At 33.3% G+C, this 72089-nt stretch overlaps 1 protein-coding gene across 1 annotated transcript; it reads left to right on the forward strand.

Moving 5' to 3' along the window:
* The first annotated feature begins 31594 nt into the window (after positions 1–31594).
* LOC129227941 (serine-rich adhesin for platelets-like) lies at positions 31595–39307 on the forward strand. The gene is made up of 4 exons (XM_054862564.1): positions 31595–32969; positions 34968–36847; positions 37340–37663; positions 39248–39307. The coding sequence occupies exons 1-4, from the start codon at positions 31595–31597 to the stop codon at positions 39305–39307; spliced, it is 3639 nt and encodes a 1212-aa protein (XP_054718539.1).
* Positions 39308–72089: the final 32782 nt, after the last annotated feature.

Raw genomic sequence — 72089 nt, forward strand, 5'->3', positions numbered from 1 at the left:
CAAAAAAAAAAGAAAGAAAGAAAGAAAGAGAACTTCTATTGCTTACTTTTCAGTTGTGGAATTCCAAAGAATTATCCCCCCCCCCCTCTCTTAAAACGAATAAGCGGAAAAAAATACAAAAAAAAAAAATAAAAATAATAATAACAGCTACGTTTTCCACTTGAATGAAAAAAAAAAACTAAATACCAAAATCATTTGGTCAAAAGATCTGCAATTCAAGTCAAATAACTACCTTGCCCCAGAGTACGTGAAGAAAAATGCAAAACAGGATTCGCGCACTCTTTTATCTGCCTAAACTTATGCAACCGATTTGTTGATTATGCATCTCCTACCTAAAGTTGGATGAAAAAGTAAATTTAAATTGGACGCGTCCATCCATAAAGAAACGACAGCATTGTAATTTGTTCGCAGGGAACACCTTTTGGGTGATTGAAGGACACATCAATTAAAAATAAAGGAGGAAAAAAAATATTTTATGCACATCTTCTGACTTCGGTCTTCAGAAAAAAAAAAAAAAAAAAAATATATATATATATATATATATATATATATATATATATATATATATATATATATATATATATATATATATATATATATATATATATATATATATATATATATATATATATATATATATATATATATATATATATATATATATATATATTTTGTCAGGCCATTCCGAATGTAAATGCAACTATTTTCTAATTATTGCCAAAGTGAGCTAGCGATAAAGTTTAGCAACTCATTTTTCAAAAGTTGTTTGACCACACGTATCTGACTTTGGACGTTTTGATGAATTTATTTTCATATTGTAATACTAGCTGCGTCGCCCGGATTCGCACGGTCTACATCGAAAATAAAAGTAACGCGTGTTCAACAATCAGGCTTGAACAAAAAAAAAAAAAAAAAAATCAGTAAAATTTTACGGTAGATTGGGGAAAAATAACCAAAAAGGAAACATTTTAAATCCTCCGATTGCAAAATGAAAACCAGAACTCAAAACAAAAAACAGAGTTTTATTTATTCACTAGTGGTTTTCCCACGGTTTTGTCCGTAGTAGAAAATAAAAGGTCATTTGGTTCCCCTGTATATTTAAGAATAATGTGTGATGAATTTCTCGCCAATTCGCTTGCCTATGGTCGCATGTGGTAATTTGCTAGTCCACGTTATGGTAATTTGTTCGTCCACGTTATGATAATTTTCTCGGTAAAATGTTCTTAAAATTGAATAGTAAAAGAAGAAAATTTAATTTTCGAAAAATCGTATCGATGTGCACACCCCTATACTAAGAACTAATTTTGCGCCAAATTTCATGAAAATTGGCGGAATGGTCTTGGTGCTATGCGCGTAACAGACAGAGATCCAGACACACAGACTTTCACCTTTATTATTGGTAAAAATATCTAGTTAGAAGCTGCTGATTTAAACAGCGACCTCTTAAAACGTAAAAAAAGAAATTGGAAAATTTGAAAAGAATATAATTTATTAGGCATAAACGGATTTTTGGAAAATCTATTTTACAGAATTTCTGAGAACCGCCACATAAAGGTTGATATAGAGGTTCAAAATATATATATATATATATAAGTTAAACAAATTGTAGTTATTGCCTGCTCATTTCTTATACGCAGAAGATTAATGAGCGGAAATAAAGATTTTCCCGAGTAAAAGCATTACTAACCACAACTATCAAGCGAAATGTAATAAAACTCGTGTAACTGTATTGCACTGCCCTTATTTGAACTGTATGGGCGCACTGCAATATTTCAAAAGTTTCATAACTCATAAGTCTCGAATTTAATTTTGGAAGATTTCGCTCTGATACATCTTGAGGACTTTCACTGCTCCCCGAAGAGCCGCAGCGCACAATTTTAGAATCATTGGCAAAAGGGCAAAATTAACGGAAGCCGTCGACCACAGGGCGACTGCATGAGAAACTAGTACTTAAAAAATCATCTATCAATGACAACCTGATCGCAACCTCAGAGGGAGAAAAAATAAAGAATCAAAATTAGTGGCGACAGGGAGAGAAAAGGAAATAAAAAATCATATTTGTCTTTACTGAATCGTCACCTCAAAAAAAAAATGTTAAAAAAAAAGAATCAAAATTGGCGGTCCCCACCGGCCACAGGGCGACAACTTAAAAAAGAAAAAAAGAAAAAGAGGGAAAAATGAATTAAATAAAAGATGATCTGTATCGCAACCTGGGGAAAAAAAAAAGAAAGAAAGAAAGAAAAATCATTGAATCAAAACTTGCGGTCGCTACCGGCCACAGGACTATTAATTTAAAAAGCCATCTGGTAGTCGCCACCGGATTTCCACCTTGAAAATATTAATGAATCAAATTTAGCAGTCACCACCGAACACAGGGCTATTAAATTTAAATTTAAAAAAAAATGACTGTTAAAAAAAGCATCGGTCAAGCGCCACCGGTTTGCCACCTCAAATGAGAAACAATTCAGTGAATCGAAATTAGTGGTTACCAAGTGCCACAGGTTGACGAAATGAAAAGAAAAAAACGGCTGCTAAAAAATAATCTAATATTCACCTCCAAATAATAAAACAATAAATAAAATAAAATTAAATTAAAATGAATGAATTAATTAATTAAGGACCTTAAAGCAGTAGCGTCACTACCACGGGCGGCTGGTTCAACCCAGCTGACACGTTTCTGAGGGATGACACCAAAATTGAACTTAAGAGTTGATTAAAAATATAAATACATTAATTCGGTAGATTTCCCTCAAATACATCCTGAATGATACGTAAGCCATCACATTTGAACGAAAATAGAGCATAATATTGCAAGGAGGGTGATGCTGGGGGGGGGGGGGAGAATGAAACCACATAAATCATCACCCCAGTTGACCCCTGTGCTGAACAAAGGACAATAGATAAACAATCAAACTTTTTCAAATAAAAATGCAGCCTTTTCTGAAAGATTCTTAAAAAAGCTGATGTTTACATTAATTCAAATTTAAAAAAAAAAAGGTTTTAGCCAAAATTGAGCCAAAAAAGAAAAAAAAGGGCCACTATTTCAAAGAAATGTTTACTAATGAAATTATTTAGTCAATAGTTTTCCCTTTATCACTGGCTTGAGTGAACATTGAAATAAAAATCATTCGTTGGTACGCTTTGGAAACGCAATCTCTTTCCACAGCTACGCTTCTTCTACTGACCCCAATGCAAAAATAATTACGACTCTCAGATTCAAGTCTCTTTTTCACTTATTTTCTATTTCTTTTGGAACCCCGAGTTGTTGAAAACCAACCTTGCCGCATTTCGAGCCGAATCACGTGCAAGCAATCCACAAATGAGTTTTAAATTACTCATATTAGTGGCGGAAGGTCGTACTGTGATCTATCCCATCGATAACTTTTTTTTTTCACTTCTAGAAATTTTCGGTAGTGCTAAATTATAAGCTTTAGAGAAAGACGCAAGAAAAGAAAAACTCCGACGTTTTGCTTTTTTTTATTCGTGTATTCGAATAATATGAATAGCGTTCGGACCATGGCCACCCCTCTCCTAGGTGCAATCAAAGGACTTAACAGAATATATTATTAAATAAAAGGAAAGCGGAACTATATGACCCCGAATGTTAACAAAAGAACAATGGTTTGGGAAGCAGGGCACTGCAATCCCTTTTGTGGACACTGAGTATGAACTTTATGTGATGCCCTCTTTGCTAATGTCATTACATTGTGAAGTAATCAATCATTTTCAGACATACGCCTTACCACAAAATGGCTTAATTTGGTGAAATCTGGTTATTTCGGTGTGTATTGTTAAATGTACCCACTAAAGTCCCTTATCATTTTAGAAAGTTTTAAATTATGATTTCTGAATCAGACACTGACTACCTAAGTCACGAAATATAGTAGCCACTACTGTACTTTTGGTAGCAATTTTTTTTTACAAAAGAGGAGGAACGTAACGCAGAAATATATATATATATATATATATATATATATATATATATATATATATATATATATATATATATATATAATATATATATACAGGGTGAGTTCGATCGAATCTGCCATACGAAAGGGGGTGATAGAAGAGCCCAAGCGGAGCATAGAACCACCCATTATCGTGTCCAATCCTTAACTATAACCGAGTTTTGGTAAATTTAAGGAAAATGAGTGAAAAAACAAAGTTCTGAGACAACGACTGATTTCTGAAATTCCTGTAGGACCTACAAAGAAAATAAGTACATATTTGGAAAGAGCAGACTAAATCCTACTAAATGATACTTTTCGCATTAAGATAGTCGCATTTTACTGAGAGCTACAAGCTTTGAAACATTGGACACACTCAGAATTAAAATGGTGCCAACGTTTTTAATCGATATTTTCAAAAACAACCGTAAGAGCTACAATCGGGCAAATCCACCAAAAACTGGCCCATTTTATTGGCTTTCAGATGATGCAACAACAAATCATATTGGGTTTCAAGTTCAGCTGAAAGTCAGGCTTTTGTTTGAAACAGTGTAAAAATCTGCATTCGTTAAAAAAGGAAAACCAGCAAAGAGTCGCACTTTTCTGTTTTAAATTTTCTGTTTCACGATAGCATGTTGCTTTCTTTGTTTAAGAAAATGATATTTTTATATAAAAATAATAGTTTTAACATTTAATTTAGAGAAAAAACACATGAGATAACGATTCGTAGAAATAAAAGAAGCATTACTTTCCCGTGCTTTTCACAAAGGGAAAATCAATAACAAAAAAATGTTACACCAACATCGATTAGTACATTTAATAAACCTGCAAAATTTATAATAGCTGCTGAAATTGGTCGCTGCCACATCTGATACACGCTCTTGCTCTTTTGCGAACGGAAACAATCGTTGCTCTTAGAGAAATTTCATTCCTTAGTTTGCCTACTGCTTCAACAAGCCGGTCGCTCAATTCTTTCAAACTTGCTATTTCTGTTTTGTAAACTTCTTGTTTTAAGAATCCCTAAACAAAGAAGTCCACTGGCGTTAGGTCTGGGGATCTAGGGGACCAAGGGAGAGGGCCCATACGACCAATCCATTGGGGATACTGTTCAGTTAGAAATTCTCGAACGGCATTTGAAGAATGTGCAGGGGCTCCATCGAGTTGGAAAATGATTTCTGCCCTCTCCTGAACAGGAATAGCATCAAGAAGGTCAGGCAAATGATGTTCAATGAGCTCTAAATATGTGTTTCCGTTTAGGTTACCTCGAAACACATACGGACCAATTAAATGATCTCGTATTACGCCAATCCAAACATTTATGCTGAATCGAGTTTGGAATGATGAGTTTTGGGTTAAGAAAGGATTATGTTCAGTATAATGATGCCAGTTATGCAAATATATGATGCCCCCTCTAGTGAACAACGACTCATCTGTCTACAATATCTTTCTTAGAAAATGGTGATATTCAGTGTCTCGGGCTAGTAGCCATCTGCAAAATGTTACCCGCTTTTCTAAATCTGAATTGCGCAGTTCTTGTACTAGAGTAAAATGATACGGGTGATACTTGTTTTGGTGTAATGTTTTCATCACTTTACGTTGTGATAGTCCACCTTCTATAGCAATAGAGCGTGAACTCACACTTTGGTTTTCCACTACTCGGTCCAGCACATACTCCTCAACATTGCGAACGAAAAGTTGCGAACGAATATTAATTGCCTTTCAAAGTAAGTTCCTTCAAAAATTCCAAACGTTTTCTCCTGTCTTAATTCGTAAACATCAGATTAATTCCAGAAAATTAATAGTTTTCAGAAAAACATACGTTTTTCTGTATACTATTACGAACGTAAACATGCGAAAGGCTGCTGCAACGGATTTCTCTTTCTCGTTCAATCTGATTAATAATAACACTCAAGATGTAACGCAAAGGATCAAGATGTAACGCAAGGATTCAGACAAAAAATTGGTATGGAAGTAAAACTAAACTGTTCTAAAGGCGAATGAAAGAATAGTGAGGCGCGTTGTGAATATGGCAAGAGAATAGGCGGTTTGTATTTTTTGGCGTAATGAGGTAAAAACAAATAACTCCTTCCCTCTAGCATATTATTACCTTAGCGACAAGTCAGTAATTTAGGGGATCAGGCGGAATGGCCCCCGACTTTGGATTTTTTATATATATATACAAGTGGAAGTGCTTTTTATAGCAATCCTATGAAATTTGCATTGGGTATATGCCCGTTATCCTCCCTCTCCCCTTTCACTGGAAAAATTCGAAATCACGGGCCAGGGTGGAAATAAAGTAGAAAGGTATCTTAATGAAATTTAATTTTCTCATAGATTTTTCAACATCACCCTAAGAACTGTAAAAAAAAAAGAAAAAAAAGAACTGTACGCTTTCAGTGAGATATACGTTGGTTAAAGTAAGATCAAAACTGTTCTGAGATTTTTTCTGGAAATGAAACTGAAGAAGTTTAACAAGACTGCTCGAGACCTTCCTCTGAGAGGACATTTGTGTGTCCTTTGCGACCGGGATATTGGGACAGCAAAACAAATGTTTAACAGAGATGACAGATTATTGCCGTGGAAACTCTGTCTTATGAGTAAAATTCTGAAATTACGTCGAAATGTTCACCGTCAAATCTTTTGAAATCAATGAAACCCGTAACTGCTAAAACAGGTGTCTTTCACTCAGATTTTTGAAAAACGACTCTACGCGATGACAAATATTTTCAATTCTCAACATTCATGAAATTTATATATGCGATAGAACATCAAGGGGGACAATTTCAGAACAGCTATTTTATTAGAGGTTTTCAAGAGGATACTTTCATGCTTGCGAAGTAGCGCTTGTCAGCTGAATCACATTTTCCAATTTTTAGTAGAAAAGAAAAAATTTCATAATGTAGGGTGAAATAACTGATATCAACGAGATTATTCAGATCAATTTTGACCTAGACTTATTTTTAAAATGAGTTTCAAAAAGTAATAGTTCTAACTCAATATAGCTTGGTAATTCAGAAAGAAAAGAATACTGATAATAATAATAATAAACAAATAAGTTTTTCCCTCTCAGAAAAAATTGCTGTTTTAATTATTGAATTTTTGCTTTGCAAATTGTATAAGAATGCAAACTCAGTTTTTATTTAACACCCACGCTAGTTAAAGTGCTACAAAAATGAGAGGAATACACGGCTAATTTAAATTTTATTGATATCTTGCTCAACCTCTCATATTTAAATTCAGTATATTTTTCATTGTTTATTTAATTACACTGACTCACGTAAACGATTACGAAACTCAACTTAGAACGAAAATAAGGCTTGTTTTCGTTTAATTTCACTTGCATACTACATTTTTGTATGAATCCTCGCATTACTTCTTGAGATATAGCAGTCACATAAAACGATAAAAAATATTCGGTGATCCATCCTTTTGGGATGACTGAAGCCAAAAATAAATGAGCAACTCGCCCTTTAAGATATACCTGTAGACCAAATTTTGTCTTAACCCTTGTACAGTAGACATTCGTTTTACGCGGGTGTTATGTTCCACGGAATTGTTGCGTAAATCGAAACCGCGTAAATTGAGACCTAATATCAAAAATAGGGAATGGGTTCAAAATAGGGATTAGGTTCCGTAGATAAAAAAATACTTCATTCTAGTGATGACTAATTGTATGAAAAGTTTAATGTGTACTTATATCGATTTTTATGCATAATATGCATAAAGAAAACAAACTAATTTCGTGTTCTGTTTATGAAGAAGAGCTGGCTATGATAGTCTTTTGGTAGTCATTAAGAATTTTTCCTCTAATTCTTTGCTGAGCATTAACGCATCCATGGCCACTTGCGTCATTTCCTTGATAAAATCTTCCTTTACTAACAAATCAGAAAAAAAGATTATTTCTATTGTCTACGAATGGTTCAAAATTTTCAATGTGAGCGTTTTTGGTTGTGTGTCACCGGAGTCGGTATCCTCGTTGGTTTTGACCTCCTTTGTCACTCCTAAAAACTCTTCTTCCAGTGAGTTCTGAACTGTGTGAGTTTAATCACTTTACTTCTAATGGAAAAACTCTGGAACCAATCGCATAAAATGTCTCCAAGGACCCAAGTTCGATTATTAGCAGGGGCGGCATTTAAGCATTTCATTTGGGGGGTCGAGTTTCTTGAAAAAGAATTTCCTCAGTACGGTATAAAATAGATATTGGTTAACAGGAAGGAATAATAAAATGGTTTTAATGCTAAGAATATTTCGGTTTGCTAAGAACAATTAAAATTTTTGCGACCAAAGCTTTAAATTTATTTTTTAACAAGTTACCTCACAAAATATAACAGTACTAGTTTTTATTTTTTAGTAAAGTTTGAGTCTGCTATTTTTGGGGTCGGGAAGAACGGAAAATTTTGTAACTATATTTAATCAATATCCATTTGTTTTGCTTTATTTCCAGTATAGCTAAAGATGAAGGTCTTGCTCGCCACATTGCGCTTCGAAAGTAATTTTCTAACCTCCTGAGACACAAAAGTCATTTTTAAAATAGCTAATCAGATTGAAACAGACAAAAAACAATAAAAGCAAGAAACTTATGTTAAAAAACACACTTCCTTCATTTTTCTCTCTTTAAAATAGCCAATAAAGCTTTTTATATTGGGCTAGTATTTATTTTGCGTCATTATAAGTACAGTCGTACTTCACAAAACAATTTCTCTTCCCTGATTCTATAAATGTTTCCTATAAGTGCAGTGGCGCAGCGAGGGGGGGGGGGGGGAGATGAAAACACTTCCCAGCGCGATTCGTTTTAATATAAACGCAAATTCTAATGCAGTAGTTTATGCATATGAAAGTGTTTTGATCAAAAAAATCCCCTTCAAAAGGTAATTTTCACCAAAAAATTCCCCCCAGAAGGTATTTTTGATCAAAAACCCCCCTCCAGAAAGAATTTCTGGCTGCGCTAGTGTATTAGTGTAATATTTTCTTTTTTGATTTCTATAACCAACCTACATAATATTGAACTTAATACCAGAAAGAAATGTATCTCATCAAATCCTGCCTCAATTTCTTGAGAAACTGTATTGATTATTTTATTCAAAGTATTAATTTAATATTTTGATTACAACTTCACGTGGGTTTTGTCACCTCTTCTACAATGCATACAGCAAAAACTGTTATAGAAAGTTCTTTCACAAAGTTCCACACTTGGTTCATGTATGCGTTAGTGCGAAAATTACTAAGAGTTTCAATTGTCAATCAATAATTGAGATTGAAATTTTTATGATAGAGTGTAGCATTATTCAAAAAACGCTCCACGGGAAATAAAATAAACAAAAATTCAAACAGTCATACATATTAAAATAACATTAGATTTTCTATCATTAGAGAAAGTCGCTTTCCAGTAATTCTTCCAGGAGCCTTTATAGGTTTAACTCTTGAATACCATTTGTATTACTCAGAGATTGTCAAGTAAAGAGCCTCAAGATATATTTGTTGATATGAAAGTATCTTTTGATGTGGGAAATTTTTCAAAAATAGCATATTTTTACAAAAAGTTTCTATGAAAGCATATAATATATCGAGTTGCTAAAATGTGTTTCTAGTACAGGGAATTAATGAACACTTACTAGCTAAACATTAAGTTATAATATGAACATTAAATTTATGTAAAATGCATGGAGCTTGCGTGTAAAAATTGCGTAGTCTCAACACTGTACGGGCATCTCATACAAGATGCACCATCATAACATAGATTACACAATTTTGAAATATTTAACCCATATGATAATCCAAGAGATTACTTCTTTAGTTAAGTCAAACCATTATTCTCCATCTGTTTTTTCTGTTCTGAAAATGCAGGCAAATGATTTTTTAGTTTATCTAAATTGAATTTACCCATTTTTCTTATTCTCAGTGAAAAATTTGGGGGTGCAACTGCCCCCTCTTGACCCCCCCATTTGCCGCCCCTGATTATTAGCAACCAAAATGCAGTTAGTTACGAGTAATCTGCAATCTATAGGAGCTTGGGTTTTGAAAGAGAGGAAAATGTTACCTGTTTGCATTGCTACATCAGCGTAAAACCGAAACTCATCTGCGTGAATAAAATAAAGGTGTCAAATCTTCAACCGCGTATAATAGAAACCGCGTAAAATAAACCTGCTGAAAACGAGGGTCTACTGTATTACTTTTTGAGATATATCAGTCACAGATAATAAAAAAGAAAGGAAAAAAAACATTCGATTGCTCCACCCTCTGGTGTTATTGGCCCCAAAATCTGTCCCCCTACTGCTTCCTAACATTTTATTTGATTCCGTTCATCATTTTTTGAGCAATTACTGTCACGCCTATCGATGAAAACGTTCAGTTACTCCACTATCTTGAACGAATTGACGCAAAAAAACCACGCAGCCCTAAATCATATATGGGTACTTGCGGGTATCGTTCGAATTCTTACTACAGGTTTTAACGTAGAATGGCCCCAAAAAATCGGTCACATACAAACGCACACTATTCTTGAAGAAAAGTTTAAAATAATTTATCGAACGTCAGAACTGAACGCCGTCAGAACGTTTTACAGTTGGTAGATAGCGAGTCACAAGAAATAAGATAACGTAACGCTTGTATTCTATTTGTTTGCTGAAAAGCAGCCGAGAGTTGCGAATCAAAACGGAATAATCTTTTTAGAATTCATCAAGAAACTCAGTTAGTCCAGTCCCACTTTTAACGAAGACATTCATTAAAGGCGGTAATCATTTATTCTGCAAATTTGGTGTTAAACAGCATTTTTGTACATTTGCATTTTTCTTACCAACCGAATGAGCGAATTTTGGTTCTACGACATTTTGGACAGGCGACATTTTGGCCCGGCGACATTTTGGCCTGTCGACATTTTGGCCCCGACATTTTGGCCCGGCGACATTTTGGCCCGGCGACATTTTGGCCCGGCGACATTTTGGCCCGGCGACATTTCGGCCCGGCGACATTTTGGCCCGGCGACATTTCGGCCCGGCGACATTTTGGGCCGGCGACATTTTGGATCGGCGACATTTTGGCCTGGCGACATTTTGGATAAGCGACATTTTGGGCCGGCGACATTTTGGACCGGCGACATTTTGGCCTGGCGACATTTTGGCCTGGCGACATTTTGGCCTGGCGACATTTCGGCCCGGCGAAATTTTGGACCGGCGACATTTTGGCCGCGACATTTTGTCCCGCGACATTTCGGTGGCGACATTTTGACCCCAAACCATATATATATATATATATATATATATATATATATAAGATAAAGAAATAAGCATACAACCAAAAGAAACATTTTACAAATTTTTAAATATAGTACAAATGCAAGCAATAAATGAAAGGTTATGTGGGAGTAAATATTCAGATTCGCGGCACCCTTTAAGGAATTAGGCTTTTCTCACGGCACCCTAGTCTATTCCCACGAAAAAATGCATACTGATACCGTAACACTTCGCGGCACTCCGCGCTTCACGCTGGAGCACTCGCGGGTACCACGACATTTACTTTGGGAAACCCATACGTTACTGAATAAAAGCACGTGTAGCACCACGTGGAGGAAAACTGCTGAGTTTGAAATTCTTACTGGAAAACGTAACGGAATGGATAACACGAGTGTTTTATAAAAAGATGTAGAGCATTGTCGATTTAATATCAAAAGACACCTTGTCGATCAATATAAGTACAAAGAATAAAATGGCTAAAACGCGTATTTGTTTCTTTGTGATTTCCTACTCGGTTAAATCACAAATTTTGAATGAAATGGTGCTTATAGATCATTTCACGTCAAATCGCCTAAATTAAACAGTCGGCCGTGCCGTCATATCTCCGATTTTGTCCGTTATTTTTTTACGAATATCTATGAAAAAGCTCAAGTAAATTTTTTTGATTTTTTGAATGAAAATTACGTTTTGGAGGTTTTTTTTTTTTTTTTCAAAAATTCGATATTTGATAATTTTTTGGAGTCACCTTATTAGCATTAATTTAGAAAACTCTTTCAGTTTCTTTACCTTTCAACCAATTAAGCTGAATTTGATATTGATTTTATCATTTTCAATTCAAATTTTCTCTTTCAGTGTAAATAACAAAACATATTCTGTGAATAATTGGGTGTTGCCACTCTTTATCTAAAGTCAGTTTTTATGTTTTTTCAATTAGGAGATTAAATAAGTTATATCTCCGGAGTACCTACTACGATCTGCATCAAATTTCTTTTTGTAGCATATTTAAATAATTCTCTTGCTATGTTGAAAAAAAATAGAAGGGTGTTTTTTGTTGTTTTGAAGTCAAAAAAATAAAGTTTGTTTTGCAGAAAATACAAGTTTTCTTCTACTTTAAAGCCCTTTTAAGCTTAAAAATTCTCAAATACTTTTCGGCACAATTAATACTGGACTGTCAAAGGATAAAAATTGAATTGTTTCAATAGTCAATTGCTAAAAAGGTGTTCACTTTGGAAAAGAATTGTGCAAAAACCTCCGTTTCAGACATGACAGAAAAAAATAAAAATACTATTGATTGTGTGAACGTATACTAAATGTTACGAAAAATAAGTTGAAAAACAGCGTAAAAAATATTTCTAATGACATTATTTTGTATTTTTTTCGACATCGAAAGATTTAAAAAAAAAAAAAAAAAAACAGTTACTACTTGAAAAGCATAAACTTGTTTGGATTACGTAAAAATTGACAATAATCCGCCACTATTGCAATACTCATGCAGCACAACTCTAGATTTCTCTAAAGATTATTTTTGCTGATTGAAGGAAATTTTAAAATCTTTTTGAAACTTATTGATAGAAATTCTGATTTTCTCATATTTTGATACAAATGAAATGTGTTCCAACTGCCGTCTTTTTAAAGAGATCAAGCAGAAGATATTGAAGGAAATTTTGTATGCTGTTCTGCAATGAAGAAAAAAAGGGTGAGATAATTTGTAATTATAGTAAGAAATAGAGTAAATTATTTGAATGAGTGCAGTTCGCACAAGCATGCCTTTCATTTCACATTTTATAATCAACGAAAGCTATGTGTCGATTCACTTTCAAAGCGCAAGAAGAATGATGGGTACAATGTTTGTGCATTGTGAGTACAACAGTAGTTTTTGCATTATTAGCATAACATAAACAATTGCTTGTCCTCGTACAAAGTACAAAAATAGCGTACTTCTTACCGAGAAGAAATGTTTTCAATTTTTCATCAAAGTAGTCATAATAAATCAATTTTTAAGGCAGTGAGTATGAATCAGATCACTTAAGTAACAACGAGGCCATTGCAAAACTAAATGAAACCTCTGAAATAATAATTACTTCGCCACTTTTGTTAAAAAATGACCAGGTTTGTTGCTGGTACTAAACTGTAAAAATATTTCGAAACGTTACTATTTCCGTGTAACGTTTCGGGATATCAATGGTTTTTATCCCCTTCTTGGAAAAATCAAGTATCTTCGTCAAAAAGTTTCCGGAATTGCTACAAGTTGTCAGAAGGCAGACTTTCCTCTGTTGTGAAAAATATTTATGGCTCCCAGTTTAAAGATTAACTGAGAGTATTTGTAAGATGTATCGGCTTCATTCCGATTACGGTTCGTCCATGCTGATTAAACTCACAGAGGGAGCGAATAAGAATGGACTACGTAGTTTTGCAAGAATTGCAATCAAGTGAGATGCTTGATACTAACTTGCAATTCTGGCTTAGCTTTGGCAATGCTTGAAAAACTGCTTTTGACACTGTCTTGATAAATCAGGAAAGTGTCAAACTGTTAAATTAGCCCTACTTAAGGTTACTCTGAAGTTCCAGAGACACGACTAACCTTAAACGGGAATATTTCGGGATTTTTCAGGAAGATTTACTGGATTTTAGCGGAAAACGTTCCTGATTTTTGCGAGATATGTTACTGACAGAAATCAGTCACATCAGCTGCCTATTATTTTCCAGGAACGTTTCTGAATCGTTTTTACAGTGTAGTACAAACAGTTGTTTGGATTTTTTCCCAATGCTAGCAACATAGTTTGTAGGCCATATTACACTTCATTCATCTAATGCTTTGAAAGTGAATGGACACATAGCTTTAGTCGATTATAAAATGTTAAATGATAGAGATGCTTATGCGCACTGCATTTATTTTAAAAATTTGCTCTATTTCTTAATTCAATTAAAAATTATCTCACCTTTTTTTTTTTCTTTACTACAGAACAACTTACAAAATTTCCTTCAATATCTTCTGTTTGAACTCTATAAAAAGACGGCAGATGAAACACATTTCCTTTGTAACAAAAGATGAGAAAATCAGAATTTCTATCAATAAGTTTCAAAGAGATTTTAAAACATACTTCAATCCGCAAAAATAATCTTCTTCAGAGAAATCTAGAATTGCACTGCATGAGTGTTTTAAGAGTGGAGGATCACTTTCAGGTGTTACGTAATCCAAACAAGTTTATGCTGTGAAAATTTTTCAATAGTAATTCTTTTTTTTTTTTTTTTTTTAATCTTTTAATGTCAAAAAAATGCAAAATAATGCCATTAGCAATATTTTTTACACTATTCTTCTTCTCATTATTCTTAATATTTAGTACACTTTCTATCAAAAGTTTTTTTTTTTTTTTTTTTTGTCAAGTCTCAAACGGAGGTTTTTGCAAAATTCTTTTCCAAATCAAACAATTTTTTAGCAATTAACTATTGATACAAATCAGTTTTTATCCTTTGACTGTCCAGTATTAGTTGTTCCAAAAAGTTTTAGTGCTTTTTTAAGCTTAAAACGGCTTTTCAGTAATAGAAAACTTGTATTTTCTGCAAAACAAACTTTATTTTTTTAATTCCAAAACAACAAAAAACACTCTTTAATTTTTTTCTCCATACTGCAAAGCAATTTGATGCAGACTCCGGATAGATGACTTATTTAATCTCCCAATTGAAAAAGCATAAAAACTGACTTTAGATAAGGAGTGGCAACACAGAAATCCACAGAATTTACACTGAAAGAGAAATGAATTAGCTTGAAACTGATACCAAATTCAGCTTAATTGGTTGAAAAATAAAGAAATTATAGAGATTTTCAAAATTCATGCCAAACGGTGACTCCGAAAAATGTTCAAAAACCGAATTCCTCCAAAGCGTAATTTTCCTTCAAAAATCTAAATTGGCTTTCATAGACATCTATTTGTAAAAAAATAATGGATATAATCGGAGACTTGACGGCACATGGCATTAGGCGATTTTACGTGAAATGACCGATATTTATATAGCTATAGCTAGAGAACTATTTTAAAACCTTAAATCTAAAAACATGGCACCATTTTAATGTGCGTTGGTGCTGTTGATGAAGAAATATTTGTGAATAAAATAAAGGAAAAAAGCTTTGAGTTATTTTATTTAAAGAACAAAGAAAGTTTGAAGGATTAATTTAGAAGACAGTTTTATTTCAGTGACATTATTATTATAACAGTCTTTAATTAGATGACTTTACATCCAACAGCATTGAAAAAGGATTCCTTGAAACCTCGAAACACGTGTCTGCAGTTTTAGCGGTGTTACATTTTCTTTCATAACTTCCAGTGTTTATAACAATAAAAAAAATCTATTCGCATTAAATAATGCTAAAATTTTTATCAATTGAAAAAACAGGTAGTGGTTTTAAAAGAAAATTCTACAATGGATGCAACAACAGTGAATATTATACAAAGAACAACTAAATAAGAATAAAAAAAGAAAGGAAAGAAAAGTTTGAATTGGAGTGCAGCTTCGCACGTTTTCGGGGAGAGGTGAAACTGACAGATACACATCTGATAACTTTCTAATAAAAAAAATATAAATATAATTTCATAAATATTTTTTAATGAATGATTCAACCTTTTTCAATGCAATATTTTAATTATTTCTACCTTTTTGGCATAACATTACATTCATTTATTGTTTTTGAACTTATTTAGCATAGTTTCCAGTTCTGGGCACACCTTACAAAGTTTTAGTTTAAAAAAAAAGGGAGGGGTGATTTATTGGTGAAAATTCACCGATTATAAAAAAAAATGGGCAAAGTTGCCGATTACCGATTACTGGCAATTAGACAGTATATCTTTAGCGTGAATACAAATTAGAAAAATCAAAAATACTGACTTAAAACACTTTTGCTCTCGGCGGCTCAATTAAGTTAATAACCCCTATAGTAATAATTGTTGGTTTCGGTGACAATGAAAAAACATGTCCCACCCAAATTGACCCATAGAACAGGTATAATCAGCGCATTAAAAAAAAATAATAATAAAGAAAAGAAAAAGAAAAAAAACTCTGTGCTGCCCATTGGATGGTCTTATGACAGAGTTTATCATCATCCGCAATGTGTATTTTTTCATGAAAATGTTCAAAGTTAACTAAAAAAAAAAAATACACACACACACACACATAAAACATACATTTTGTAAACTAGGAAAGCAGTACTAAGTAATAGTTGACATGTTTATACAGTATAACCCCGATTTAACGATTGTCAAGCGACTGGAAAAAGTTATCTTTAACTCAAGAATATCGTTTAATCGAGGAACATATACATTCTTTGCATTTAAATCCAGACCAGTGAAATGTATCATTAAATTGAGGGAATCATTAAATCGGGTATCTCTGAATTGGAGTTATACTGTATTTAATTCATTTAAGACAAAAAGCAACATTTGCAACATGTAGTAACGAAAGTAGAATCTTTTTTAAAAATCACATACTTCTCTCTGACATGATACCATCCAAATGTTACTTTTTTTCAACTTTTTCGATTGCATTCTCCCCCGCCCCCCCCGTCCCTCCTGAATAGTCATAAAATGTCCCACTTCACTTTTCCTACCCTCTCTTCTCTTTGTCACATATCACGCAACTTTTCATAATTATATTCTTGTACAAAATTCGTGATATCATGCTTCTTTTTCCTCTCCTCCCTCCGCCTTGTCAAAAACTGTCATAATTTCTTGAACCCCTTCCCGCTTCAAAGCGTGACATCATTTGTGAACGGTCCCTCAGGCTAGTGTCTCTTTCACGCTATAGCTACCCATTTCAATGCACGCTCCACACTTTCCCTTTTCCCAAGTATCCTCATCACGCGTCGCCAACAAACACGCCCACTTATTTTGGTTCCTCTTGAGCAAACAAGAGTTATAATTATGATAATGTGGGGGTGTTCTAAAGCCGAAGATAAATTTCTAGCAAGCTGGAAAACCACTTTTTATTGAATACTCACTTTTCCTTTCATCCTCTTCATGTTTCTTTTTTATTTTCCTCTCATTTTTAATATTTTTTTCCCGTTTGTATTATATGATTTACATCATCAGTATTTATTTTCCGTTTAGTTCTACATCCGTTTGAAGATTCAAAAAACTGTGTCAGGTTTACGACTGAAAACAGGTTTCCCCCTTCTGCTATCTTTTTGGATTTTACTGCTTCCTATATTAATTTCTCGCTCAGATAAGATGTTTGCTCTGTCTGTAAATGGTTATTCGATGAAATGTGTTTTAAAAATTTCTCATACTAAAATAGAATATGTTTGTAATAGAATAAAATAATTTGTTTTGGTGAAGAAGAAAGAAAAAAAAAAATACTGGCTTGTGAAAGTTTTGAAAACATTCCCTGTTTTAGGGGAAGGTGGCTCAAAGCGGGTTGGCCTTCGTATGCCCCCCCCCCCCCTCTACATGGCGTGTAAGCGGCGATGTATAAGTTTGTCGTGTTTACATGAACACCCCCGTGTTTTACTCAGTTCCAGCGAAGCAGCAATGAAGCGGCATGGCGCAACGAGGCTTAAAATAAAAAAAAAAAAAAAGAAAAAAAAATACATGATACATTTCTTTAAAAAAAAGTTTTGTAACTTGTGATTAGTCGAAAACCAGCTTATTTTTTTATTGTCAATAATATTACGTTTTTCTGACACCATCCACCTACAAACTACGATAGTCATTTTGTTTGTTTCTTTTTTTAAGTTTTAGGTTATAATTATTGGAATAAAAAACGTGCCTTAGGGCAAAGCGGTATAGGATTTAATCATATATTTATTTATAATTTCTTGACTCGTGTGCTGACTTAGATTTTCTATTTCAATAGGATAAGTATGACTTTAAATGGTTATTTTTTAGGATGGCAATTAATTAATCTATTAATTTCATCAGTTATTTATATATGTTTTACAAAAAAATGTGCTGACTTCAAATTGGATAAGTACAACTTTTTTATATATTTTTTTTATAATGGCAGGTAGCTAGTCAAGTATTTTAACCATTTATAACTTCATATTTGATTGGCAAATGTACCAAATCACAATTAGTTACGCTTACCAGCTTTGTGCTCCCTGGTAGGGCAAAGCGGAATTTTCAAATGTTTGTAAAGTTTGAGAATAAAGAAGTATTGGGTTTGAAATAATACAAAAATCACTTTTCATTTTGAAGTTCAAGAACCCTGCTAGGAAATAAAACCAAAATTGTTGCGTTAAATATCCAAAAACTACAATTTTTGAGCGTTCTTCGAAAACCTACCCGCTTTGGACCACCCTCCCCTATCTGTCGCTAATTTCTTTTCCTTGGTTATTGCAATAAGAGTGTACTTAGTTATTAAAACCGTTTTTGATTGATTATCTTGAGAAAAATAGCTTGTAATGACTTTGGCTTTAAGAAAAAAACTTTAAAATCCACAAAAGTTCATTTGTTGATAGTTTCAGTCAATTACTGGGAACGATAGCATTTTATGCAACCAATAATTGAGAACCCATTGATTCCAACGTAAATGGTTAATTATTAAATGATTTTTTTATTTGCTTTAAACGAGCATGGATGATCTGCATATCACAATAAATAAACCTGTAAATGTAAATTTGACCTCAAGCAATACGATTAAGCAGTTCGTTTCATAACTGCACTCATTAGTTACAAAAGTTACTTTTTCGATTCATTCTAGATGCGTTTGTAAGTTTCTCCATATCAACTTGAATTTGTAACAGATTTGGCGTCAAAAATGATGCCAACCCGTCAATGTCTCTTCAATTTTTCATAAAGACAGATGAGATCAAAAATAGACATGTTACTTCTTCCTAATGAACGATTCAGTTAGAAGTTAGATAACAGTAACGCTTACTCAGGGTAACATTCATCCGTGATTTCCTATTTTTAAGGGGAGTCGGTACCCTGAATAAGCGAAATGTTATGTACATTTTTCTGAAAACGTTATAATGGTATAAACTTACAATTTTCATAGTTTTAAAGATATACTCAGGAGTCTACTCAAGTTAAAGTAATACTATTCTATTTCTTTCATAACTTATTAAATTTTAACCACTAGCCACTTTTGAAACGAAACAAAAAGACCGTTTGTGACCAGAGACAGCTATTTTATAAAAAGTGTTGAATCCTAATAAAAGTAAAAAATTTTCTTCAGTATAATTATGAACAGATGAAAAAAAATAGTTAAATTTCAAAATAAATATGTATAGTAGTTTTGAAAAAGAGGATAATGGGTTTTTAAAATTCACGTTTTGGAAAAATCGCATTTGAAAGTAAATTTTACGTACATTTTAGTACATTCCTGCCCCATTTATATTAAAATTGAGTTATCTTTAATTGATAAAAACATGAATTTGGTGTTGGTTGAAAATTCTTGATTTTATTATTTTTTATGCATAAAAACTGAAAAAGTATTATTCTTTTTAAAAGGTTTCAGTGTACCAACTCCCCTTAAACGTCCCATTCAGCTTTTCGCAGCATTTTTGCACGTATTGGGACATAACTGAGGGTAAACTCTTGAATTACTGTATAGTTATTCCGAATTAAGAAGTTATTATTACAAAAATTATTTTGAATTGTTTTTACCTGATTTAAAGGATTTCGCGTTAGAGTGACTTTGAACCACGTGTAAAACGTAAAATAGAGTAAGCCATTTAAATAAAATTAGTGCAACTTCATACCAGAAAAATAAAATTTCTAAATGTTTAAAACTCCCCATTCTTATATCGTAACATCACAAGACTTTTATAATTTCTTTTATTGCATAAATTGTTAAAAAAAAAAAATTAGAGTAAAAAATTACAACATTATTAAATTCGCATTTGTCATCTTCCGAACAAAAACTACAGAATTAATGTACCGATTACCAGTGGCGGATTGGGTAAAGAAATCGGCCCTGGCATAAAAAGATGTCGCGGCCCCATAGCTTCTATAGATACTAATTTTTACAAAAATGATTGGGAAACGATATCACTTAAATATGAGGAAAATATTCAAATAAATAAATAAATAAATAAATAAATAAATAAATAAATAAATAATAATAATAAATACTTTCTTTTAAACGAAATTTAACAGATGGGATTCTTTTCTGTATTTTAACGGTGAACAATTGATACGAGATAAGCTAAACATTTGTTTGAAAAAAAAAAAAGGTGATTGTAATAATCTATTTAAGTATTTTTAAGTGCCGTGTGCTGTATTGATTATTTCCGTAATGATATCTTCTAACATTACTTCAGTTAGAATAGGGAGGTTATTAGGGAGGCGAGGGGTGTGTGCGACTCCTTAATTTTTTCAAACGCATGTATCAATACAGAGAGAGATAGGGAGTAGATTGATTTCCTTGCATATGGGAGTTATTAAATATTAGTATTAGAAATCTAATTTTAAATTTAACATTGAGTCAGAAATATGGGGTCCTAGGCTATTTCCCCTGAAAACTTTTTCAAATTGTAGTCCTAAAAAGAATTTTAGATGATCTCTGGTGATGTTAGGGAGATCGGAGGTTCGAGGGTCCTCTTCCGGCAATTTTTTGGAAGTGAAACTCCTAACTTGCATTTATGTATTATCTTCAGTTATGTTAGGAAGATGAGGTTCGAGAAAATTTCAAAATATTAGCTCTGAAAATGCAGTTTTAAAAGATTTTGGGTGATGCTAGGGAAAGGAGAGATCTGAGCGACATCCACCAAGAAATTTCTTGAAATTGAAATCTTAAAAAGGCATTGTAAGCTTTTTTTAAAATGAAAACTAGGACATCGACTGTTATTTGAAATTTCCAAAAACGAAACTTTTACCGACCTTCGATAATTTCAAGAGGAGGAGTTACGGCAACGCTCTACTTGAAATTTTTTCGAAATTGAAGCATTAAAAACGAGATTTCTGACGTGCGTTACTGATGATGACGAAGGGGGAGAGGGGGGGGACTTTGAAATTTTTCGATTCTGTATATTCGAAAACGGAGTTATAAACGATCTTAGAACGAGAAATTAGAGTGGACAAATAGAGATATAAAGGTCCGGTGTACCTGTGAGTCCATGACACCATGACATGGACTTTTACATGATCCAGAATCTGAAAGTGAGAAAAGAAGTAGATCGATGGGGAAAGTACTATGGCCAGTTACAAAAATGGCTTGGTGTGTGGTGTTTAGATTGAAATTTAACGTTTTAATTTAATTTTAGGGTATAGGCCAAAAAATCTTCTGTCATGATGATAGGGGAAAAGTGGGTATTTGGGAGTTTTCCTCCTTTTTTTTTTTTTTTTTTTTTGTGATTGAAGCCCAAAAAAGGTAATTTTAGACGATCTTCGATGATATTATGGGAAGGAGATGCTTAAGGGGCCTCCGAAATTTTTTCGACACTGATTTCTGACGCTCTTTAATGATGGGGTGGGATGGTGGGAACGTTTCTAGGTAATTGTGGCGGAAATACTCTCCTCAAAATTTTTCGAAGCTGAAATCCCAAATACGCTGTTTTAGGCCATCTTTAATGATGTTAAACTAAGGAATGGGGTTCGGGAGTTTTTCCCAGGAGTTCCTTAAAATGTTAAGTTTCAAAAACGCACTTTAGGCAAGCTTTGGTGACTAAAAAGGAAGATATAAGCTCTTTCGGATCTCTCTCTTCCCCCCTTTTGGTTACATCCCAATTTTCATTTATTTATTTTATTGATACAAAATATGAAACACCCTCCAACAGTGTTCTCCCTAAAAACCATTTACATTTACATTTTCCATAATAAAATTTTCAATTTACAGCATAGTATTTTCATTTGCTTGAAATGCAAGCTATCTGCGGCCCCAAGTAAAAAAACTTTTCTTAAACTGATCTGGTGCTTTGGTGACCTTAAATAACCTTAATGATAATTTTTTCATCAAGACCTATTTTTACTCTTTTATTTTAAATATCATTCCTTCTTCACCTCTTGATAAAGTTTTGTTTCAATTTTCGATTCATGCATGATTTTTACATTCAAACATTTAGAACTACTAGTGTGACTATTGATTTCAATATTTTCAATCTCTCTCGCTATACTTTTTTTCTCCTAATTAAACAATATTCCTGGGGCCTGTTACTTTTCTATATACATAACTCTGATTTTCAGGATGATATTTTTCATTTTAAAAAAAATAGGAAAGGTAAATGGTAGAAAAGGTAGATGTGTCGGCGGCTCCTGAGAATCATATTTTTTTATATAATCATTTTTAAACTGAAGGGTCTTTAACCGTGGGTTTTGAACCCTTCGAGGGATATTTAGTGAGAAAAACTGAATATTTTATTTTTCGAAAAAAAAATGTTAGAAACGCACATTTAGGAGGTCTTTACTTAAGTAATCTTTATAATACAGAATTTTGGATGCTCCAAATTGTGTTTTAAGATTGCATTTTCTGTTAAAGCCTTATTGAAAAAATACTTTTTGTCACTTTTATCGCAATTGTTATGAACTACAATTCATAGCAATTGTGAATTGCCATTCATAAGTAAGGTAAATGTGAATTGCAATTCGTAGATGAAATTGGAGAATGGACAAAAGTATTTTAACTTTTAATACTGCCTTTGTTTTTCTGTTTTTTATTGCATTACTAAAATGAAATTGGCGGCCCCATTTCTGAAAAACTGGGCTGGTGTAGCACCCCTACGGCCCCCTTAGCGACGGCCTTTCACCCTCCATCCGTGGCCTTGAGCCCATGCGTAAAGAGGAATTGAAGCTAGAGAATTTACCTAGCGGTCTTTACATTTTACTGTTGGTAGACAGGGCAACTGATCGGCCCGAAACATGACCGGCCCACCGGGCAAATGCCCGGTTGCCCGCCGGGTGTATCCGCCACTGCCGATTACCCCGCATTAGCCAGCACGCCGGGAAAAAAGCAAGGTTAACCAACATGCCGGAAAATTCAAATTTTCTGGCATGCCGGATAATTCGAGGTTTATTTTGCCACAAAATAAATGGATATTTCCCCATTCAATTTCAATCAGAAAGTATCAGTACTTGTTATTTATGGTAGGTCATTATTAACGGATTTAATTATATGCAAATAAAATAATCAATTCAGAATCACTTATTGTTCTGCGATTCGTACATATTTTTTTTAAATAAATTATTTTAGGTTCGTTTTAAAGAGGTAAGTTTAATTTTTATTTATTAAATAGCTATGGTAATTTCTTTAGCACTGGCCTTGAGGCGATAATTTACTACTTAATTGTTTGTGTAGTTTTAATTTGATTTTTATAAAATCATTCGTTATTGAAAAATATTTTTCTTGTTAAACTAACAAATGAGAGACATTGCTAGTTAATATTTTTACAAAATTAAACTGTGTATTAATACTAATGGTATATGTATATAACTTATATTATTTTTTAAGTTGAACATATATTTTTTTTATGATACTATTTTTTTTTCCTAACCTCGATTTTTCCGGCATACTGGAAAGGACCAAGCAAGTGGTATTGAAAATCTGATGACTCCCGAATTTTGCGGTATGCCGGCTAATGCGGAGTTATACGGTATTATACAATGATCTGTGTACAGAGTTGCTAACTTATTTAAAAAATATATATAGGAAGGAAACTAATACTGCATTCTAGACAGCAAAATGCTGCATTATCCCTTCAACAATTTCTTCTGTACTTAAATAGTGTGATAAAAAAATGAGCTTTTCACTTCAAACTTGGCCCAAATGGTCCGAAATTGTTTTAATCAAGTGAAATAAAATTAAAATGCATGAAAAAGGAATTTAATGCTTTCAATATTTTTGAAAAGAGATATATGTAGTTCGTCTGAAGCTCGTCTGAGCTTCTGAATTTGTTTCATATTTTAAAGCTATAAGCTATAATGAAAGTTTTTGAAAATTAATACCAAGGTTAATAATTTTTACATTAAAAAGAACTTACATTGACTATCTATAAAATAAACGGTAAAAATGAAGTATTCTCAGAGATGGAGAAAAAACTCAAATTAAAATCGTCATCCAGCTGACACTGCACAAAAGAGTCATAATAGATACGTAAAGAACTTAATTGTCTGACCGAATGCACGTTTGATTTTTTTTTTTTTTTGGTCATGTGTTCGTTTTCTGTAGAAGACTGAATGTCGCGCCAGTGAGGTTGATTGAACATTCTTTATTCTCTACTAGCGGTACCTAAACGGATTTTGCCCGTAGTAGAAAAATAAAGGTTCATAAGGTTCACCTTTATATATTTACTAGCAAAATTACCCGGCGTTGCCTGGGTTAGCAATAATTATCAGAAACAATCGTTACTTGCATTTGTTTTCTGTTTTAAATGAAAGAACTTAAACACACTCTTTTGACGTGACTTAAAATCTAGCTTCTCCCTTACTCATAAAACTAAAGTAGCAGTAAGTAAAAAGAGCAAAATAGTATTCATTTAGAAACGAAAACACGAAATTTAAGCGTATACAAATTTGAAGAATTTCCGAAATATGAAATTAAACTTCACATGTTTAAAAAGATTTATCAGTTAATACTTTTTTTTTAACATTGAGTCTTACCTTCTCTGTATGTCTATTGAAGAACGAACTGTTTAAAAAAAAATGTAGCCGCGCGCACGTGATCCCCTTAAACTTGCTTTAGTTATTTTGGAAAATCTTAGTTATTGTGGGTTCTAGGTGCGATTTAAAATATTACCGAATTTGCAGGAATCGCTTTGGGATACCTTGGATAATGCTCTCCCTCCTTACTGTATAAAACAGTATGTTACTAATTTTTGTTAAAGAGATATTGTCTCCATATGCTTTGGTCACCATAAAATGGCGCTAAACAATTTCATCCGTAATGTTTCTAAAATAAGTAGTAAAATTTGGCGATGGTTTGAATTTGTGCACAAAGTCACATTAATGGAAGTTTTTGTGCTGTTTATGGATTTGCCTAATTTAATTGCTGGATTATTTTACAGTGAAAAAAGTTTTTAAAGATTCTTTGATTGACGATATTTTGTTTACATGGTGGTTCAATTGTGGTCATTTTGTTCAAAAACCGTGACATTCGAAAAAACTGCCAAATGCATCCGCTACTGAAATCTTTCTGCATAAATTTTGGCGAAGTTTCTGCTGTTAAATTGGATAATCAGCACAAATAATAAAAAAAAAACATTAATTACACTAAAGTTCCGTTTAAATGGAAAATAATCAACCAAATTTATAGTTATTATTAGCCAATCTTGGGGAAAAAAGGTTACTTTAAGATTTGACTTGAGAAAAGCCTCAAACAGTCAGACGAAACACGTTCAACAATTCTAACTATGAACTGGGAGTTGAGATGATACACTAAATAATAAATTGGGTTGAGGGAAGCCTTCGAACATGGAACAAAAAAAGCCCATAACTCGTTTTTCATACAACTTAGAACTTTCTAACAGATGCCATCCTCAGCAGAAAAATAAGCGATTTCGATGGACACATAATTTTAATACGTGCACGTATTTCTTAACCGTCATATTGGGACATTTATGCGAAAATTTGGACAAACTAGAATAAAAAAGGAACTATTAATCGGATTTTTATCGAACTGGTCTACAAACCTCCCCAGTACCAAAAAGAACAAACGGTGAAAGTTTCAGCCAAATCTGCCGGGTAGTTACTGAGATCTTAGGGAACAAATTTACCAAAGTCCATTTTTATATATATAGATAAATAATAGATGATGAATTTCTCGCCAGTATGCTATGTTAATTTGCTCGTCCAGAGATGGTGCTAGTAGCCCTGGTAGTTGCTGCTATACAGCATGATCTGGAAAAAAAATTCAATGAAAGTCTACCTAAGATGTTATCTTTAAATGCGTTTTACTCAAAACTTGAAAATGTCCTTTTACATCCCTTTGCTTCTCACTGCCTCAATTGTCCTTTGAAAAATAAGGTTTCTTTTCGCAAATCATACCAGTTATGGTGAAAACCATCTGGTCCGTCCAAATTAAAGCTTTTTTTCCATCAGCAACTATACAACATCTTTCCATCGAGTCCCAAAATAAACATGTTTGTTAGCGAATTCCAATCTAAGCATCTTTTGAAATATTGTAAATGGTGAATGTGGCAGTAAATTAACATATATAACAATGGAATTCTTTTGCAGAACTTTACGCACTGTTTGGCTAGTGCATGGTACATTCACTTCTCTTTTAATTTGAGTAAAATTCTGTTTTTTCAAGCAAGCTTCTTGGACAATTAATTGCTCGTTTCTGAAGCTTAGAGTAGGAAGCCTGCCTGTCCGCTTTTTCTTGTCATATTCTTTTGGATTCTTCAGAAAATTATAAATTACTGTTTTATGTCTGTTTACCTTCCTTGCAATTTCACGTCTACTCATTCCACATTTTCTGCAAGCTATATTTTTTTAATTTTCATATTCAGAGAGTTGTTTGCTGTTTGGCATGATGAAGAGCCATATGTAGTGAACAACTGTGCAACAGTTGTCAGTTAATGCGAACAATCATAAGATACGATTAAATATGCAAATTTTTGTTTGCATTTTCAAAAGGAAAAAAATGTGTTTCTTTTTAACTTTTTCCAAGTTTTAAACTATTAAAACCTCAAAAATTCATGCATTTCAATTATTTTCAAAAAAAAATTTTTAAGTAAAGTTTCTTTGAAAATGTTTCATTTCATATAGTTTTATCATAAAAATATTTGCTTACTTTTCCACCAAGTGACTCCTATAATTGGTGGGTTTTTGCTTTTCCTTTAATTTTTTTCATGACTGTAAAAACGCGTCATTAATTCAATAAAACTCTACAAAAAGGGGGGTTTTTTTCCGAACATTTTGATCCCTCTTGCATCTTTTATTACGAAGTGTCACACTCGCCTTTACTGCCTCCTCTTGTCACATGCCACCAGGGGCGCCCCGGTGGGTGATCACGTGAGGTCAATGTGACCTTTTAAAAATTAAATTTCCTTATTCGGAAAATATTGTCTGACAATTTGGGCAAATTTGGAGTTCTATTCATCAAAATGAGGTCGTTTCCGAATTTTTTTTTTCCCCCTTAAGGAGCATGTTTTTAAACATAGGATTTTACCAGTTTTAAGATAATTTGACAAAGTTTAATATTTTTTAACAATTATTTTAATTGCTGCGCAGATTCAATTTCATTTTCTTACGTTTCTGCACATGACATCACAAGTGATGAAATGCCATTAGTGCATAGCGCAATTGTATACAATTTGCTTCTTTACTCACATTTATTGGCAACGATACGATTGATAACAAGTGAAGAGCGCAATATTTAATTCACTTCTTAATTATCGTAATCGGGAAACGTGGTAGACAGCAAGCGTAAACATTCAGCGAGCCGGTGGATAGCACGCCAAAGTTCATCACTTGTGCCTTCTTAAAGACCACGCCTTGTTTGAAAAATCTGACATTTTAAGAAATTTTTTAAAAACTAAATGCTTTGGAAATAAAAAATTTTCTTCGTTCCACGTTTTTTTTTTTTTTTTTTTCTTATTCTATCAAGTTTAGTGAGTAAAAGTAGCACTTTTGACTGATGGAAACAACCCCATTATTATTATTCGAAGAAATTTATAGCTTCCATTCGACAAAATTTGGATCTTCATTCAGCAAGATTATCATCATTAAGCATATCTCATCATGGAGCTTCATTCGAAAAAACTCTCATCGTTTGGCAAAATTTATAGTTCTATTCGGCAAAGTGAGAAGAAGTTCCGCGTTTCCAAAAACTTAAGTTCGGGGAAGTCCTGCCTTTCCCGCTATGTTTCATAGAAATGTTGTTAAAAATGCGTGATGTCACGAGTGGCGTATCTAGCATGGGTGACACCCGGGGCGATAATGTGTGGGGTGCCTCCTCCCCCCCCCCCTGCAAACATTAAATACAGTGCTGGTAAAAAAAACTGCGTCACCCTCACATTTTCACAACAATGGAATTACGTGAAAAGTTTATGTCGACCCATTAACGATGAATGTATGTGAAATTCTGCGATTAATAGCAGGATTCCAATAATTGTTTACGTAGATCGGGGCTGTTTCCGGGCCAATCCAAACGTCATTTTTCATCACGGAAAATGACCTTTGGAACTGAACCAAAGTGATCCCGGATAGTGGGAAACAATTTCTCCTATAAAATGCCAATATACACCTGAGCGTTTAGTGTTCTTTGCACAAAGTGAAGCCCACCAACTCCTTGATCAGAAATACATCCCCAATCATCTGGGATAACGGGTTGCTTGACTGTGTGTTAGATGCAGTCGGGATGATATTCCTCTCATTTGCGGCGCGGGTGATGCAATTTTTACCACCACTGTAGGCTTGCCAGACTTCTGAAATGTACAACCGGGACACCGGAATGCCCCCCCTCTCCCCGCATCGCTAATTTTCAAAGGGCTACACACTCCTGGTTGATTTTTGGAGCATTTAATTGGGCAGTTTATTCTCAATGCTATGAATAAATGATTACTAATCGTGAACCTAAAACAAAGGTAATAAAAATTTGACATAAGCAGATAAAATTTTAACATTTCAGTTCCGAGATGCAAATATTTACAATTTATTTTAGTTGTAAAAAATACTTTCAATGATGAATAAAAATCTGAACAATATATAGATATAGAGTGCTTTCAAAAAAAATTTCATCACCCTCGCATTTTCACAACAATGGGATTATGTGAGAAGTTTTGGTCGACCGATTAACGATGAATGTATGCGAAATTCTGTAAAACTTAGGAAATAAACATTTAACAGCAGGAATCCGATAATTGTTTACGTAGATCGGGGCTGTTTCCGGGCCAAGGTAAACTGCTGACCCCTTGCTCATTTTTCCATTTCTGAACCTGCGTGTGAGTTTAGAGAAAAAAATATGACTTAACACCATGTCAATTTAAGTCCAATGGCAGGATAAAAGTTTCTAAATTGTTACTCACCAGTTTTGCCCTATGGCACGGAGCAGAATCATCCCGGAAAATGACGTTTGGAACTGAAGTAAAGTGGTCCCAGCCAGTAGGAAGCAATTTCTCCTCCAAAATGCCAATATACAACTGAGCGTTTACTGTTCCTTGCACAAAGTGAAGCCCACCAACTCCTTGATCAGAAATACATCCCTAAATCTTCTGGGATACGGGATGCTTGACTGTGTGTTGAATGCAGTCGGGATGATATTCCTTTCCATTGAAGCGTGCGTGATGCAATTTTTTTTACCACCATTGTAGAGTACTTTTGAGTTATAACGGAACTTTGAGTGTATTAATGTACAAAAGGCAATTAAAACTATGAATGCTTTTTTATGTAATTTGCCTTGCCGCATATGTGCTGGGCCGTCGCGAGGACAAAAAAGTTAAGGATTGTATCAAATTGATGGCCCCTTAAATAAATCAATTGAATCTCAATGAAATATAATGGGGATCTTTTCGGGGTTTTTTCGTTTCTTTTTTGTTAAAGGGTTTTTTTTTTTTTTTAATTTTTGGTTTAAGAGAAAGTTACTGCTAGGTCTAAGCAATGATAATATGAACCTAATCCTTAGTATCACATTCACTTCATGAAGAGAAACTAGGTGCGTCACCCGGCTTTGCACAATCTACCTCGAAAATAAAAGTTATGTCGAGTAACACGTGTTCAACACTCAGGCTTGAACAGAAAAAAAAATCTGTAAAACTTTGCGGAAGATTGCGGAAAAATAACCAAAAATAAAACATTTTAAATTCCCCGATCACAGGAAAAGCCTCAAACAAAAGTAAGGATTTTATTTGTGCATATTCAAGAAAAAAAAATGGCAACAGATTTTTTTGTCAATGATTTTTTTAACGTTACAATTTTTTATAAAAGCATTGCTACAGAAAGTTGAGATGAAGCACTGAATAATAATTTGAATGGAAGAAAGCCTTCGAAAAATAGGGATTTTATGTCGAAATCTAAGTGTCATAATTGATAGTTTTTAACTGATATCTTCGCTGATCATTATCTGAGGATTATGTTATTTATCCAGACATAAAGGCGGGAAAATTATGAATCTATCGATATCTGGTTTGCTGGTCAACTCATTGGCGTTCGGGAGAAATAACTTGGATATACATACAGAGGTACATAGGTACATATGCTCAGTTTTTAATTATATAAGATGGGGAGAAAGGGGTCCGCGGGTTTCCTGCCCCGGAAAATTTAAGAATTTGTAGTCTTAAAATTGTATTTTAGTGTAATATGTTTCAAAAATTTTCAATTTCTCTTTGGGGGTCACCCCCCAGACGGGTGACGCCCGAGGTGGATCGTCTCTTCGCCTGCCGTATTGACGCCACTGGATGTCACACTTCTTGTTGCCTCCTTCCTCCCCTTGCAGCAAACTATCACAATTTTGCAAGCCCTTGAAAGCTCGTCATCATTTATCGACGACCCCTAAAATCATCAGTATCAATAATCAGTTCATAAGTGTTCAAACATAACTACTAATTTGAGACGAAGAGAGTTCTCGTTACTTTAATTTGTATGAAAGTGGGAAATTCATATAAAAGATTTCGCTCCAAATTAAAATGATTTTTTTTTAAATTTATTTTAACTTATTGTTATTAAAATCTACTTTTATATTTAATAAATTTAATATTAATTTAAGAACTTTCAGATTTGATTTGATGTCAGAAGTAAAAACTTAATCAATTTTGTTGTATCATGTTGTACTGATTTATTTTTTCTCCTTTTTCAGATTCGTTCATTCGTAGTATTTGTGGAACCAAAGAAGAATTGATAAGTAAAATAAACTTTTGTGCTTAAACTCAAACCAACTATATATGTTTATTTGTATAGAATGTATGCTTCTAAAAGCTATTTGCAAGCATAAATTTGCATTTCCGTTATTATAAACTGCATTGCTTCGTGGAAATTTTCACCGAATAATTCAAAATGTAATCTAACGCCCTATGACATCATATTGGTATTGAGTGTTCCAGTTTAATGTGACGTATACTGATCTCTTAGACCTAGTGAGTATTCAAATTCAATGCCAAGGATTGTTTTGTTCCTTTTGTGACAGTCCCTAAAATTCAAAATGGAGGACACCCCTTTAAGTAAAGATATCATTTTAAAGGAACAAAATATACCCCGGCCTCTTGATGATTCATCTGCAATGAATCCAGAAAATCTTACTAAGTTCTTAATGGATACCGCAAGATTTAAACGTTATAAATTATCGATTAAATGGATCTGCGATGATAACACAGTTTATCAGTTAATAAAATTTAGTATTTGGAAGTTCAATTATGTCCCAGTGCACAATTCTACGCGTGGTAAATGTATACTAATTACTTCGTCAAATGAGGGAGTAGATAGAGCCAAGAAAGTGGAATCTAGAACTACACCTAATAAAAAACTGCTAATTATTAATCTCAAAAAAAGCGGCCATCGAAAATTTAAGTGTACTTTAACAAGGAGTACTTTTCAAGAACTGAGGGATTTGAGAATTATGGAAAAAAATATCAATGCGAGCAACAATGACCGGATAGAGAAAAATAAGACTAATGTAATCGCGGCCCTTGAAAACACATCAACTTCTGCTGCCATTAGGGAAGATAAAGAAAACAATGTGCAGGGCGCCTTACTCAGAGATGAAACATCGACAAGTGATTCTGAAGATTTGGAAAATAACTCTACTATGGAGTATTCCATCCAAGAAACTTCAACTCAAAGCACAAAAAGCTTGTCTCACAGCCAGAATACTGATATTATGATGTTCCGGAATTCGGAAAAATCTGAAAACACATCAGTGGCGTCTTCGGCCATCAGTGAAAATAAGGAAAACAATGCACAGGACACCTTACAGAAGGGTGAGACATCGACCGCTGAACCTGAAGATTTGGTCAATAATTCGACTATGGTCCATTCCACCCATGAAGCTTCAGCTCGGAGTAAAGGAAGCGTTCCATATCGCCAAAATTCTAATATCATATTATTCCAGAATTCCGACGAATCCAAAAACACAACAGTGCCTGCTGCATTCAACACCGAAGATGAAGAAAGAACTGTGCTTAATACTTCACCACAACACATCACCACAGATATAACATCCACAAGTAAACCTTTGAAGTCAACTGATTTGATTAAAAATTCTATTTTCGGTAATTGTACGCATGAAGCTTCAAATCATTGTGAAAATAGCGTGCCTCAAAAACAAAGTGGCAATACTATTGCAGCAACTGAAGTCCACTTCCAGTTCTCCCACAATCGTGTTGGTGAAAATTTGTACGTTTCAAATGATAAGAATGATTTTGCAAATAAAGATGCTGAGCATGAAACCAAGCTAAAAAATCCTTTATGGCAAAAATTTGACTTTTCTGAAGAATTTGAGAAAGATGATGAAAAAAATTTAGCTGCGAAAACAACTGAACCGAGCACTAATTTGCAGATAGCTGCTGAGACTACCGAAGTTGATCATAAGGATACTATTCAAATTCTTTCAACAAAGCAAAATTCTAACGACGAAAAACCACCAAGTCGTTCAGAAGACGACTCAGAAGTAAAACTTCGTCCTTTACAAACTTCTAAACTGACTGATGGAACTGACAAAAAATTTTGTTCGGAAAATGCTTTATCAGAGGAATACCCAAGCCGTGAAAATATTTTCCAATGCTCTGAGCAGCAAAATATCTTACCTTTCGAAATTGATCAAGAAAATGTGCAAAATACTACACCTGAAGCATCTGTCTCTCTTGGAACGCATGATTTAAATGAGGAAACAATTTTGTTTCCAAAGCAACTGCCAGTTGCTGTTGCTGAAACAGAGTATAGAGATACTGATTCATCAGAGAAGTATATTTCAGTTCCGCATGCAATCGTTCCCAGTAATGAGTTAGAAAACGTAGAAAACAATGAATCAGTATATGAAGGAAATATGCCAAGTATTTCATCTCAGATATGCTATTTGACTGAAGATGGAAGAACAATAGTACTAAACTTTCAGACTATACCAGCGCAAGATCAAAACATAGAAAATGTCCAAAATGTTTCATTGGAGCAATCAACACTTCCTCCTGAAAACAGTGATGATTCAGAAAGTTTTTCTCCTACGGAAAAGGTCGTACCGTATTCTCATCAACTGGTTGTCCTGACACCAGAAATTCTTGTCAGTCAGTCTGTTCAAGTCATTTCAACAGAGCAGTGTTCCTCATCAGAAACTGCAAGCTGTTTAGAAAGCGACCCAAGTGCAGAAGTGAATCGATCACTCCCTCCGCGACGAAGGTTATTAACTTCTGAAACCGAAAAAGATTGTATCGATAAGACGTTACCAGCTAATTCTGTTCCTTCGGAGAGTAATACTGATAGTTTAGAGCATGATTCCCACCCAAACATGATCAAGGTGTGCTTTCTGGCGCAAAATGATGTAGATGCTTGTGTCGAACCAGTACATGAAAATGCTCCACCCGTGCAATACGACTGTTTGGATACAAGTGGTGATCAATTAGAGAAAGAGTCACAGATGAAAATAAACGAAGCCTGTTCTCTAACAGAGACAACTTCAAGTGTTGAAGATGAGCTAAATAACAATGTAAAAAATCACGCACCAGAAACATATATCTTACTTCAAACAGCTTATAGTTCTTTATCAGACTACTCACATTTAGATGATGCAATATTGTACTCAGAGGCAAACAATTCAACCAATAATAACAATGCACAAGAAAGTGCAGTGCAAAATATAGTAACAGACAACATTCTCATTTCTGAAACAACAGGTGGACATTCAGAAGAGTGTTCACTCAGTTGTGTTTCTGTGATGAACGTCTCACATTCAGTTGATGTAACATTGTATTCTGAGGAAACCAATGAACAAGAGTTTGAAGTGCAAAATATAGTACCAGAGAATTATCCCATTTTTGGAACTACAAGTGAATATTTAGATCAGACAGTTTTGGTCTATTTAACGGATGTCTCGCGTTCAGAAGACATAACATTGTACTCAGACCCAAACAATTCTGAAAATGATCCTAATGAAGTGCAAGATATAGTACAAGAGAATCTTATTTTTGAAGCAGCGGAGCATTCAGAAAATCCTTCCCACTTGAGAATAATTACATCTTGTTCTCTAATAGTGGATGCTGATGTCGAAAAAGATAATAGTGTACAGCAGACTACTTTATCAGAACAACTTTTAACTCCTATTACAACTGGTGATCATTTGGTGAAGGATCTGCAAGCGGAAGCAAAAGAACCTTGTACTCAAGTAATGCAAGCCGTGAAAGATAGTATTGGACATCAGGACAACTACTTAAACAATGAAGAAAGCATAGAAGAATGTGCAGCATGTTCTCGTGAGCAAACTGGTGGATCCATTGCAGTTGAACATAAAAAACAAAATTATTCCTCTTCCGAAGCAGAAGATTGTGGCCAGTCAGGGACTGATTCCGATGAACAACGAATGGTACCATATTCGCAGCTATCAACACTTACGACTTCAGAAGTCAAACTTGTGCGTATTGAATTCTTACCAGGAAATTGGATACCGTTGTGTTCCGAAACACAAAGAGATATTTCTGCAGAAGTTGAACAGAATAACACCCTGGAAATTCATCTTTTCAATGCATATTTTTACCGTGTGAAAAATCAAATTATCACTGAAGGCATTTCAGATAACCGAACCTTTAAAGCATTTTTTCAATTGCGTGTTCCTGCTTCTGTGGAAAAGGAAGAAGAGGCTGATGACCCGGATACCGGTTCAGCAAATCATATACCTCTTAAAATATCGAATGATTCGTTAAATTCTTTACTATGTGCTATATGCTCGCAACTACATGATTTCTTAAACTTAGGAAAAAATATACATCAAATTACTTGCCCTTCAGAATTACAGAACGACGACGATATTGCGCAGAAGGACACCAAGAAGATGAGCTCTCTGCGTTCTCAATTGGAAACAGTTAGAGATGTTCAAGCTAGTGACTGCAGCAGTTCTTCTACAGACGGTGCAGCATCTAAAGAACACTTAACTCTAGGAGGATCACAAAATTTTGAAACCGAAGGAACATCTAATTCCAGAGATGAACTAGTAAACCGTAATTTCACTCCAGAAATATCTTCTGATAATCTCAAAAGTCTTAGGGAGAGCTATAAGAAATCAAATAGGGAGAAACTTGAGCGAAAGAATTGGAAAGTGAAATGTAGAGACTACGTTAAGAAACATAGAGAAACCTTTAGGGGGGATCTGTTGTCAGAAACGAGAGAGAAATGCTCTCCAATTCTTGAAGAGGGAGAAACTTGTTTAGAAGCGTTTAACCGCAGAAGAGACGAAAAGTTTTTCCCTTCCACGTCCAAAGAGGAAACAATAAGTCCCACTCTTGTAAGAGAGGGTTCAACTACTGACTGCTTTGAGGTTACTAATGAGAATTTTGTAAACAAAAGTACGGAATATGTGACTTCAAAGAAACAAGAAAATAATTCAGATGACGCAACTGCTTTTAGATCTTTAAGTGAGGATCAAAACTGCAGTGAAAATTCAAATTTTAACAAGCAAGAGGAAAATGAATTTCGAGATATAGCTGTTGCAGATGGTGCAAGCGCTTCAGGTGTGAATGAACATGGTCGTGCTTTTTCATGTTTTAAGGAAGGAACAGCAAATGAAATGCGAAAAGTAGCCGATGAAAATGGTTCTGATGAAGACCAAGTTTTATTTGAGTACGTTTTAATAGATCTTACAAGAGATGAAACAAGTGATGAAGATACCGAAAAAGATATTTTGAGTGAAAATACCACTTCTGAGAGTTCAAAGGGAACCAGATGCTCAAATCCGGTGCAAAGTAGTGATTTTGAAGTAGCAGAGGAAGTTTCTTGCAACTTTGATGATTGTTGTATTGTTCTAGAACAAAAAAGTTCGAGAGCCTCCGGATCAGATTCATTTCAGCGTTTGAAGGAAAAACTTGCTGCAGATGTTATTTCAAGAACAAGCAACAAGCCTAACGAGCCACGAGCTGAAGATGCTACTTCAACGTCTTTGGAATACCATGATGAAATTTGTATTTCCAATGATGCTAAAAATCAAACTGTGGCTGAAAAAGGCTTAGATGCATGTGATGCTGCTCTTGCTCAGCAAGTTCCTTCTTCTTCAGTCCGAGTTCCATCCGAATCCGACGAGCAAGAAGTTTTTCCAATAGAAGAAAATAGCGATGTAAGAGCTAGGGTCAACTTTTCATTAGAAAAAGTGAGTTCCAATTCTAAGAGCCGGGAAACTCAGAAGTCGCAAAATAAAATGGAAAACGCAAGTGAAGGAGCGTGCGTTTCAAAGAGAAAAATATTAAAAAGAACCAGTGGTTTAAACAAGGAAATCTCAGAGTTTCCTGTGAAGTATGTAAGCTCTAGTTCTGATGAATCCCACAAGACTCAATTAGACATTAATGTGAAAAAAGGAAACGAAAGCAGATGTTTTTCGAAAAACAAAGACGAAATAGAAATTATTAAACTAGGTGATGAAGCTGAGACAGCTGATAAAAAGGAACTGTCTGAGAAAGAATCTTCTGTCAAACTACTTGCTTCAGAAAATAACACAAACGAAATGGAGAATGATGATCAAGGAAGAACCATGGATTCTTCAATTCAAGAAACATCAGTTCCTGAATGGGAAAACCGCAGGGTTACAAGATCAATGCATAAGATGCGCAACTGCAAAGTAGTACTTAACGATATTGGTCTAGATGAGAATGAACATCTAAAGTTAACTTCTTCAGGTGAAGTTCTAACTGAAACTAAATGCGTTTCAGCAATAAAAAGGGAAAACTTGAGAAGGCGGAGAAAGAGGAAAATAAAAAAGCAAGTTAGGGAAAAATATTTGAAAAAGAAATTCTCACTATCTAATTTTATTAAAAAGCCTAGCTTGCCTCGTAGGAAGAAAAGTTTTAAGGTCTTGAGACAGAAATTGGGACCGTATCCTTTTGAGAAACATGAAGATTCAGACTTCGCATCTGAGCCTACAGATGAAACACTTAAACTGAAATTACCTCCCCACCGTCTGAGTAGGCTAAATTTAGCACGAGATTCAAAGAAAAGTGAAACACAAAGACGATTAAATGGAATGAGAAATAATGCTGCCGATATGGAAAATAACTATGGTGATATTCACTTATCATTTTCTGCTTCTCATCAAATTGAAAATAGTCATCCATTGTCAACCAATATGGAAAAGCATTATGGTAATGTTCACTTATCATCTCCTACCTCTCACCAGGATGAAAAAAATCACCCTAAATCGTTCAGTATGGAAAAGTACTATGCTAATGTTCACTTATCATCTCCTGCTTCCCATCCAAATGAAAAAAATCATCCAAAATCGTCCAATATGGAAAAGAAGTATGGTAATGTTCACTCAATATCTCCTGCTCGTCATCAAAGTGAAAAGAATCATCATCACCAAAAAGAAAAGGAAATATGCAACAAACTCAAAGTGACCAACAGTATACATCAAAATGACGAAAAACATAGTGCAGAAAAGGAATCTGCTTCGGATGGCTCAAAACTACTCACCGATTCTCCTCAGAACTCTGGCATGAACGTAAAATTTCGTAAAGCAAAAAGACATCATCTCCAAAAAAAATTACGTCTGGACCGAGAGAAGAACAAAGCTGGAACTGGTTCAAATTTGCTTTCTGAAAGTCACACTCTCAAAAGTTGCAAAACAAATTTCTCCTTTAAATTTAAAAAGAGAATAACGAGGAAGACGCAACCACCAATGATGAGAACAAGGGACGGGAAGTTAATAAATGTAGTTAAGAAAAATTTTAAGCGCGATTTAAAACTTCGCAGACAGCTTAAGAAGACTGAAATCCTGTTTCAGACTCAAATGGCCAAGAAATCTCTTCAGACACCGAAATCATCCGTAAATCTTCAGAAAAACGCAAGAATGAACAATAGATCAACAAACAAGGCTGAGAATAGTACAAATTTTATTTCTGTCATGTCTCCTGAGAACACCGAAAATACTTCAAAGCTGCAGTCGAATAAATGCGACCGGAAGCGAAAATTGTCTACAAACATACATCCAACTGAAAAAAATAATTGTACCAGTAATGAAATTAATAACAGTAAGAATTCCCTTTCCATGAGCCCCGTGGAGGATTTCGAAAGAGCTCAATTGCAGCAGATTAAAAGACCGAGACTCAAACCATCACTACCTGTGAGTAAGCAGGAAATTGAAAAATTAAACAGTGGATATAAAACTCAAGTTTTCAAATGAAAATAAAATTTTCAACCGTCTTGAAATATCTAAGCCTTTATCAAAGACTCAGGACATAGAAAAAGGAAATAAAGACCTCAAAGAATTCAAACAAAGCAAAATGAAGAATAGCAAACATGTTAGCAAAAAGCTAGATTCTGAAAGTTCTCTTAAATGTACTAATGATCAGTCTTCACTTCAGAGAAAAAAGATACCCGAAGCACTTAATTTGGCTTCGAAAGTGTATCAAAATTCTATTAGACCAAGAGAAGAAAGAAATGACCTCAATAAAGCGAAACATCACCCAAAATCGATTTAAACCTGCCAATAGAAAAAATTTGAAAGAGTTCACCAAACTTCAGTCAAAAGAAGAAATTAAGAAAAACCAGAATCCCTCATTGGAGCCGAAACTAAACACAAAAGAAAAATGTAGTCCTGCTACGGTAAATACAAAAGCACAAGATGAAATGAAGGACTCGGGAAATTCGCGTGAGAGCTATGCTGAGCACACACACAAGAAGAAAAGAAAATCTGACATTCAATGTGAGATTATCAAGAAACCTCGAAAACCTCAAAAGTTTGAGAACTGCAAAAACACAGCAGAATCCGGAAAAATCCTATCAATTGCTACCACGTCAAAGGAATTCAAACAGTCACAGCAAATGTGCACCGAAACTGATGAAACTGAACATAGCAATACGCTTCATGCCACTGATGACAATGCAGCAGTATCTGAATCACAGCCTAAAACTAGAGAAATTGGATCTTTAACTTGTAGTTCACCATCTCCGACATCTTTCAGTACCAATTCTTTTGTTCCTCCTTGCGTTTTGTCTTTTGCACATTGCAGCCCCCACTCTTCAGTACTTTGCAGCACAAATCATTTTGCATTTTGTAATCCACATGTAGCTTTTGTTTGCCCAGGTGCTTCTGCGTCAGGTATCCAAAGCTCTTTCGCGCCATGTAGACATAGTTGCACCATAAACTCTGCTGATCACTCCTGCCATTGCGTATTCGCGTCATTATTAAGCAAATATTCTGGCTCTTCTGAAATACCGAACTCTGTGTTGCTACCTGCAAACGACAATCTGCCTGTGAACCCAGGGACCACGCCAGAAACTATTCGTGACATGGCCAACTTGCTGTTATTTCTGCACAACAATTTTGCAACATCACCTGAAACCGTAGTTAAACCTTCCACTTCAACAGACGTAGCCGACGAGGGTAGTGGTCAACCAACTACTGACCAAGCATCCCAAACTATTAACGATATTAATAAGGACAACTTGTGCAAGGAAAGCAAAGTCAATGATAATTTCACAAGGTTGTGCATTGAAGCCCTTAATATGGGTGTTCCGATAAATAAAGATACGCTGAAAAGTCTGATGACCATGACTAAGGAGATCAAAAAGGAGCAGAAAACTGAACCATTACTCTGTGAGTAATAGTTCACAATCAGCAATTCCAGTCCACGTGGTGCTCAACCGAAGCAATACTCTCTGACATAAGAGAACTAAAATCATATATCTTAACATGATCCTTACCTCACAGCTCATTTCAACGTTGTTCAGATTTATGAATTTGGTATGAATCAATCTTTTGTCAATTGAAACAGCACTAATAGTGTATTCGGATCAGAAAATGATCCTACCTTGACCGTTGTGATTGAACTATTTTTGTTTTTGATTTTAAATGACATTTCAAAAGCTTTTTCTTCAGAGGAGTTATCAACAGTAACATCTTTCTAAACCGTTCAGAAAGCAAAAAACAAATCTGAAAATAAACAACTTCGAAAAAGGAGAAAGAAAACAACTTTTCGAAAAAGCAATAGAAATTAAATAAATATTATTGAGGAGCGAGTATAAAAAAAAGTATATCATTTATGTATAGAATCGGAGGAAACAGTCCAGGAAATTTGGTTTGAAGCAAAAATCTCACACGTTCATTAACTAGGAAGAATCTGTTAATTTATCAGCTGAACATGTTTATTTACTAAGCTTATGGATTGCTTAAAAAAAGACGTAAAACAAAACCTAAATCCCCAAAAAATTTAAATTGAAGCATAAAATTTATCTGACTTTTATTATTATTATTATTATTTTACAATTAAGTACATTAAAAAAAGTTTTTTTACACGTCTGCACCATGATCTACAGTTTCTAAAGATATCGTGAAATTCTGAAAATAAAATACTGTTTAGGGGTTTATTTTTTGGTATAATTGTCTAATCGGTTATAAGTAATCTTCGCTGCTTGTGATATTAGTATCATAATATTTACTCTTATCTCATACTCACAACAAACAAAATTTGATTACCTCTGCACTCATTTTTAGTCATTTTTACAATCATAATTACTAGCTGAGATACGTTACATTTGTGTTCAATAAAAATTATTTGTCATGAACGTTTAATCAATTTCCAATGAGCTTAAACTAATACATGTTTCAGTATAATTTAATTGTGATCATGGACTTCATGGATATAATATCAGAACTTTATGTAATCTCAAGGCTGTCTGTTATTGTTTATCCTAAAACAGTATTTTTAAATGCAATTTTTAAAACTCAACTACAATACTATTTTATGCTGATCTGTATGTGTATTGTAATCTTGTGAAACTATGCAGTATATTTTCTTTTTCTTATTTGTTTTAAAATTGATACTGCGTGTGATGATAACGCTGAAGCAAAATATTGTTACTAAATAACAAAATGTCAAATTCATTTTAAACTAATTACTGCAGACATTGAGTACGACGAGTATGTTCAAACAAAATGTAACCACTACACTGTACTGAACACTTCTTATTGTTTATTAACATATGAACGTTCCTGTTTTAAAATCTGCACTTTTGTTAAAATAAAAGCATTTTGTAAGGAAATGTAAGAAACAAAAGATTGCTTTAAATTTTAGGGAATACTTTGAGCTCCTAGAAAACGACTTTTGTTGATATTAAACGTAGCAAAACAACAAAAACGTCAAATGAGGCAGTGAGAAGCAAAGGGATGTAAGTGGGCATTTTCAAGTTTCGAATAAAACGACAAAAAGATAACGTTCTAGGTAGGCTTTCATTGATTTTGTTCCTTAAATTATGCTGCACATCAGTACCTACCAGGGCTACTAGTACTATCTTTTGCCCCAAGACAGAGGAGGGGTTCACCTACCATTTGCGGTTATCTCCAAAAGTTTAATTTTGCCACTTACATCCCTTTGCTTCCCACTGCCTCGAATGAACTTTTCATGTTTCATCCAAATTTTATCAGCAAAATAACTTTTTTACCGAAATTACTTCATTTTACAATTCAGAGCTGTTTATAATAACGTTTTCCTCTGGACCTACATAGGTTCGATTTGAGAAATTGGCTTCATGTTGGTTTTTTTCGTTGAGCTCTTGAATCTCTGGTGTAAATACTTTTAAATACATTGGTCACTAACTGGAGCATTTCATTTCCAGTTATTGCCAAAATTATCTCAAAACAATTATGCATCGAAAGATGAGACATTAGGACACGAGGAAAGATTCAGTAAAACATATCAATTCTGAATTTACTGCCATTTTTACTTTAAAAAAAAGAGAGATGGCATTTAAACATTAGTGGTTTGATATACGTATATGAGAAATGTGTCATAAATATTGCTTGGAAATTTATTAGAGAATAGACGACTTGTAGTTGTAGTAATTAAAGCAGAACAACTAATAATGGTCCATCGTTACATTTATTTTGATGGCCTGGTTTCTTGCAGTTCTGAGTGGATATTTGCTGTTATACTAGCAAACAACTTCTTTAGCACAGTTCTAGAATCCCATGTAGCAAATCTGGAAAGAATAAAAAGCAGTTAATGTTATTAAAATATACAAAATTTTGATATTTTTCTTCGAAGTATACGTTTTCCTATACTTATCTGTGATACATTTAAGATTTGAAGAGTTATGAGAAGAGTTAAGATTGTTGAAGAGTTTGAAAGTTAATTTTTTGAGGGTTGTAACGATAGTTCCTACCATAAAGTAAACTTGCTTCCTATATTTTTGTTCGTGATAATTATTTGCGGATCTTGTTTGTTTGTACAATTTCTTTTTTAGTATTCAGCTATATCAACGCTTAAAAATGCAGTTTTTATTACTTTTCAATAACTATTGCAGTACACGTTTGACTACAGTTAATTAAGGCTCGTCATTTGGAAGATCAATTGACTATCCCCCTCAGTAGGTTTTAAAAAAATAATGCAAATAGGCATTTTGAAAATATTTTGGTGTTTTTTATCTTATAAAATGCGTTGAGTCTATACTCTTTGCTCCCCCCCCCCCCCCGAAAAATTTGAAATAACGGCCTTGAGCAAAGGCTTTAGAAATATTTGTTTCATGCAAAAATAATTTGCTCATTAGTTTTGTTTTTTGATTTAAACAACTGTTTTAAAGTTTTTGTTATTGCTACAGTTAATAATGTCATTTTCACCTTTAAAATTGTACTATAAAGCGTTAATTTGTTATTGCTACAATTAATAATGTCATTTTCACCTTTAAAATTGTGCTATAAAGCGTTAATTTGCTGTATTACAATTATTAGTGTCATTGCCACCTCTAAAACTTGTGCTTTAATTTGCTATTTTATGGTTATTATTATCATTTTCATTTTTAAAACGTGTGCTATAAAATGTTATTTTGCTGTATTACACTTATTATTGTCATTTTCATTATAATAATTGTGTTATAAAGCGTTAATTTGCAAGACAGTAATTATTATTATCATTTTTATTCGTGAAATTCATGCTATAAAGTGTTAATTTTCTGTATTACAAATTATTTTTACCAATTCCTCTTTAATTTTAAATGGTGCTGTAAAGCATACATTTGCTAAATTACAATAATTATCATTAAAATTTTAAAAACTTGTGCTATAAAACGTTAATATCCTTATTACAATGTATTATTATCATTTTCATTTTTTTTAAATTGGCAATAAAACGCCAAAGCGTTGATCTACTGCATTACAGTTGAGTTACTTTGATGTTATTATTATCATTTTCGTCTTTAAAAGTTGTGCTATAAAGCGTTAATTTCCTGATTAAATTTTTTCGAACAAAGATAAATGTTTTTTTTTTCTTTAACTTAATAGCTTGTCCCACTTAAAACTGATGTAGCCAGTAGACAGCAAAAAACTTGAACTGATCATCAAATTTTTTACAGTACGTATAAAAAAATAAATTTAAGATTATTAAATAAATCACTACATAAATGAGAAACACGTAAAGCAATGAAACAGCGTTGTAAAATTTGTTACGTAATAACTTTAACGTAACTTTAAGGCCTAGAATGTAGAATTATGTCTTTGAAGATTGGTCTAACTGAAAAGTGCTCGCAATATTTTAACGTCTTACACCACAAATTTTATTTTTAAATGAACAGGATTTTGTAATTTTTTGAAAATTTTAACCGATTATCAAATTTTTTGCAGTACGTTTAGAAAAGAAAATTAAGATCAGTAAATAAATGAAAAAATAAAATGATGAAACAATGTTGTACATTTTTTACGTAATTACTTTAACGCAGCTTTAAGGCCTAGAATGTATAATTTTGTCTTTGAAATTTGATCTTACTGAAAGGTGCTCACATTCTTTTAACTTTTTACGCCTCAAATGTTATTTCTAAGTGGACTGGATTTTATATTTATTTGAAAATATTATTCTGGTTTTAATTTTGAAGGTTTGTTTACTAATAGATAATGAGAAAAATATCTTCATGTAGTTAGTTTTAAATTTTGTTGCAGATAAATAATACTGAAATTTAACATACACGGCAGAGTTGTATTGCCTAGGTTTTTTTTATTTATTTATTTATTTTTTTTAAGCACTAATCATCGAAACTTTTTCTTAAACTATATCTGTTCAAAGGCTAAAAACGGCAGGATCACGCTTTTATTTTAATTCTTTGTGGTGAAGAAATTTTTTTATATGAAGCTGCAGCAGTACACATTTTTAAATTAAAGCTTTATGGCACAGAGATGTTTCTTATAAACATTATTCACTGACTGAAAATGCTAAATTAAATCTGCTATGTATGCTAAATTTGCTAGTCAAGTAAAAGTTCCTGTATAACTTAAAAAGCTGTCACAAGTTTTTTTTTTTTAAATTGCGTTCCAAAAATGTGATTTTTTATTTTTAAGCTCAAAATCTAGAACGCAAAATCGTTCCTAAACGTTTTCATCGCACAATTTCATTAACTGAAACAAGAGAAGAAAAAAAAAACTTTTTTTCTTTCTTCATTTGAAACCACACATTCTAGTTATGTATTTTTTTCACTCAAGCTGTACACTTGTTTTGTTCAAACTTTAAATGCTTCATTTCAGTGTGTAGCCATTTGTGTATTAATTATCCCAGCCTAAGCTTAGAGTTCATTTGGATTTAGATTGCTTTCAGAATAGAGTTTTTAACAGTTTTGCTTCAAATGCATTTTAATCAAAAAGTTATATACGTTAGAAAAGGAATGAAGAGAGATAAGAATAGGATACGTGATTTAAAAAGTATTTTTACTACGTATTTTTTTAACACCATAATGCATCATAAGAACATTAGTTACACGCGTTAAAGACGAAGTGTTGTTCACGAAAAAAACGAAGAAGAGAAACAAGACTTGATAACGTAGTTCTATACACTTTTACATGGCCTTTTTTAATATGCATCATTTCCCAATTTTCCCTTCAACATTTCTATTTTCAGAACCGTGAGTCCTAGATTCATAGTTCTAATTGCTGAAATGGTCAAAATAGGAGGCAGAGTTAAGGCATGAACAGTTTGAACCTTTAAAAAAATTGTGAAAAAATATCAAAATTTTTGTACGGTTCCCAAATCCCCTGCATTGCATCAAAGGAAACAACAAACATTTAAAAATAACTCAAGAACAAAAGGTTTGCAATCAGTATGACAAATATTCACCGAGTTATGAAACGCAGCGTTTTTTTTTTTTTTTTGACTTAGACCACTTAACACTAGTAGTCTATTAATTACACATTTTGCGGGGAAATATAGAGACTAAATAGGGTTTAAAACTTTATATGTGCGTTGAATGTGATTTTTCAAATTGTACAATCTTTTGTATTCTGTTTTTAATTATCATAGCATAACATTTGCATTTATTTTTCAATAACAATGAATGGAAGTATGTATCTAAGACTAACGATTGCGAAAATAGAAGCTTTTAGGTAAAGGCAGGTTAAATTGGGACATGCTGCATACTAACACGCAATGTAAAAATGTAAAAGTTTGGAATTTTAATGAATGTATTATTGATGAAAATATATTGATTACATGATTAAAAGTACTTTTTTACGATACATTTCTTTCTAATTATGAAACGTCTAGACGAGTTTTGGAAATATCAGAAAATTTTAGATCGTTCTGCTGATTGCTACATATTGTCACTCAATGGGATTTTAGAGGTTATTAGAAAGCTCGAATGCAGTTTTCTTTAAAAAAAAGAAACGTCTTCAATCTTCATATTTTACGTTTTAACTTAAATGCAATGTTTCTTCTGCTATGTCTGTACTGATATGTCTGTATGTTTCTGTTTACTGCTATGTATTAATGAAATGGTATGTATTATTTTCCCCTACATGTAGAATATGGTAGTTTTGAAATGCAAGCGTGAAATGTGTTTTATAATTGAATGATTATTCCTTGTATTTTACCGGTAATGATCAAACTTAGAGTTAGTAGGAATTGTTTAATGCTTATATGAAACTTTTTTTTAAATATTAGTGGGTATATTATCAGGTATTGTTCTATATCTTATTATGCTGAATATTAATTCATGTATGAATATTCCTTGCTATATTCTTTAGGGGGTCTTCCACAAATGATGTCCCACTTTGAGAGGGAGAACAGGGCGTGACATAAGAAGATAAGAGAATCTCAGGGGTTAGCAAGAAATGTGGCTTCTTACATTTTGGTAGAAATTTAAAATTTTTATTTGGTAGTATTATGTATCTGTAACATAGCGTGACATGTGATAGGAAGAGGGGAGGGGGGAAGTAAATTGTTACTCTGTTGCCGAAGGAGGGGAAATATGTTGGTATAAAAGTGTGACATCATTTATAGGCGGTCCTTTTGTAAATTTCTTGTAACCAATATGTTTTAAATCTTATACTTGTTGAATGAAAGTAATTCAATGCTGCTTAAAACGTACAAGTTTTTCTGGTTGTAAAGTATTTTTTGAAAAGAGTCATTTTGATTTTACAGTTAACAAAATGGAAAAAAAGTATTTACTATGAAATTCTACGATATTGTGCACTGCTCTATTTTATTTGTGAAAATGTATACTGTACGGTTACTGCTCATTTGTGTGTTTGTATTTATTTATCATTAGATTTTCAGATGCATTTGATGTATTTTTTTAAATATTTAAAAGATATTTTTCAATTTAAAAGTACTTGAACAAACGTTTTCTTCCCTTTTTTCCTTTTAGCTCTTGAACTCGCCATTTATATTTTCTCAAACATTAACAAAAAATAAATAAATAAATAAATAAAATAAAGGCTGCAAATATCATAATTACTGATACCTATAAAACGCATATTTTAAACTGCTTTTTAAATATGCTTTATAACCTGCAAGTAATTTCGGAAGATTTGTATTTCTCTTGTAATTTTCTTTACGAATCTGCAAACAAAATTAAACTGATAGATTATTAATTAAGCTTGTAGAAAATTTTATGAAATTAAGTATTTCGAAGGGAACAAAAGGGTTTTTGCTCTGAAAGAACTTTGATTTTTTTTTTTTTTTTTTTTTTTTTTGAATCAACAGTTAAATAGCGTTATCAATGTTATAATTGGTTACTGTGTATTAAATTTTAGTACAGCGCAATCTAAGAAAAATGATGAATAGTCAAAAAGCATTGTTTACGTTTTGAAATAATTTTGTTAACTTTTAGAGAAGAATTTTGTTTTACTTTTAATTTTATCTTGATACACTCACGCCTCCCTTGAAACTCTTCAACACCCCTCCCCTCCCCCCTCCTAGTTAGGACCGTTGCTTAGGTTGAGAACCTCTGCTGCAGAGCTTTGAGCACCAGCTGTAGGAAAAAAGATGGAAAATAAATTAAAAAAGAGATTTTGCAAAAACTTCTATTGTTGAACTTGAAATTTATATTCAATAGATATATAAACTCATAGGATCATAGGACAACCTTTTAATAAAATTTAGGCAGCACTTGATAAAATTGTCTTGTAAAAATGTTTCGGTGAAGAAAAAAAATCGCTGAGTGTTTATTTTACTCACAAATTAGATAAAAGGGAAGAACACTTTTTGCTAATTTAATGCTTATATGAGCTAAAAAATGAATCCAATATACAGTAAATAAGAAAGTATTGCAGCAACTGAAAGTCCGTGTGAATGATTCCACAATTTCATAAATCTTTGTAATAATAATATGTTTTTCACTGCATATCTGTTTTCAAAGTTTTAAAAAAAAATCTCAATGGCAAATCTTTCATTTGTACCCGCTGTTCATTATTTTTCAAATATCTGTAAATAAGTCATCAACAAATTTACTATTTTTTTGTATGTTCAATCTTGGTTGTATTTTTGTTTTAAAACTATTTTTAATGTATTAAAGTGTTAACTGAAAAGCCAAAATATCACGATCATCCACCTAGTATCACGTTGGTTCCCCAAAGATGTGTGAAACAACTGAATTTTTGTTTTGAAATGGGGATCAGATGTCACATTGCACTGTGTACTTAAACAGTGTTCGGACGGTTCAAGGATACTATGAGGTGGTATAATTTGTGCTCTGAACTGTCGGCCGCTCAGGGTATCCAGAAATCAAGGTGATCAAGGCATCAGCAGGGACTTACGCATACGTCCTTGAAACCACTGCAACGTGTCTTAGGTACGTGGCATGGAGCGCTCTCTTGCATATATACTCAGTGTTCATATATCCAGAAGAGTTTGATGAACTGCGCTTAGAAACGTTTATACGTCATACAGCCTAGATAAACCAAAGCGGAGACACATGGCAATAGCATCTGCTGCGTAACCCCTTACCAGACAGAGGCAGCTTAACTGTGTGCTCTCAAAATCAAAGTCGACTGCGAGATTTGCAGAATTGTAGTCAGCAGAGCCTGCTAGTGTGATCTCCCGATCACACAGACAATGTCGTCCGGAATAGAGACACTTAGTGCCTGCTGCTTATTCAGAACTCACGAGAAGAACCTATATCCAGCAAATCTCCACGTCATACATATGAACTCATTTAGATGACGCTCCCATTAGATGCTGGTGTTCTCACAAATGTACTCACGATACAGACAATCTTGTCTAGAACAAAGACGCGTGAGAAATATGTACGCTGCCACAGCCAAAAGAGACAGGTAGTGTGATTTCCCGGTCCTGCACACAAGTTCGTCCAGAGTAGAGAGACTTAAAAATAGTGCCTGATGTACCGTCTTACAGCCGGAAGAGCCAGATAGTGTGGAGACACTTAAAAATAGTGTCTGCTGTACCGTCTTACAGCCGGAAGAGCCAGATAGTGTGGAGATAATTAAAAATATTACCTGCTATACCGTCTTATAGCCGGAAGAGCCAGATAGTGCGAGTACTATGAACGCTGGTATTAGCAAATTTCTTAGAGCCATCTACATATTTATCATAAAACAAATTATAAAATTCTACCTTTCTATTCTTGTTATATTTTAGCATTGGAAATGGTAAAGAGTTGAAAACATTTTTATACGAAATAAACTTGTCCAGAATAGAGGCACTTAACAACAGTGCCTGATAAATAGTGTTACAGCCAGCAAAGTCAGCTAGTGTGATTTCCCGGGCATTCAGAGAAGTTCGTCCAAAATAGGGACACTTAACACTAGTGCCTACTATATTGTCTTACAGCCAGCAGAGCCAGCTAGGGTGATCTCCCGGTCGTACAGGTAAAAATGTCCAGAATAGAGACACTTAATAAGAGTACGTGTTGCGTATTCAGAACTCACGAAAAGAACGTTATCTATATCCAGATGACTTGTGGATCGTGCTTCATACTAGCAAACTCACGTAAATCAGAGGTAGATGAGAGGAGTGTTCTTCTGCACATTGAAAACAAAGACATACGAAAAGAATACATATTCAGCTGGCTTGAAGATCCTCTGCTTCATACTGACGAACTCATAAAATGCTGGTGATCTCACAAATGTACTCTACTTACACAGACAAACTTGTCTAGATCAAAGCCAAGTGAGAAACATGTGCGCTGCATAATCCAATATGCAGCAGTGCCACCTGAACTTAGTGCGTTCCTGAATGTACTCAGACAGGCGAGATTAGCCGAAAAAATAACGTGGTGATCGTAGTTATTTGGCTATTCGGTGCAATATGATAACGCAATGTTTTACACTTGAACTCATTGTTGATATTTGTGTTATTGCTACAGTTAGTTTAGTTGATGTCGGTATGTTTTCTGTTTTATTTTTATGTATATTTAGCTTTGCAATTTCAATGTGTAAATGAAATTTCTCCATTGCAAATGCATTTTCTACATTTTTAACGTCTTTTCCATCATATCTGTAACAGTTTTTATGAAAAATAAACTTTTCAAGTCTCACCTATTGTGTTTCTTTCGATTTTCAATCCACATTTTGGGATTTAATACCATGGGTGTTTACTTTTGAATTTCAGCTATGAACTTTGGAATTGAGCATTTGAATCAACAGTGTTTATTTGAGCATTTCATTACAATTTGAAAGTCTTTCAACATTTTACACGCAAATCCAAGCTTTAAAGCCAAAATATAATCACAATCTGTTGCTTGAGTTTTATTAATTGTGTCGCAAAAATTTTAATAGCATTGTAATATGTAATAGTATTGTAAGATGTTCGTATATTAAGCAACTAATTCAAAACAAATTATAATTACATATGATCTGAAAAATTTTGCTTCTGTAAGAACAACAACGCAACCTCTTAGGTAATGAAAAATTTAAAAGAGAGAGAGAGAAAACAGAATTTTTTTTCTTACTCATAAAATTCTGCAAAACTTTTGTCCAAATGGCTAAAGAATTACATGTAACAATGCTATTGCAAGTAGAGGAGATTGTTGAAGCTCGTGTAGGTACATACAATGTTGTTATATGCTATATTAGCTATTGCTATATTAATTTTTTCCCCAAAATTCCTGATTTTAGTTCAAAAATTTATGAATAAATGGTGCTACATATAGTAAACCCAGGAATCAAAGGAGAAAAATATTGAAAATAACATCAAAATTTTCAAAATATTTCATGAATAAAATAGCATTACAATATTTTCAAAATGTCTACCACCGACAACAACTGCATGTTAATCGACCAACCATCACCATCACTGATCTCATCACTCCATTGTGGGTCTGGCCTTTTCCACAAGTTTTTTTTCCAGTTGGATATATTTATTGCCTGACTTCTACAGTTTGAGGATTCGATAGTTTTATAAGTTAAATAGTCCTGACGTCTAAGTTTTGGTCTTCCTCTCGAACGTTTTCCAGCTAGTCTTGCATTTAGGATCTCCAAAGAGTCCTGCCGTCTAATTTTTGGTCTTCCTCTAGAACATTTTGCAGCTATTCTTGCATTACGTGTCTTAAATGAGATTGACTCAGAAGACATGTGGATAACATGTTCTACCCATCTCTTTTTTTTTTTTTTTTTTGATATTCAATGTATTTTACTACCTCCCATATCACGATAGTATCTGTACAGTTCAAAGTTATACTTTTTTCTCCATGTCCATTTACGTCCACACCCTTAAACATACCACGAAGAATATTTTTTGATAATTGACAAAAGTAACCTTTGCTTTTGGGTCATTGCTCATGCTTCTGAGCCATAAATCAGAATTGTCCAAATGATGGTTTTATAAAGTAAAACTTTTGTTTTCGTGGTCAATCAACTAACCGTTTTTAAAGTTTTACAATAGGAAGGTGCCTGACGGTAAGGTTTTTTCAAGCTTCTTCATAGCATCGTGCGACAGGTCATTAATTTTTCCTTCCATAATTTCTGGTTTTATTTCAAATGTTTTGCGAGAATGCCCTTTGACTATATCAATAAGTTCCCGAGTGCTTGAGGTTATCGAAGAAATATTTAATAACGAATGTGTTGCCATTCCATCCGAAAATTTCCAGAAAATGCCTTATTTCATCTTCTGGTTACGACATGTGATTTAATCCACGGTGGACATTTAAAAATGTTGTAATGTAGTTCATTAAAAATTTCAAATTTTGCGATAAGATTTTTAATGACTTTTCGTTGATTAACCCGATTTCTATCTTCAGCGCCATCTATTCGAAAATTGAACGAAATCATTTGAACGAAAATCATGAACTTTTGGAAAAAAATTGCATGCCCCGTCTGATAAATTTTCTGCAAGAATTGTTTTTTCTTCGACTTAACTGTTTACCAGTTATAAATTTTTGAAAACCGTCAGTCTATTTCAGGAGACATCCTGTAGATCAAACCTTGCAAACAACTTAAAGAATTCCTGTTATTAAAAACAAACAATTAAAATAGTCTTTTCAAAACAAGGCTCATTATGTAAGACACTTTCTCACAGTGTTTGAATAGCGTATGAAAGAAATAACTCATTTTCTGTAAAAATGATGGTTTTTGATAGAGTTTGGGATGCAAAATCTGTTGACACACTTAACAGTAATCGTCAATCAATTGTTCATACACATTATTAAAACTTCAACTAGATTAACTTGCACGCATTATGCATTCCAACATTATTTTTATGGTTAAGCACGCATTTCTAATAAGTATAAATCATAAAAATTAAAATTTTATAAATTTTTCGAAGTACCGAGCAAAAAAATTAATTCACCATGAGATACGCACTGGTTGATGCGTAAATTTTAACCCGAACATTGCTAAGATTGGAAATTCTTATTAGCTACAATAACATGATCCAAAAATAGATCAACTTTGCTAAGTATAATAATGTAACTGCATGAATAACCAGTAGGACATAAAAACATAAACTCGCTAATAGCGTTCATAAGAACATACCTCAATTCATCGCATTTAGCATAACTTGAATGAAATCAAAATTATTTGCTGAGTGTTGAAACGTTTACGCACCTTATCAATGGCACCCATATAGGGGAGCAAGGGGGGCTCGAGCCCCCCTTTGAAGTTAGAACTTCCTTGCTCTTAGTACTTTTTTACTTCCTTTTACAAAAAAGGAAGTATTGTATTCGCGAAAAAATTTTCACTCAAAAATCGCCCTTAATTTCCATTTTGCTCACCCCCAAATGAATGTTGAGTTTTTTTTTCGATTCGACCACATGCGGAAAAGTGCCTAAGAATGTATAGACACGCGAAATATCCATTTTGACCATCACCGAGGTAATTACAACGACTTTTCTCGTGACGTCTGTATGTATGTGCGTATGTGTGTATGTGCGTATGTGCGTATGTGCGTATGTATCTCGCATAACTAAAAATGGTATGTCCTAGAAAGTTGAAATTTGGTACATAGACTCGTAGTGGGGTCTAGTTGTGCACCTCCTATTTTGGTTGCATTTGGGTGTTTCTAAAGGGGTCTTTTGCACCTTTTTGGGGGGAAATCATTGTTAATTTCGATGCAAACTCAAGTGGTGTTATAATTTGGCGGTCACTTGGCGATATATCGCCAGTCTTTTGGTTGCCAAGTTTTGTCGCCAACTTGGCGAAAAATTTGGCGATTTTTTTTTTTTTTTTTTTTTTTAAATCTGCTTTCAATGTGGCCATTGCTAGTGATATTTAAAGAGTTAGAGAGAGAATCCTATTAAAATTGCAATAATAGGGAAATAGCATTAAATTGGTGTAAAAGGAAGTCATGTGATGCACACATCAGCTCGTTCTTTTTAAAAACGCAAAAAAATTTCTTCTCTAGTCGTTAATGCAGAGGTTGCTAAAAATTTCAAATTTTAAAGACTCTAATCTGTCTTGAAATCGGTTTCCATGGGGAAAATACTCAGCTAAACCATAGGAAAAATATCTGAGCCCCCCCCCTTACAATTTTGCATATGGGCGCCCTTGCACCTTATGCAGTCCTTTATGCACCACTATCACCACGACCGAACTTAACCGACTTCTCATGCACTATATTAAAACATCAATTTAGCAAGAGGAAGTAAATGTTACAGTAGTGTTAGAAAAAAAATTGCATTACCCGCGCCGCAAAAGAGAGGAATATCATCCCGACTGCATTCAACACACAGTCAAGCATCCCGTATCCCAGATGATTTGGGGATGTATTTCTGATCAAGGAGTTGGTGGGCTTCGCTTTGTGCAAGGAACAGTAAACGCTCAGGTGTATATTGGCATTTTGGAGGAGAAATGGCTTCCTACTATCCGGGATCACTTTATTTCAGTTCCAAACGTCATTTTGCAGGATGATTCTGCTCCGTGCCATAGGGCAAAACTGATAAGTAACAATTTAAAAACCTTTATCCTACCATTAGACTTAAATTGACATGGGATTAAGTCGTTTTTTTCTCTAAACTCACACGCAGGTTCAGAAACAGAAAAATGATCATGGGGTCAGCAGTTTGCCTTGGCCCGGAAACAGTTCCGATCTACGTGAACAATTATCGGATTTCTGCTGTTAAATGTTTATTTCATAAGTTTTGCAGAATTCCACATACATTCATCGTTAATCGGTCGACCAAAACTTATCACATAATCCCATTGTTGTGAAAGTGCAAGGGTGATGCAATTTTTTTACCAGCGCTGTAAATTAAATATTTTACCGAGATTATTAAAATGTTAAACCTGAAGAAATGTATTTTCTGACTACAAATTGAGTAAAACCGTAAATTCTTAGATAGGAATTTACAAAAGCAATAAAAGCGTCTTATGCGGAAAGCGCTTACTTTCTTTTGTTGTAACAAGTGATGTAACTTGATACCAAAACCGAAATTCAATTAACTGTCTTCTTCTTCTTCTTACCGAAATTCAAATAACACGGATTAACAGCAATGCACTTGATATGTTGCTCTAATGGTCCTATATATAGAAACAGAACGGAAGCTTATTTTTGGAAGGCTGGCATTTTCGCAGCACAAAAATTTCGAAGAATATATTAGTTTGTAAAGGATTCAATAAAAAGAGATTTTAACTTTCAATCAATTATGTAATATTCATTTTAAGTAATGAAAGTTTAATTTATGCAAGTTAATTGGTAAATAGTATTTCACGAAATTTTGATGAAAATAGTTCTGGGAGAGGTGAGACAAGACGTATAACCTTCTCCTTTCATATGATGAAAAGAAAATGTTCGTGTGTGTGTGTGTGCGTTTAGCATTGTTTATAGGTAAGTTCAGACAATCTATACAGCCATGGGAAGGTAATGGAGGGTATCTGCAAATTTTTCCTTTTTCTTTTTTTTCCCCCATTTTTGTCATTTATTGTACTTCAGCTTCATTGTAAAGTCTTTCTTATTTCGTTTCCGCTGTAAATAAAGCACGAAAAAAAAAAAACCCGCCAAATAACAACATTTCCCACTTGTTAGTATGGAATCTAAAGCGCTTTTCTTCAAATTTCTCAGAGCCTCATTTCTGCAGATACTGCCCTTAACTTACTTAAGAGCACAGAAAATGCATGAACGCTGTATATCACCAGGTTTCAACTTTTCAACGAACACAAAAAGACTTCATCTTTGACTCAGAGAGTCTTGAAGGAAAATTTGGGCGATTATTTCTGCTCTACAAGATATCAGTTAGCAAATACTGTTATGATGTTCTCTAGTAAATGGAATTAATAGGAGGATTTCTGGAACTGAAATTTAATTTACAACTAAAGAAGTTGCACGTGTATCTTTCAGCCATTTTGTTCAAACTTTGTAACGTTTTAAACATTGGAAACATCTGGAAATAGTTCTTTAATAAATGTTAAACTAAATTCATTATATCAAAATTCTTTTGTTGTAGAAAAGGAAGAATATCAGTAAAACATTTGTAATTTTATGTTTGTTGCATTTTATTGCCATATTTCGCAATTTCGTCTCCAATGTATTGTCCGTTTTCCACGAGAAGTTACTTGAATCTTCCTCCACGTGGTATCCGATGATTCTATTTCGCTGTTTTCGGCAGAAGATATACTCGGATTATAGCATTTTGTTGTAAAAGCAGCAGTTTTAAAATGTAAGAATAACGAAAATAGCAACAGACAAGTGAAGCAAGTGATGTAAGCGACACTAATACATTTTTGCACATTAAAATGCACGCCCAAATTAAGGTTGTCTGGAGATGTTTACCGATCACCCCCGCGTAAAATGGAACTCTGCGTTAGAGGAGGCGACGCTAAGTACCTTCTCGTGAAAAACGGACAATAAACGATATGAATCTCTGAAAATATTCATCTAAAGAGCTAAAGATAGCTAGTTGGTATGTTGTATCACCTCCTTTACATAATATTGCTGTGATAAGTCAATGAGCAGTATCTGCAGAGTTTTATTTTATTTATTTATTTATTTATTTGCATCTTTTGCATCTGTCGTAGTATAGCTTTATCGTGCAAGCTTGTTCTTATGATTTCCGATGAAAATAAAGAACGAAAAAAACGTCAAATGAAAATATTTCCTTACTGTTTATAGAATTAAAAACGCGTTTCAACAAATATTTCAAAATTGATTTCTGGTGATATTGCTCTTTAGCTTCTCATGGCAGAATATCGTTGAATGCTTTACTTTTATACAAACGTGTGCATGTAGTTAAAAAAAAAACTGGAAAATCGCTGGCTTTTGCTGATTTCCACCTTGAAGTTGCAGAAGTCCATTGCAAGCTAAATATCAAGTTAAAAGGCAATGGAAACAAAAGGCTGAAGTTAAGGAAGGAATAGAAGACAAAAAAATAATAATAATAGAAAAACATAAAGGGCATAAGCTTATTCGATCAAGAAGAATTGAGCGTAATTTTATATTGACCAGCTCCAACATGAAATTGAGTACTTATTGGGTTAGCTTAACTGGATTGGCAAAAGAGTAGAGTGTACATATCCAAATTGCAAATATATAAATGTTCTGAATGTTAAGGGGTGTGGGGAATCTTTCATTCTTTTAATAGGAACTTTATGGGAAGTTTTAACTTAAAAATCAATTTCAAAAAAATTATTTCGAATCTAAAAAAGAAAACAAGTGCAAACCCCCGGGGCTCGAACTAGTTTTGTACAAAATTACAGGGCTGTAGTAGCTATAGGTCTTCTGGACGCAAGCCCGCTATACATTCTTTCGTAGGAAGGGAGTCTAGGATTTCTTGATGCAAATTGCCTTATTTTATCAGTAACCAAATGCACAGAAAAGACTATTGGAACAAAAGTACTGTATAAGGAATCATTTAAGGGACACAATACTGTTTTCATCTAAATGAGAAGATTAAGCTATAAGATTTTTAAACATTTTTAGCACGCTTTTATTAGCTTCACCTGTATGTATGTATGTATGTATGTATGTATGTATGTATGTATGTATGTACGTATGTATCTTGTAACGGAATCTTGCAGCTCAAATTTCGCCCACTTCCTGCGATCGGATTCTTTTGAAATTTGGCACTCGACCTCAGACCCGATGACAATGCAATATTCTATAATCAAATATCGTCTCACTTGGTGAACCGGTTTTTATACTTTTTTTTTGGGGGGGGGGGTCTAACTTACGTTCCAATCTTTGATTTACCCTATTTGTTTTTTAGGGAAAAGTTAAGGGTAAAACAATAAATTTCATGCAATTTCCCTCACAAACGATTAAATATAAAACCATTGATAAACAAAGGCCATAAAACAAAGGTTTATACTTTCTTTACCTATAGTTAAAGAAAGTACTAAAAATATATATTACTAAGAGTAATGATAATGAAAATTTTGAATTAAGGATTCTCTGAAGCAAACATTAAATTCATTCTAGTGGAATTTTTAATCTTCATCTATAGTGGAGCCATGTGAAGAAACATGCGACTTTTATCACGAGTTACATGACAATAATTGAGAAACATAAATTACAATTTACAATATTACAATTCTAAAATTTAAAACTTTACAAATTTAAACTTAAAGCGATTTCGTTTTTTTTTAGTGACTCGTGCATTATCACAGGCGGTGATTATTTGTTTCAATAAGACAATGCAAGTGGCCATGTGGCTTGTGCAAAATATTCATGTTTTGCGGTCAATTCTGTGTTATTTCCTTCCTTAATACACAAAAAATAAAAGAGCTGCTTGAAAGCGTAAAAAAAAAAAAAAAAAAAATTACGATACGTGAATTTTCTAGTCAGGACAAGGAAATATCCATTACTAGCTAACTAAAGTGATAGAAATGGCTGATTAATTTACAATCGTGGAAAAAAGCACTGAATATAGTGAATTAAGTGTAAAAAATGCCTTACAAAATGCATTGCCAAAAAAATGATTTTATCAACACGAAAATGAACGGAAAACGTCAGGACACCAAACTGTCAATCATTTTGAAAATTACCCAAAAGTATTATTATTATTATTATTATTATTTATTCTGTTAATAATAATAGTAAATCCTCATACATGAAACAGCGAATGATCAAGTAACGCTCCTTACGTCATCAACAATGAAACTCGCTCCACGGCATAAAAAATTTTTAATAATATTTTTTGTTAATGTCTGACATGCGGGAAAAAACTTTATTTTGACGAGGCGGAACTGGATCCAGTACCTAAACTGTTTTACTGGTGAGACTGTCATTTTAAGAGATTGAAGAAACAAAAAGTGGTCAACAATGAAAGCTATATACTTGAGTTTAGGGTTGATCCGCTGGAGTTAGGGTTAAAAATTCAACTATCAAAGTATCATCAAACAGGCAATTGTTTCGCTCAAATGTAGAAACAATTTTCACCCGTCATACCTTGACGGGCGAGTTTCGAGTAAATAAATAAAAAGCAATGTTTTCAATCAAAACTGCAATCCTTCATTACGAAAGCTGTAACCCAATCAGAAAAGAAATCAGTTTTATTTTTACTATACTTTTACAACTTACATTTATTAAGCAGCTTTTCCTATTTTCACAGGTTTCCATTTTTGTCACGCACATTTTCATCCACTAAGCACTTCAAATGCCTGTTGACTTTATCATTTGTGTCATTACATTTAATGAGTTAGAAGATAATTGAAGAGCTTGGTAGATTAATATGTGTTGTGACGCATGAAAAAGGATCCGTTATCTACGTTCAATGCTCCCTTCCCAACCTATATTTTCTTCACTTTTTTAATGTAAGTTTTGTTTTCCAAAAAGACCCATTCGAAAATTAAATCTAAAAATAGATAAACAAATAATAACAACTTACTTTTTCCCCTGGTGATACTTGATGGATTTCGAGGGGGGGGGGAGTAGGCAAAAAGCGTTCGTCTAGACTTGTAGTAGACTTAACTTTCACTTCGACTTCCTACTCGTTATTTTAGTCTAGTGCTTGTCTAGGCAGCGCTTAGCACTCAGGAAGGAAATTAGACGACATTTAGTGCTCTTCCGAGGGGAGAACTTTTGTGAGTTTTATTTATAGCAAATATTTCAATATCTTTAAAAGTTTATTTGATCGGATAAAAACACTTTCATGATTCTAAAAATACGCGATTGAAAATGTTTTATACAGTAACTTCTTTTTTCAACGGAAATACTTTAGTTTTGCGTTTTTTTTTTAATGATTATTGGGAGATTTAATATAATAAGGAGGAACTAAAAAACCGGTGATAACCGAAAGGTTCTAGTTCTGTTGTCCCAAAAAAAAAAAGCGAATTCATTTCATCCTATTTTTTCCATGGAGCAAAGTGAAAAATAAAATATTTGTCTAATTAAATACCTCTTATTTGATTGTGAAAAATATGTTTGATCAAATGAATAAGTAACTGAAACAATGAATGAATAAAAGAAGGATAATGAAACAATAAACGAATTAATTAATTAATTAATTAATTAATATATGAGTTAAAAAATAGCGAATAAAAACCTTTTTCATTTATTTCAAATGTTAAAACCACTTCCATGATTCTAAAAACATATTATCAGGAGCATTAATTTAATATAGAGGGAATAAAAACATGTGGAAACCGAAAGGCTTTACCTCTGATCAAAAGTTTGAGATTTTTTTATTTTTTCCAAGATACATAACTCGATAAAAAAATATAAAAGCACTTCATTTTTTTTTAAATCTTTTTGATGACCTAACTGAAACTGATCTATTATAAAACATGATTTAAACAAAAAGTTTTTACAAAAGAAAAAAAAACGTACCGAGACATAAATTAAATTTGTAAAAAAACAGTTCACAAGAGAAAAAAACGCAAAAATCCTCCATTTGATTAAATAGAACCGGAATGACGAACTTTTTCCCACAATCTTTCAATAAATATAGGTTAAAACATCATGAAGTCTGGTTTTCCGTTTTACGTATTTATTTGACCGATTTGTTTTCACCCAGTTTGAGCTTCATCAAGTCATAAATTGTTCTTATTTTGTTACCTGCAGTAGCATTTTTCTTCGAATCAAATCACGGAAATCTTGAAGTCTTTTGTTGTTCATCTGGTTTGTCTCATTGTTGAAAACGCTTTAAAGATATTTAACTCTTTCAGATGTCGAATGATATTTATGAAATAGTTGTAATTTGCTTTCTTGACTTTTGATCAAGAAATAAAAATTGCTTTTCTCATCGTCGAGACAAAACGTAGCAGTTCGACTCATCACAATATAAATTTTACTAGAATTTAATAAATAATTTTAAGTAATAATTTATGTCCTCCTTCATTCGTTAAGGTAAAATGATGAAAATAGTTGATTATTGCTGCCGTGAAATGTGTTTTATGAAATTTTTACTAACAATAAGGTTAAATCCTTAAAGGTCAAAACACAGTAATTGATCTTTATTAATAATCACGTTCAAAGTTTTTCAGGATATCTGGATCTCTGTCAGGATATCTGTCCGGATCTCCGTCTGTATTTTCATGAAACTAGGTACAAAATTAGTTTGTTTCATAAGGTCATTAGTTGATTAGTTTGGTTTCATTAGTTTGTCACCCGAAGAGTTTTTTTGTTTATTTTTTTTTTTTCGAAAATTCGATTTTGTTCTTTTTCTATGCCAATTTTAAGCCCATTTTACCGAGTAAATTACCATAACATGGACGAGCAAATTAACATAGCATATTGGCGAGAAATTCATCATCTACTATTTGTAAATATGCAGGCGAACCAAATGAGCTTTTAATTTTCTACTACGAGCAAAGCCGTGCAGGTACCGCTATTGCGAAATAGATCCTTGGTGCAATAAACTAAAAGAAACTTAACAACGTTAAGTCGCTCAACTTGGAGAGAACTGAGAATACATGTTTCGACATTTCAAGGAACTCCTTTCTCGTTGCAGAACAGCGAGCTTTTGGATTTAAAGTAAAATGATAAAAAATACCGTATGAACCGTACGAACCGAATGAACCGTAGCTTAAGTAGTAAAGATAGCGAATTAAGAAAACAAACAAGACAAGATGGAACTCAGAGCTGAAATTTATTACATGACTCCATTCGAGGAAAATCCGTTAAGCAACAAATTTCTCAAAAAATCTCCTATTAAGGATTTTTGCTGTCCAAATGAAATCATTAATTAATGAATTACTAACAAACTTCATGTTAGAAAAACTTGTATCGAGTCAATTTTTACATCTAAAAAAAACGGGAAAAAGCAATAAAAGATTGTTGGAAAAGCAGCAAAACAAATTTCCTGAGTTTTTCAAAGTAAGAATAAGAAATAGAAATACAAAGGCATAAAGGAATTAAAAAAGAAAGACAGAAAAATACCTCTTTCATCACTAAAACTCATTTTATAAATAATTTATAGACAATAAATGGAATGGTAGCAATATCTAAGAGTAACAGGTGTCAAATCCTTCTAATAAAACATTTATTAACAATAAGGTAAAATGGTAGGAAAACTTTTATTATAGGAAAACTTATATTTATGGTGAATTCCAGCGGTAACGGAAGGACAATTTGAACAAAAAAATCGATGCTTTTTTTTTCTGTGAGCATATCAAAATATATATTTTTTCAAAAACTGATGCATAGACTTTTATACACATCATAGTAAGTTGCTACAAAAGCCAAAGTCAGGAATTTTTTGCTAGTAACTTTTTTTTAATGAAATTTAAATAACAATAACGGAAGGACATTTTTGCGACATGATTTTCACACAATCATGTTCTCCCCAAAAGTTCAGCCAAACTATAAATGGGAAGATTCTACAAAGATTAGAGCACATACATGATTGTTTAATCATTACAATTACACATCTAATTTTAAAAAATAGGTATTTTAAGCATATAAGTTATGCCTTTGTTAAGGGTAACGGAAGAACAGTAACGGAAGGACAAGAAGTTGAAAGCAGTTTAACTTGGCTAATTTCAACTTACAAACATCTATTCAGTTAATACAGCAGTCCGAAACAATGACATATAATACCTGAGACATCTGTTACAATTTTAAATTCTTGAAATACTCAATAATATTATCAGAATCCGTAGAACATTTATCTTCTTTGTCATGGAATACAATGATAATTCGCGCATTATTATGCATTCTCAAACAAGATATTTCTACTCCTTCATCTTTTCCCTGTCCAACATTGCCCTTCGTTAATTTTTTTTCCTTCCATTCAACTGAGAAAACTTGTCCAAATGTTATGAATCCTATGGCACATTCTCAAGATTTGGTGCTTTTGATTCAGCTGTATCTTCTTTTTAATATTACTTGTAACTGTCAGTTTGTTGATTTTGAAGTGAAATCTCCTTCGATTTGTTGAAATACTCACTTCATTCAGTAACTTCACTTGTTACAGGTTTCAAATAGTGCATATTTTGTCTGTTAGGAAGATAATGGATATTACTCCATCTTTTTGAAAATTGATCTTTGAATTCACTGATCACTTCGCAGTATGTTTAATGGTTGAACTAATGCTCTCAACAGTCCTTTCATGTGACCTGTGGCAACAAATCTGAAAGCAGTTTCAATATTGTGTTGTTCCAATATAAATATCAAGTTTGTAAGCAATTGTTTCTGTTTAAATTGGCTTGTTATATCACAAACATGACGTACCAAAATCATTTTCACATGCTTAGGGACTTTTAAGTGTAGTTTTCATGATTTTATCACAAACAATAGAAGAAATAAAATTACAAAACATTTTTTAAAAAATTAAATGAAATTTATTTTTTTAATGAAAGCACACATAATTTTTGCACAAATATTACACTGTAAAAAAATTCCGAAACGTTACTGGTTATTTCCGTGGAACGTTTCGTGATTTCAGAGGTTTTCACCTATTTCCCCAAAAAATCAAGTATATTCGCAAAAAAGTTTTCTGAATTCCTAAAAGATGCACGAATGCAGACGTTGCACTGGTGTGAAAAATATTTTTTTCTACCAGTTTGAATATTGACGGAGCGTGTTTATTAAGTGTGTCGGCTTTAAGTGGCTTATGGTCTGTCCGGACTGACTAAGCTTCCAATGGGAGCAAATAAGTCACTGGATAGCTTTGCGAGGTGGGAATTGCAGGCAAGGAATATGCTAGGTTCTGGCTTGCAATTTTCGCGTAGCTTGGCCGTGGTTGCTCTAATATTTCTGGAGCTTTCTTGATAATTCAGGAAAGTTCTAATCAAATAAATTGAACCTACTTAAGCTTGCTAGAAGGTTCACGACTGGCTTTAATAAGGGAGATTGCTTAATATTTCAGAAAGGTTACTGACTTTTATCGGAAAACGTTCCTGGTTTTTGCAAGATATGTTACTGGCTGAAATTGGGCACATCAGCTGCCCATTATTTTCCAGGAACGTTTCTGAATCGTTTTTACAGTGTACTTGTATATGTTTTAAACGTAACTACTAACTTTAAACAACAGTGTGTTGTCCACTAGTATTCTAAAATTTTACCCTGTTTCAGCATATAGAAAAATGTCCTTCCGTTACCGTATTTTTTTGTCCTTCCGTTACCATTAAAAACCATAAAAAATAAATGTCTATTAAAGTTATAACTATGACTCCTTGACAAGGGATAATATTCTGCTTTTCATAAAAAAACATTAGTTTCTATACCCAATAGGTTCTTGGAGAACTAACTGAGATGTAGTAGTTTGTTAACGGAAGGACATCAAACTGTCACCTTAGTAATGGACATATTTAACGGTTGAAAAAAAAAGGAATTTTTAATTACTTACCAAGAAGTTTAACTAGACATTCAAAAGATAAAAGTTAACCTAAATATTATCTGCAGATAACAATTTTATTGAAATTACAGTATGTAACAAAAAAGAGATTTTTTGCTCTGTAAAAACACAAAGAGAAAATTTGATTTTGCACTTGATTTTCTGAAAGTCATCAAACTATTCGGAAAAAACAGGTTACGGTTCAAAAAATTCATTAATTTCTGAAGAAAATGGTACATGGCAAGTGACAGAAAATTAATTTTTCAAATTCAAGTGTCATGTCCCCCTTTTCCTGGAATTCACCACATAAATATTGCTCTTGAAGCATTTATTAATAATAAAATAAAATCACAAAATATACATGTATGTGACAAATGTCAAGTACTTCTTGTAAAATATTTGTTAACAGTAAGGTGAAATGGTGAAAATACCAAGTGCTACACATGTTAAATAATTTTTATGAGACGTTTGATTAAAAAAGGTTTTATAAACCCTTAAAAAGGGTGAAGAAAAATAGCTTTTTTTTTAACGTACTACAAATTTAAAATGCTCTTAATGAAACATGTATTATCTCTCAAAACTTTAAGTATCCTCACTGAAAATAAAACTTCTAATTTATATTTTTATTACGATTGTCATTATTATAACGGAGTGATTAGAATGACTCATACAAAGAAACTTGTATTTAAAGATATTTTTAAAATTTAGGGAAATATAAAAACAACTAATTATTTCTCAGTAAAACGTTCTCCTTAAACTATTAATAACTAATTAGTTGACGAAATGACTACTTAAACTGCTTTTGAAAACCTAGCCCAGAAATTTCATAGATTCAGGCTAAATTCTAGTTGTTATATGCATGAATTCAAGGCCCTATTTTAAATGGAATATTTCCCACCTAACACTTTCAGTGTCACATATATTACCTTTTCATGTCTTTTCACATATAACATATAAAATCCATAAGGCTTCATTATGAACCACTTTACCTTATGGGGCTTCCATTCCCATTTCAAAACTGCTTCGGACACACATTCAGTTTTCAATTGAATTGCAAATAAAACTCTAATGCAGTTTACACCGTTCGCTGTTCAATTGACTCCAAAACTGAATATTAATTCAATTTGTTTAGTGCTTAATAAAGCTCAAATACTTTTCCATATTTGTATTTGCATTCAATAAGTTTAAATATTTTAACTATTCAAGGTAATTTTTAGGATTGCATTTAATGTTTGAAAAATTTACATTTTTTTTAAACAACAGACGCAAATGTAATCATTTAAGTGAAATATTTTAAGCGCATAGTTTTTATTACCTTATTTATTTTATTTTTATAACATATGTAGATTGCGTTCAATAAAGGAGATAGTTTTTCTCTAACCAAACAGCAAACTGTTTCCTGCAAAAGAAAGTAAAAATAATCTTAAATAAAATAATTTTAAACAATGTATTACTCTCCTTAAAACTCAATAAAACCGTAGAAAATACAATCACATAAAAGTGAAGTTACTTTGACAAGAAAAGAAACATATAAGAAAGCATTAAATTTTTAAAAACACATTATGTTAGAAAAACCAATAAATGAACATTTTAACTAATGAACCACCATATGTTGTTCTTTTCATTTTTTTCTAACGATTATTTATTTATTTATTTATTTATTTATTTATTTATTTTCGAATCAAGTTCAACCAAACTTTCTCAATTTTTCAATAGATTTTCATGACTTTTTATTATTTTCATGACTTAATTCATTTATATTTTATTATTATCATTATTTTTTTAATTTGTTTTAAAAAATCAAACTACACTCCTGTTTGTGAAAATTGCAACACCACGAAGGACCGCGAGTGAGCTGAAAATTGCAGGAAATGTAAAGTAGGGCATGATATGCAAATTATTAGAATAGCAGATCGGTAGCGCATGCGTATGCTGAGCAGCGCCCTCTGAACGGCGGATCGAACCGAATATAAATAGACGGCTGTAGCGAGGCGTGTATGATTATCAGTGGTTATATGCTACAGTAAACGTTAACTGAATCTTTACTATGCCTCTTCGACGAAAGAAAGCGAAATTTGAGCAAATTTCGAGTTTAAACGGGGCAGAATCGCCGGCTTTCGTGAAGCTGGATTGTCTTATCGTGCAGTAGCCGCTCGTGTGCAGCGTAACAGCAGCATAATCATGCGCGTTTGGAAGCAGTGGACGGACGAGGGTCGGACAGCTCGGAAATCCGAGAGTGGACCCCGAAATGTGACGTCAGCTCGCGATGACAGACACCTGATGCGTATGGCGCTGACAGACCATACAGCTTCTTCTAGAAAATTGGCAGCACAGTGGTCAACAGCTACAGGTGTTTCATTGTGTGCTTCATCAATTCGGAGACGTCTGCTGCAGCGTGGGCTGCGCGCAAGGACTCTTTTATACAGGATTCCTCTCACGCAGAACTATCGCCACCTGCGGCTACAATGGCCAATGTGCGTAGGAGCTGGCGTGCTGATTGGCAGCAGGTCGTCTTTTCTGACGAATCCCACTTCAATTTGTTGCACCATGATGGCCGAATTCGTGGCAGGCGCTATGCCGGTGACGGCACATTCCGGAGTACATTATTGCACGCCACAGTGGACGAACACTCGGAGTTATGGTCTGGGGTGCAATAGCATATCATGGACGATCACAATTGCTACGAATTGTGGGAAATTTGAACAGTATCCGATACATAAACGAAGTTTTACAGCCCCAAGCTATTTCTTTCCTGCAAGGATTGTCAGGGACTGTATTCCAGCAGGATAATGTCCGTCCACATGTCGCCAGGACTGTCAAATTCGACCTTGATTCGCAGCAGGTACAGCTTCTTCCTTGGCCTGCATATTCCCCGGATATGTCTTCGATTGTGATGTGTGGGATTTCGTTGGGCGGCGTCTCGCTCGATCCTCTTTCTGCTGCTTCGACATACGAACTTTGGTTGCGCGTACAAACAATATGGAATACTCTTCCGCAGGCAGATATTCAAACTTTGTTTCACTCCATGCCGAGTCGTGTAGCAGCTCTTATTGCGGCGCGTGGTGACCACACAAAATACTAATTTATATCTCTTTTTATTGTTCGTTTGGTTTGAAAATGTAATCATTTATTTGTACCATTACCACTCAACTGTGTATTAAATTTCATTCAACTATGTTGAAATGCATGATTGTGATGAATTGCATTCCTTTATGGTGTTGCAATTTTCAAAAACAGGAATGTATTTCTCCTCTCGCGATTTTAGTGATGACTACAGCATAAGCTTTCCTATATTATAAATTTTTAATGTAAAATGTATTTTTAGAATGAAAAAAATAAATAAAATTCTCTTTTTCTTCTTGTTAATCATTTCATGTTATGCCGAATGCTTTTCAAAAAATAATAAAATTTAAAACTTTACAAAATTTTGAAATCTACATAGTGGACAAAATGTTTGCTTGTCTTTTAGCAAGTGAATCATAAAGGATGGCAATGAAAGTATTAAATTTTCAGTGCTGTTTTCTCACAATTTTGCACGTTTTTGATGTCTACTATGAACTATGTTACTACTTACTAGTTTCCAGTTGTTACCGCCTTTCCTTGATAAACTATATAAGGAATTAATAACTTGTACTGAATCTATTAATTTTACACAGAATTTCACTGTAAATTATTTGGACTTCGTTATATCAGTTTAAATCAAAAATCCCTACACTTTTTACCCCGTAGACACCCTGCCCATTTTTTCTTATTTTCGTAGACCACGTCATATGTGTCTTTCCAAAAAAACAGTGAAGAGGGGAAGAGGGGTGATTGTGTGCCACCAAAAATCCGGAATTTTGTGAATCTCGATCCTGAAACATCAGGATATCTTTCGTCGTTTGCAAGTTTATCGTCATCGTTCATTATTGACATTTCTCTTTCTTCCCAAACAAAATTACAATAAGTAAAACAATAATGTAACTTTGCATTCTTTTTGCTTTCACTTTCTTTTTACTAACAGGAGAAATATTGATGACACAGTAAGTTTTTTTTTTTCTTTTTTTGTTTAACCCTTGGGAAACAGATGGTACAAACTTAACACAAGTGACTATTTTTTTATTATATTTTGTTAATATACTCGTACTGTCCAACCACGGGTTGCATGGAATTTTCAAACGTCCAGATAAGACGGATCTATGAGAATGAGGTGGAAAAGTAAAAATGTAATACTCGTATTCCGCTCATTTGAATGAAACTTTGCTTCTGCTAAAGCTGACATCAGTAAAAAATAATAGATTAGTCCATTTCCGGCTGTAAAACGGATGTTTGTCTTTCCATACAATCCGTGGTCAGACAGTATATTTAACCCCTTCAGACCTGGCGTCCGGAATATTGGACATGGGTTTTAAACAGCTGCTTATTATTTAATAATTGATTAAATTACTTGAATTTTTTTCTTTGTAGTCGACTCTTTACATGCTTCTTCATATCTGTCAAAGGATTTTGCGTTTTGAGATTGACAGTTATGAATATGATTGACAACATTAACATGTAGGGATTAGAAGATAGAAAGTAGCTCATTTTTCCAGCCATGAAGTCTCAATGCAAAAGCGAGGGGGGGGGGGGGGGTTCTGATTTTTTAAAAAATATATAATCTTTTTTTTATTCATTTCAAATGCTTGTGTTATATTTTATAATTGTTTGGAGAATATTTTACAATAAAGTTTTTTTTAAAAATATTTCATCGTTTTTTTAGCTGAAATATTAATTTCAAAAATATTGGTCCGGAATATTGGACGCATCATAACTCTTTTAATTTTTTGCCTGGAAACTTGAAATTTTGTCTCTCAGATACTCTTTACCATTGTATACACTGCGTACCAAATATGAACGTATTTGGTTAAGTATTTCATAATTCCGACTGAAGGGGTTAACTCACGTATGTACTTATTATAAAAGTGGGTATGTTAGTACTTTGGTGAAATCTTGGCGATAACCTGCTTAAATGCTGTGTCCTGAACGCTTAGTTAAATCTCATGCACCCTGATTTTTTTCTTTCATCGACATGGACTCCTTGCAGGCAGGATTGCTCGATTTTTTTTCCACCGCGAAAAAATCGTCTTGAACAAAATATCATTTCGTCAGTCTTGTTCATAATTTTTACTTCCTTTTACAAAAAAGGAAATATTGCGTTCGCAAAAAAATTTTCACTTAAAAATCGGCCTTAATTTCCATTTTGCTCACCCCCGAATAAATGTTGAGTTTTTTTTGTTTTTTGTTTTTTTTTCGACTCGACCACACGTAGATGCATATGAACGTATAGACACGTGAAATATCCATTTTGACTATTCCCGAGTTAATTAGAACGAGTTATCTTGTGACGTCTGTATGTACGTATGCATGTATGTGCATATGTTGCATAACTCAAAAACGGTAGGTCCTAGAAAGTTGAAATTTGGTACGTAGACTCCTTGTGGGATCTAGTTGTTCACCTCCCTTTTTTGTTGCATTCAGATGCTCCAAAGGGGGTCTCTTTCATCTTTTTGGGAGGGAAATCATTGTTAATTTCAGTGCAAACTCAGGTGGTGTTATAAATTGGCAAACACTTGGCGATATATCGCCAAGCTTTTGGTCGCTGAGTTTTTTCGCCAATTTGGCGACAAAAGCTTTGGCGATTTTTATTTATTTATTTTTTTTAATCTGGTTTCAATTTTTACCCTATTGGCGAAAGCTAGAGAGTTAACCATTAAATCACATTAAAATTGCCAAAATTGGAAAAATTAATCTGAATGAAACGTTTTTTTTTTTTTTTTTTTGCTTCGGTTCGCAACAAATTTGGGGGGAAAATATGTAAAGTGTTTCTTTGCTTACTCCAAGTTCAAGGCGCTATTTATCATTAAATTAGCGTAAAAGGAAGTCATGTGATCCACACATCACCTCGTTCTTTAGGGGTAAGGGGGTACCTATGAGCCCGGGACACACGTAAACATGATACGTTTTATTAGGATAACGTCAAGCGAAAAATCTTAAGAAATTCTCATTTAATGACAGTACCAGTCAGTCCTATTTCTTGGCCAAAATTTTAGAGCAACGAGCCTATATATGTTATTTGTGTGACAGCTTCTTTGTTTTAGAAGAAGCTAATGTAATTTAATCACTGTCTTCCTCAAGTAAAAACATGTTTTAAAATAAGTATTAAGTTAGACTTATTTATAACAAATTATTATATGAACATTCAATTAAATTTGTGACTATGTTTAAACTTTGTAATTAAATTAAAAATTCTTTATTTTGAAAATTAGTTCCAAGGTACATGACGGGGCACTTGTGAACAGTTCCCAAACCCTCTCTATAGCATAAATATTAGTGTAGGCTTACTATAAATGTTTTAAAAAAGTGCAAAGGTTTATAATTTTTATTTTGCTACAATTAGCTTATAAATTTATTGTTAATTATTATTACACTATAAAATCGCCCATCAAGATATGACGGGTGAAAATTGCTTCTACATTTGAACGAAGTCATTGCCTGTTTAGTGATCTTTTGATAGTTGAAATTTTAACACTAATTCCAGTGGATTAACCCTAAACTCCAGCAGATAGCGCTCCTTGTTAACCACTTTTTCGTTTGTTCATTCCCCTGAAATGACAGTCTTACCAGTAAAACAGTTAAGTTACCGGATCCAGTTCAGTCTTGTCACAATAAAGACTTTCCCTGTATGTCAAATATTAGCAAAACATATTATCAAATTATCATGTCGTGGCGCGAGTTTCATTGTTGATGACGTAGGAGCGTTACTCGATCATTGGCTATTATATCTTTGAAAATTATTTTAAATTAACTATTTACTTATTTTATTATTTTTAAAATTATTTTGTTATGCCCAAAAATTTAATGGTACATAATATTTACATGGATAAAAGAGACGGAATATTTTCGTTTAACTAAAAACTGAAGTTTAGAATAATTTCAAAATTTATCATCATATTCTGTATGAAGCTTAAACGCACAATATAACACAAGAATAAACATTAAATAATAAAATATTTTTTGTACTGTTTAGTCTTTTAATTTTTTTTTCCAGTCGACCCAGTTATTAAAACATGCTACGAAACTTGAAAATTTGACAGTGAGCAGAGTTACACAATTTGGATTTTCTCTTTTTTTTATATATATTATTTACTGCATAATTTAAACTGACACAGTGTAGTATACAAACTGTTCAATGTAATAGGTATATACGTATATGTTTTAAATTAAAGAGTTCATTTTTCAATCGTGCTCCACGCTTCTTCACATGAATCCCCCTATAGGGGCACCTGTAAACAAGTGAAGACATTTTTTGAAAATTCTATAAGGGAGAAAAATATTTTATTTTAAAAAGTCTGAAAAATTTTCAGGGCCCAAAGGAAAGACTATTCAATCATGGAGACACTTTTTCTGCGAGAAATTGATATTATTTTCTGAGAAATTAAGAAAAGAAATAAATTCTTTACATCTGACCCTCTTTCCTCTACATTAAATATTTTCATTGAAGAAACATTTTTACATCAAAATATAACACCGAATGTCGTGCATGTATTTGCATACACACAAAGTTGCGGTTTTTTTTTTTTTTTTTTTTTTTTTTTTGTTAATGGTAGCATTTTTGTGAAACAGATGAATATTAACAATAAGTTATACTTATTGTTAATATTATCCCTGTTATTATTTTATCCCTGTTTTTCTAATTCAAGAAGTTTTGATTACAATATTCATTAAACTTACCTTCCTAACCTGATGCTATACTTCGCGCCTAACACATGGGACAGTATTTGTTGTTTGAAATTACTTTATTATTTTTGCATTCACTCACTGATTAAAAAATATTGCGTTAAAAAATTGCATCAAGTTTGTTGCACTTATATGTAATAGAAATATTTTTTTTCAAATCTATTAGATTATGATTAAGTTACAATCATTCTGCTTCGATTAAATGATTAATTTAAAAGTATTTCACATTTAATAAATCATGTTATCAAAATACATAATAATTCTATTGCATCAACGAAAAAACTATGCCTGGAGCATAAGGGAAATTCTTCATTTTGTGCAATTTTATCCATTTTTTCCAAATTCTTCCTCTGCTACGCCTTATTTTAAAAACGTGGACAAAATAGCAACACTGCTTGCAAGTCTGAATAGATCCCTGGGAACCAATGGTTCAAACTATGCCAGATTCGACTTACCAACTTCTTCCGTAATGCAGGGATTTTATGCCTGCATAAAATAATGGAGGGAAAGGGAACAGTATCAAATACCAAGTCGTGATAGAAAAATGAGTTTCGCTACGAAAGAAAAATAATTTGTTTAGTTATGAACGATATTTTTCATACTCATTGAGGTCTAATCATAAATGAAATGAATCTGCTATATTTTTGGAACCTGTATGGGTGGATTTACTTTCATTTCATTGCAATATTCCTCGATAAGAGTAGCATAAGAGGACAAATTTACATTTATTTTTTTAACTGGGGGGCTTTGCCTCCTGCTCGCTAACGCTCTCCAACCCCCGAAGATTGCTTCGCAATTTTATTTGATTCGCAAAG

This window comes from Uloborus diversus, chromosome 8 (assembly GCF_026930045.1).
Source record: "Uloborus diversus isolate 005 chromosome 8, Udiv.v.3.1, whole genome shotgun sequence".
Taxonomy (NCBI): Eukaryota; Metazoa; Arthropoda; class Arachnida; order Araneae; family Uloboridae; genus Uloborus; species Uloborus diversus.

Coding starts and splice junctions, on each gene's coding strand:
- LOC129227941 (XM_054862564.1), top strand. CDS start 31,595: ATGGAAAAAAATATCAATGCGAGCAACAATGACCGGATAGAGAAAAAT. Junction 36,848..37,339: donor AGTTAACTTCTTCAGGTGAA/GTTCTAACTGAA, acceptor ACCTCTCACCAG/GATGAAAAAAATCACCCTAA. Junction 37,664..39,247: donor CTCAGAACTCTGGCATGAAC/GTAAAATTTCGT, acceptor TTGTTTGCCCAG/GTGCTTCTGCGTCAGGTATC.